General features: G+C 37.1%; 3 protein-coding genes and 1 pseudogene across 6 annotated transcripts in view; 2 read left to right on the top strand and 2 right to left on the bottom strand.

Moving 5' to 3' along the window:
• The window catches only part of LOC149814235 (putative leucine-rich repeat receptor-like serine/threonine-protein kinase At3g14840), a 26326-nt gene extending 18288 nt beyond the window's left edge, over window positions 1–8038 (top strand). The window contains exons 14-24 of one of the 2 annotated variants that reach the window (XM_089990297.1): window positions 418–480; window positions 579–617; window positions 1183–1232; window positions 1344–1714; window positions 1792–1987; window positions 2384–2536; window positions 2894–3012; window positions 4656–4866; window positions 5121–5358; window positions 5908–6058; window positions 7150–8038. In XM_089990297.1, the coding sequence (XP_089846423.1) occupies window positions 418–480; window positions 579–617; window positions 1183–1232; window positions 1344–1714; window positions 1792–1987; window positions 2384–2536; window positions 2894–3012; window positions 4656–4866; window positions 5121–5358; window positions 5908–6058; window positions 7150–7539 (1981 nt within the window). In that variant the 3' untranslated portion in view covers window positions 7540–8038. Of the gene's footprint in view, window positions 1–417; window positions 481–578; window positions 618–1182; window positions 1233–1343; window positions 1715–1791; window positions 1988–2383; window positions 2537–2893; window positions 3013–4655; window positions 4867–5120; window positions 5359–5907; window positions 6059–6146; window positions 6629–7149 lie in introns of those variants that run through there. The other variant, XM_089990298.1, reaches the window with a different exon arrangement.
• Window positions 8039–22007: 13969 nt separating this feature from the next.
• On the bottom strand, window positions 22008–28044 carry LOC149814234 (WD repeat-containing protein 55-like). Of its 2 annotated transcripts, XM_089990299.1 has the most exons (7): window positions 27487–28044; window positions 24949–25025; window positions 23242–23287; window positions 23108–23154; window positions 22937–23008; window positions 22796–22851; window positions 22008–22646 (listed from the first exon to the last, which is right to left on the bottom strand). In XM_089990299.1, the coding sequence occupies exons 1-5, from the start codon at window positions 27487–27489 to the stop codon at window positions 22945–22947; spliced, it is 237 nt and encodes a 78-aa protein (XP_089846425.1). In that variant the 5' UTR covers window positions 27490–28044; the 3' UTR covers window positions 22008–22646; window positions 22796–22851; window positions 22937–22944. The 2 variants fall into 2 exon arrangements, 1 of the variants encoding a protein (XP_089846425.1); XR_016428107.1 differs by lacking the exon at window positions 27487–28044 and having other exon boundaries at window positions 23103–23154; window positions 24949–25645.
• Window positions 28045–37277: 9233 nt separating this feature from the next.
• On the top strand, window positions 37278–51707 carry LOC149814233 (putative LRR receptor-like serine/threonine-protein kinase At1g07650; annotated as a pseudogene).
• Window positions 51708–52526: 819 nt separating this feature from the next.
• Window positions 52527–67754, bottom strand: LOC149814232 (putative LRR receptor-like serine/threonine-protein kinase At1g07650). Of its 2 annotated transcripts, none has more exons than XM_089988783.1 (24): window positions 67573–67754; window positions 62635–62809; window positions 62479–62550; window positions 60994–61062; window positions 60774–60845; window positions 60617–60688; window positions 60420–60491; window positions 60275–60346; window positions 60105–60176; window positions 59945–60016; window positions 59789–59860; window positions 58934–59005; window positions 58783–58848; window positions 57789–57851; window positions 57301–57339; window positions 56855–56904; window positions 56398–56768; window positions 56132–56327; window positions 55896–56048; window positions 55009–55130; window positions 54546–54756; window positions 54242–54476; window positions 53568–53718; window positions 52527–53102 (listed from the first exon to the last, which is right to left on the bottom strand). In XM_089988783.1, the coding sequence occupies exons 1-24, from the start codon at window positions 67688–67690 to the stop codon at window positions 52716–52718; spliced, it is 3054 nt and encodes a 1017-aa protein (XP_089844909.1). In that variant the 5' UTR covers window positions 67691–67754; the 3' UTR covers window positions 52527–52715. The 2 variants fall into 2 exon arrangements, with proteins under 2 accessions (XP_089844909.1, XP_089844910.1); XM_089988784.1 differs by lacking the exon at window positions 67573–67754 and adding an exon at window positions 63859–64123.
• Window positions 67755–72089: the final 4335 nt, after the last annotated feature.

The raw sequence follows: 72089 nt of genomic DNA, 5'->3' as shown, positions 1-72089 counted from the left end.
TGCTCTTGGATTAGATTAAATTAACTTTTCTATGATCTTGTTATTACATATCATATGCAATAACTGACGATGTTGAATTAGAACTCCCACAAAATTCTTCTATCATACCCTCTTAGTATTTTTCTGATACAAAACTCGCAAGAAAGAACTTGTAACTGCATGAATGGTGAATTTCATCATATTTTGTAAGAGAAAAGTGAAAAAATAAGAGTACAAATCAAGTAACATGCAGTTTCTCCACTTGAACATATTTAGTTTTTCGATACTCTCTGCCTCATTATTTGTAAACACGTGCAGACTATTGAAGTAACGGTTGTTATAGACTTGCTTAAATACTGTGACATGCATACTGCATACTTTTGTATCATAATCTGCTTTATGGCAAGGGACTACTACAGAACTGTTATTTCTCTATAGGGATTTATCAGAGAACACTTTTGGAAGTGAGAATTCAATGACAACTTGTTTACCAGGGACTTTGTAAGAATACTCACCTGCTAATGTTTGATTCCTCATCTTTAAGTATCATTCAGCTTGCATTAGGCTCTGTAACAATATTCTGCCTCTCACTGCTCCAGGGACCTTGTGTCGAGCTTCTCTGCTGCAACTGACAAATCGTAAGCTCTCAATTTCCCTTTTGGTTGTGAAGTTTCAATGTGATGACCATCTTAGTTCAATCAACACTCCACTGTTATTGTTAAAAGCTTGAAAGTAGCGATTGTTAAATGTTAATATATATATATATATATATATATATATATATATATATATATATTATGTAATAAGTGAAACCCATTAGGGGTATTTTTGACATTACATATTATGTAATTAGTAATGTTCCTAGAAGGCACTTTAGGGTTTCTTTTTAATGTATATTATTCTTTTTCTTAAGGGCATTATAGTCCTTATAATGCCCTTGGAATAGAGCTGTTGGGAACTGCTCCCAACAACTATATTTCTGGCTGTTGGGAGCACTTCCCAATGGCTCTTCTTTGCTTCTTTTGTGTATAAATAAGCGGTGTAACTCATGTTCACAAGCATTCTCTTAATAATATTCCTATATTTTTTACTTGTGTTCTTGTATGCCTTTGAGAGGCACCCGCTTGTACTCTTTTTGTATTTTCATTACAGTGGTTTCATTAAGCATTGTAAGAATCCTAACAGTGTCGGTTTTTCCTATAGACTTCCTGCATGCTTAAGAAAGGATTTCCCCTGCTCTGGATTAGCAAAATGTAAGTATTACCAATTTGGATCATCTAAAATGTTAGCTTTGTCCCATGAATCATATTGATGATGGAATTCCTTGTGTAATGTAGCTACACTTATTGACATGCTATTGGCAGATTCTTCCTTGTTTATAAATTGTGGAGGGAATGAATATACTGTTGATGGTAACAAGTATGAAGCAGACACGGAACAAACTGGGGACTCATTATACATGTACAGTAGAAATGGCAACTGGGCTTTTACTAGTACAGGATGGTTCATGGATTATGGTAGCGCCAGTTACATGCCAACCAGCACAACCAAACTGTTGATGAGTGATCCAACACTATATATGACAGCACGTGCTACATCAATCACCATGACATATTATGGCCTATGCCTACAGAATGGGAACTACAGTGTCAGTCTTCACTTCGCCGAAATAATGTTTACGGATGACCAAACTTTTAGTAGTCTTGGAGAACGTGTCTTTGATGTATACATCCAGGTGATTAATTGTTTTGCCACTTCAATCAAACCTCTTTGTTGTACAAATTAAATTATCTTGATATTTTCTCCATGTAGCATGTACCGGTATTGAAGAATTTCAACATTGAAAGTGAAACTGGTGGCCCAGGTAGGGAAGTCATTAAGAGTTTTGATGTGAATGTGACAACAAATACTCTGGAGATAAATTTCTATTGGGCAGGGAAAGGGACTCTTGTAGTTCCATCAAAAGGGGTTTACGGGCCTCTTATCTCAGCTATTTCAGTGAAACCTAGTAAGTTGTGCTACTTTTAAACTCTTCAATTTATCACTGGCAGATATTTGTTCTTTTCTATGGGCAGGAAGATTTCTTGATAGTTACTTGGAGAAGGCTTCAAAAAATGCCTCTTTCAACCTCATGCAAAACATTAGTCCGCGTTTTAACTTTGAATTTATTTTCAATCTTACTTCTGCCAAAAATGAGATGTAACTCTTAGTGGAGCTTAGTTCCACTGCTTTACTTTAGAAAGGGGCGCCTTTTGTAGGTGCCTGTTTAAATTTAAATGCCACCAACTATGGGGGAATAGTACTATTGCAACATCTAAATGGATAAATACTGTCTCAACTTTTTAATCCCAAAACAGTCTTGGGATATTATACTCTAATGCATGTATCTTTTGCTTTCTTGCAGATTTCATTCCAATTAACTATGATAAACATGGACGCAAGATCTCCACTGCAATCATAAGTGTAATTGTCATTTCTAGCTGTATTATCATCTTCATAGTTTTGCTGATCGTTTGGTGGAAGGTCCGACATGGAGGCAAAGATCCACTGTATGAAGGTGCAAAACAATTGAGTTAAATGTTCTTGAAATAGTTGTGATAAGATTCATGAGGATTAGTAATTAAATAAATTTCAACATTTTCATTATATACATTATGAGCAGACTGTGAAATTTTAACAACTTTAGTCTCAAAATGTCCTTCAGTCAGTTTATCCAACAGTAATTTGGAAGACACTAGATCTATGCAACTGCAATTGCTGAATCACTATTACATGGAAACTGCGAAGTCTTATCTGAATAATTACATCCAAGTCCTACTGACAATTTGTTGACCTAAAAACATTGCCCAATCTCCTCCTCAAGCATTTAAATTTTAAGGTTAAATCTCACGGTGCTTTTTCTTTTTCCTCACAGAAATTAAAGTCCTTAAGCAAGAAAAGGCTTATTTCAGCTCCAAACAGATAAAAGCAGCCACTATGAACTTTGACCCTGTGAACAAGATTGGAGAAGGTGGATTTGGACCAGTTTACAAGGTATAACATTCTAACATCATGAGATTATAATGTGTTTTGTATTCACTGGATGCTTTATCATGAAGTATTCATTTTCCAAGTTTTCTATTGCTTTGCAAATTTGAATTTTTTCCTGTAAGATGTTTTCTCACCAAAACAAACATTTACTAGTATTTTAGAAATGAACTGCAAAGCATGTTTTGTGCAGTCCACATTGTATGATGAATGGCATTTAGCTGAGGGGAGGTCGAGCTGTGGCTAATGGGCCATGACAATCCTTCTTTTAGTTTTTTGAGAGAAAATAAGCCACAACACAGTCAATCCTATACTTGATGCTTGTTCCTTTTCCCAGATCGATAACAGCAAAATTCATTTGTGCATTTCATTTAATATATTATGTTTCCAATTTTTGTGACATTATGTTCGGAATCATTTGTGTGTGTGTGTGTGTGTGTGTGTGTGTGTGTGTGTGTGTGTGTGTGTGAATATATTTGCTACAATTGGTTGTAGGTACAGTGGGCCTAGTATCACTATGCAAGTTGTTTTGATTAGGGATTGACCCTTCATCCATAGGCGGAGCTGGGGGGGGGGGGGGGCAGAACTGGGCTGTAGCCCAGTCCTGCCTCCCGGCCCAGTTAAAAAAAAAAATTTAAAGCCCAGGCCTAGCCCAGCCCTGATTCCATATGAAATAGATTTTTATCCATTTTTGTAGCCCAGTCCTAGCCCAGACCAGCCCTGACTGCAGCAAATAGTTTGATTTGTCCATATGAAATAGATTTTTATCAATAATTGTAGCGATTTTTTATTTTATCTCAAAAAAAAAAATGGGGGGCGCTGCCCCCGAACCCCAGACTATCACACCAAATATTTTTTTTTTGCTACACCCCTGTTTCCCCCCCCCCCCCACCCCATGAATCCTAGCTACGCCCCTGCCTTCATCGATACATTTCCTGCCATTGATTTTTCAACCACTGGAAACGCTGCTCTGGGTTTGGAATCCAATGATCCAAAATGCCAATCCCTGCTGAACGGACCGCTTAGATCAAATCTATGGGGTCAGATTTACTTAAAAAAAAGTAAAAAATGAGATTTCTAAGTGGTGTACGTATAAACAATTGTAGCAAATCTATTCCTTATATATATATATATATATATATATATATATATATATATATATATATATATATATATATATATATATATATATATATATATATATATACAGGGGCGTAGCTAGGGGGGGGCAGGACTGGGCTGTAGCCCAGTCCTGCCTCCCCAAACAGTTAAATTTTTTTTTTTTTTTTTAAAGCCCAGTCCTAGCCCTGCCCTGATTCCATATGAAATAGATTTTTATCCATTTTTTAGCCCAGCCCTTACTGCAGCAAATAGTTTGATTTGTCCATATGAAATAGATTTTTATTAATAATTGTAGCCATTTTTTATTTTATCTCAAAAAAAAAAAAATTCGGGGGCGCTGCCCCCGAACCCCCCGACTATCACAATTTTTTTTTTCTTTCTACACCCTGTTTGCCCCCCCCCTCACATGAATCCTAGCTACGCCCCTGTATATATATATACGTGTGTGTGTGTGTGGATGATCCTTTTCAGCACCAGTATTCCTTGTTTGTTTCTCTTTTAACGTTTTATGATCCTCATGGAAGCAGGGCACGCTACCAGATGGCAGGATAATTGCAGTTAAACAGCTTTCATCAAGATCAACACAAGGGAATCGAGAATTCTTGAATGAGCTAAGCATGATATCTGCTTTAAAACACCCAAATCTCGTGAAGTTACTCGGCTGTTGTACTGAGGGCAATCAATTGATGCTAATATACGAATACATGGAGAATAACTCCCTTGCACGAGCTCTCTTTGGTAAGATTTTGTAATGGATGTGACAGGAGCTTATATAATTACGAAATCTGGATACATCCTTGTACCATTCCATGGGAGCTATCTTCATCTTAAAGACGGATAGTCTACTCTTGGTTATGTGGCCGCTTAAGCCACATAGACCAAATTTATGAACATATGCTGAAATGATCTTTGAGATCAATGGTACAAAGGTGTCCTGTGAAATGATTTGGTACAGGGCTCAGACTCATGCTTGGAAATTCTGTGATTTATAGGTCCAACTGAGCACAATTTAAAACTGTCTTGGCGCCAAAGGTGCAAGATTTGCATTGGGATAGCGAGAGGCTTAGTTTATCTTCATGAAGAATCCACACTGAAGATGGTTCACAGAGATATCAAGGCTACAAATGTTCTTCTTGATAAACACCTTAATGCTAAAATATCAGACTTTGGTTTAGCAAAGCTTGATGAAGGGGATGATACACACATCAGCACTCGAATAGTTGGGACTACGTGAGTCACCATTTAAGTGTTTTTCCCTTCTCTTCTCACTCACAATACAATGTCAACAAGGTTTCAATCATGCCTTCTTTTTGGTTTCTTCTTTCAAGGAACTATACGATGAAAATAGTTGCTTAATGTGTTCTTATCTTAATGACATCTTTTCTTGTTTCTTCAAAAAGTGTACATCAATGTTGATCTGTACTTTTCAAATTGAAAAAAAAATTGAGGTACTTGAACCTCAATATGTTGCAGAAATTTTCCTTTCATTTGTCTTTAATGAAATATTACTTGAAACATTCAATAAAACATTTAATGGACAGTAGCATACTTGTAGTTTCGTGGAAAATATAGCACGTCCAACAAGTACATACTATATAATATGTGATTTTATTTTTAATAAAATTGCTTGAAACACCACCAAGATGAAATTGCTTTTTAGGTAAGGTTGTTGGTTTTGTTCTGTAATATTCTAATTGAAGCATTTGATATATATTTGATACCTCTCTCTCTCTCTTCTTTGCAATTTATGAGTGTTTAAAATGATTGTGATCCCAACAGAGGATATATGGCTCCTGAGTATGCCACGAGGGGATACTTAACACAAAAGGCAGATGTTTACAGCTTTGGAGTTGTAGTGCTGGAAATTGTGAGCGGTCAAAGCAATGCAAATGCCTTGCCCGGGGAGGATTTTGCTTTTCTTCTGGATAGGGTATATCTGTTCCCACTTGTTCTTTCATAATTTGACATGACTCCTTAAGTAAACTAATTAAACAAACTATTGATGAAATTGCCCTTAGGCTCTGCACAGTAGGAGAGCAATCTTTGCTTCTTGCTGCTGTTCTTTTTGAAGTTCATTTCAGCTCAGTCACTCCCACAAGACAATTCTGTGATTCATGTTAGATGTGGATATCACATCATGAACGATATCATGCATATTCTTTTACATAATTCAATTGCCTTTGATGTGCTAGCAGCTTCATCTTGTGTCCCTACCAGTCTCTCGAGCATATGGAAGCATCACGTTTTTTCTCTTTCATATATTTTGTTCAGTTTGTAAATTGTGATTGCCCTGTTTGATGAAGTTTGTTTTATCTTTGATGCTGAAATCCAAATATATGGCCACATTGGCATAGGTAAAGGGCAATACTTAATTGAGCTCTGTTGATTCATGAAGAAGGGCACATCCACCTTTTGTTTGTTCCTCACTTTCTTTTTCTCTTTTATTTGAACCAAGATGCATGGAAATGTTGACCAGGTAACACGTTTTTCTAACCAAAAATAGCCTTGTTCATAATCATAGCTCATTCCACCTACTAGAGTATCTTAACCCTAAAATCAGAAGAAAGCAGATCAAGTAAAACCTTTTATGTAAAACTGCTGCATAGGGTTGATACTTATCTTGTGCAGTGGGATGCACTCATCGTGTCTTATTTTGGTGTCTTACAATAATTTCACAAACCAGCATTTTACCCGATCCTTTTACCCGATCCACTCTCGAATAGAAGGCCTAGAAAGACATCTCTTTCCACCTAAATGTCATAAAAAAAGTTATTTACCTAGTGTACAATGGTTACTTCTTCCTAGTTGAACAGGTCTCATTATAAGATTGTCCTCTTAATCCAAACTGGAGGAAGGTATTGATATTCTAATAAAGTGTTATTGGTTCCATTGTAGAGTTTTGTTTTCAATTGTCTGTAGACAAAGAGGAGTAATTCAGTTATCTTGTCAATATTTTGTTTTAACAACATGTGGATGAAAAGGATGTGAAATACTGACTGCTGCTGTATGATCCTTCATCAGGCTTATGTTCTACAAGAGAAGGGGCAACTCTTGGAACTGGTGGATCCAATCCTAGGGTCAGACTTCTCAAAAGATGAGGCCTTGAGGATCCTCACTGTGGCTCTTTTGTGTACCAGCACTTCTCCAAGTCTTAGGCCTACAATGTCTATGATTGTAGCTATCCTTGAAGGGAGAACCAAGGTTGAAGAAAGTACTACTTTGAGTGGCACCATGAGTGAGCCTTCTCTGAGAAGCAGCCAGAAGTCGTATTATCTCTCTCAGGACACCATAACACAGTCTGAGATATCCAGTGTGCCTAGTGGTGATGAGCGCTCACCATGGACAAACTCATCACAGTCAGTTTCCGGTAGAGGGAAAGACAGTTACTTATCAGCAATGTCTACAAGTTAGAAGAGTATTATGTGCCATATTAATTGAACTTTTTTCAATGCAATCTAGTATAAGAAGAGAGCCCTTGATCTCTGCACAGATCAATCGCAGGGGGAGAGAGAGAGAGAAAGAGAGAGAGAGAGAGAGATTCCAGAGAAAGTGTGTCAGGCCTGTGGCTGCGCCTCTCATTGTATTAATAATTTGAGAACAAAAACACTAGGGTACAAAAGTACCCCTTAATAACATGCTAATTTACATTATACATTGATTGGATCTAGACCCGATCCAATATATAAAACAGGTCGGGTCCAGCAAATACAAAATGACGACTTCTTTTCAACCTCCCTCAAGTTGTGCATGTTCCTGAATCACGCACAACTTGCCCTTCAGAAACCAAAATCTGTCCTTTGTCAATCCTTTAGTAAGAATGTCAGCAACTTGCTCTTCAGTCGGCACATACATGGGCTCAATCTCTTTATCTTCAACCTTTTTCCTAATAAAGTGTTGATCTATTTCAATATGCTTTGCTTGACTATGGTGAATGGGATTGAAGGACATGTTGATGGCACTTTGATTATCACACAGTAGCAGTGACTGAGCAACCGATTCTCCCATTTCAGTCAGGAGATGTCTTATCCATGTAGCCTCAGCCGTAGTAGCAGCCATCGATCTGTATTCAGCCTCACTTCTTGACCTAGCAACCGCCTTTTGCTTTCTATTGCTCCAGGTATCCATGTTTGGTCCAATGAAACTGTAATAACCAGATATTGATCGCCGTTCATCTGGATCACCTGCCCAATCAGCATCAGCATAAATGACGATCTCATGGCTCCCGCCTGGATCTAATTCTCTTTTCTTGTATACCAGCCCATCACCAACTGTACCCTTCAGGTAATGAAGTATGCGTTTGACTGCCTCCATATGTGACATACGAGGTTCATGCATAAACTAAGATACCTGATTAACCGAATATACTATATCAGGCTTAGTAAAAGTTAGGTATTGCAACAGACCAACTAAGCTGTGATACTTAGTGGGATCTCCATATATATCTCCTTCCTTTGAACTCAGTTTCTGATGGATGACACTTGGAGTTGTTAACGGCTTACAATCTGTCATACTTGCTCTGCTGAGAATGTCCAACGTGTATTTGTGTTGAGTAAGGGTGAGTGAATCACCTCTTTTATCAACTTCTATCCCAAGAAAATATTGTAGCTCTCCCAAATCTTTCATCTTGAACCTCTGATTTAACAACTTCTTCACCCGCTCAATGTGACTTCTACAGTTCCCTGTGATAATGATGTCATCTACATATATCAATAGAAGAGTAGTGACACCTTGTTCATTGTGAATAAATAATGAGTGATCTAGAAGGGACCGAGAGAAGCCATGCTTTTGTATCTTTAGAGAAAAGTTGTCGAACCAGGAACGAGAAGCTTGTTTCAAACCATAGAGTGCCCTCTTTAACTTACATATATATTTTTTGGCGTCTCGTTCTGCATATCCAGTGGGTTGCTCCATGTAGACCACCTCTTTTAAATCCCCGTGCATAAATGCATTTTTTACATCTATCTGGCTAAATGTCCATCCATGCTCAATGGCTAGACTCAACACAATGCGAATGGTTCCCATTTTAATTACAGGACTAAAAGTTTCATCGAAGTCTTGTCCTTCCTCTTGTGTGAATCCCTTGGCTACAAGTCTAGCCTTGTACCTTTCAATGCTCCCATCTGGCTTATACTTTATCTTGTACACCCATTTTGACCCAACAACATTTCTGTTTAGGGGTCTAAGTACAATTTCCCATGTCCGACATTCATGTAAGGCTTCTATTTCTTTATTCATTGCTTCTACCCATCTTCTAGAACTCGCAGCTTGATAGAACATGAGGGGCTCATCATCTTTACTTATGGATGTCAAGAACAACTGAAAATCCAATGAATTTTTTTTATAACTTACCCATCTATCAAGCGGATGTCGGATCCGTGAGGATCGTCTGATATCCATCATTTGTGAAGTGGGATCAGATGGTTCCGTACTTGTACAAGAAATGGATGAGGGCCCTTTCTCTCGTCGGGTGTACACAACACCCTTGTACCTTCTTGGCTCCAAGTCATGTGTAACAGTCTCTTCCGTTTGAGTTTCATTGGTTGATGTCTCATATGTCTCCTTCTGATTGCAATTTGCTGGATAATCTATTTTACCATTGAAAAAGAGTTCTGAACTTAACCATGGGTAGTATACCTCAACGCTGGGACTTGAGTTATCAGCATAAAGAGTTGATCTAGCATTCTGATCATTAAAATTCATTTCATCGAAGACTACATTCCTTGATATTTTGACACGCTTACTCAAGGGATCATAACACCTGTACCCTTTGTAGTCTTCTGCATATCCTATAAACCTGCATTTTAAGGCTTTATCTTGGAACTTGTTCCTTAGTGAGTTGTCAATGTGAACATAGCAAATAGATCCAAACACACGTAATTCATGATAATCAGGTTGTGTGCCGAATAAAGAAAAATATGGTGACTTATTCTCTAAGATACTCATGAGCAGCCGATTTATCACATGAACTGTAGAATGAAAAGCCTCAGTCCATAATGATACAGGGAGATTGCTCCCGTGCATCATGCTCATTGCAGTCTTAACAATATGTCGATGCTTCTTCTCAGCAATCCCATTTTGTTGAGATGTATGCGGGCAAGACACTCTTCTCTTTATCCCATTATGTTGAAGGAAACTAACAAAATCACTCGAGGAGAATTCACCTCCTTCATCACACTGGAAATTGAGAATGTTGGTAGAGAAATGATTTTGAACAAAGGAATGAAATCTCTGAAACAATCCAAAGACTTCTGATTTATGCTTTATAAAAAATATCCAGGTATAGCGCGAGTAACTATCAATGAAAATAAGATAGTATTTGTTGCCAGAAAGAGAAGTAATTGGGGCAGGACCCCAGACATCCGAACAAATGACCTCAAATGGCCTTAAGCTCTTTTATTAATGGAAGCGAATGGTAAAATATGACTCTTACAAAAATGACAACTAGAACACTTTGTATCAACGACCTATGAACTCAGACTGGACTTAGGAATGAGATTATTCAAGACAAGTTTTTCAATAAAATGACGACCACAATGGCCAAGACGACTATGCCAAAGTCTTGGCTTATTACATTCAGAAATAGTGAATATAAAATCAGAATAAAAAAATTGTCGTTGGTGAGGCTTCAAGGGTGAATGATCAGAATGAATGGAAGAAGGATCTTCTTGAAAGATGTACATGTTGCCCCATCATTTTCCTCCAGCGAATGTCTTCCTCGTGCGAAGATCCTTGACATAAACAGAAGAGGGAGTAAATTCAACTGAAGCATTAACATCATCAACGAGTTTTGAGACAAAAACAATGTTCTTTTGAATATTAGGTGCATGAATGACACTTGGAAGTTTAAGAGAGAACTTTGACATGGGTATAATGACATTTCCAGTATGTGAGATTGAGTGATGAGATCCATCTCCCGTGACTATGCTATTTTTACCAACATAAGGTGTAAGAGACAAGAGTTTACCTGCATCACCCGTGACATGAGTAGCTGCTCCAGAGTCAACATACCAAATGCCTTTGTCATTTTGTTTCATATTCAATCTTACCAAGGCTGCCAACATCAAGTCTTTTACTTTTCCATCCTTCTGAGCCTCTGCTTGTGGAGCTTTTTCTTTGTTTTGAGGGTTAAATCAACAATTCGCTTTAATGTGCCCTTTCTTGTTGCATAGAAAACAGGTGGGGATGGGTCTCTGTCCTTGTATATTAGGTGTTGGAAGTATACCACGACCACCATAAGTATTTCTCCCTTGACCTCCTTTTCCTCGAAAAGAACTTCCTCGTCCTTGACCATGACTCATTCCTGTAGCTAGAACATCTTGAGTTCTTGAATGTCCATGAGAATCTTTAGAAGATCCTTTCAGAGTCATTTCATATTGCAATAATTTCTCACGAAGGTCTTCAAACTTTGAAAGTTTTGGTAAACATAGCAAAGTTGTCGTCATAACATGATATTCTGGGCTCAATCCGCTCAAGGTTTGTTGCACCTTATCTTTTTCATTGACAAGACACCCAACAATAGCCAGCTAGTCTGTGATGCCTTTCATTTTGTTTAGGTATTCCATAATAGACATGGAATCTTTCCTCAGCATTTGAAACTCTCGCTTAAGAAACATAATTCTTGCCTCAGAAATTTGTGAATATGTTTGAACTAGCTTATCCCACAGCTCCTTGGCCGAACAATCATCAAGAATGGCAACAAGGACCTCCTGTGAGAGGGTTGAAGTGATGTATACCACTAGTGATTGATCCCTCTTCATCCAGACAACATATTCTGGATTCTTGCTAAGCACAATAGACCGTTCTCCTTTATCGTCCACTTTTTCCTGTGAAATGAATTCTGGAGGCGAAGGAACTGATCCATCCAGATGACGAGAGAGGTCTTGACTCTTTATAAATGGGATGATCTGCCTTTTTCAGGTTAAGAAATTTGAGTTATTCAGTTTTTCAGAGACTAGTTGACCGAGAAAGCTTGAGGACAAGCATGACTGCGCATGAGTAAAATCCATTTGAGAGAAAACCTGAACTGGCACTTAGGTGTGAGAGACAAAATAGAGGGCTCAACTAATTAGCTCTACGTGTTTGGTCAAAAATACGTGACTGGACTCGGCTAACAGGACAACAAAAAGAACCAGTTCATGTGTTGAATCAACTTCACGTGGTAGTGCACAGCAGACAGAAAGACAAAAAAAGCACAGTCTAATGTATTAAATCAGCAAAGGAAGGATTCAGAACCTTCGAAACAACAGAGAACAATCTATTGATTCAGCTGGTAGAAGTGTATTGAATCAGCAGAAAATGGATTCAAAATCCACGATGAAACAGCAAAGAAGAAGTGTAATCAGCAGAGAGAAGTGTATTGAATCAACAAAAAATAGATTTAAAACCCACGATGAAACAACAAAGAATAACCCACGATGAAACAACAAAGATTTTGTCACCGTGACCCACGATGAAACAAAAAATACGAAACAGCAGAGTGTCTCAGCAAAGAATCTGTCACCGTGACCCACGATGAAACAGAAAAAAACAAAACAGCAGAGAGTAACCCACGAAACAACAAAGACCACTAAACAGCAAAGAAGAGTCTCAGCAAAGAATTTGTCACCGTGAACGAGCTTCTCACACCCAGACTTGGTTAATCTTTCACTATGATCGACTTTCACGTTGATGGGAATAAAAAGAGGCAGTTCTTCATTCCCAGATTGTACGCTGCTCTGATACCATGTAAGAAGAGAGCCCTTGATATCAATCACAGGGAGAGAGAGAGAAAGAGAGAGAGATTCCAGAGAAAGTGCGTCAGGCTTGTGGTTGCGCCTCTCATTGTATTAATAATTTGAGAACAAAAACACTAGGGTACAAAAGTACCCCTTAATAACATGCTAATTTACATTATACATTGATTGGATCTGGACCCAATCCAATATATAAAGCGGGTCGGGTCCAGCAAATACAAAATGATGACTTCTTTTCATCTAGAGCAAAGTTTTTCATTTCCAAGAGGTCCACCACATTACCACATTCAGAATTTTCTCTTCCTCTTTTTCTAATTGGCTACCTACACCCTGTGGCTGATGATATTTCCGAAAACATTGTGAAAGACATTTTATTAGCCATTTTAAATGTTTCTCAGTAATTTTAAAATATTGAGATGTCAAGGTTTAAATGAGAATATCATGATATCATTGAGTTATTTGATTAAGTCTCTAAATAAAGTTCATTTTTATTTTTCATGGACTTTTGTTTTCTAATTATTTTCTGTATTTTATTTAGATTTTTTGTCTAAAGCAAGTTGGCAACTAACCTAGGCAGGATTGGAATCCAACACCACTCTGTGATAGTGAGAGCATAACCATCCAACTATCTCATTCGACCCCAATCTTTTTTAATGCATTTAAATTTATGATCTTTCTGATAAAAACACTAGAAATAAAAGCTTTAAAATCTCATGAAAAGTTCACGGCTGAAGAATTGATGATTTAAGTGTTTATCACCATTCCTGCACCTTCTCTCTCTCTCTCCAGTTGTGTCTTCAAATCATATAATTTCAAGATCTTTACAGAATTTTGTCTCTACAATTCCAAGAGTTTTAGAACACAAATTCATAAATTTTAATTTACACTTCCACGGAGACCTGAAAGGGAGATTCCATATTCAACACAAAACGAGAAAAACACATTACCAGGCATTAATTGAAGTTATGTTCCTTGTGGTTGCTATGAGTCTGAATTTGATTACAAGACCCTGAATTGGGCATCGGGCCCGGCCCAGGCCTGCTTAGAGCTTGGCCCATCGGGTTTTAAGTGCAGCCCGGACCCGAGATGGCCTGGCTCATTTATTAATGGGCCGTGTTTTGGCCTGATTCTTAATGGGCTTGGGTTTGGAGAGCAGCCCATGGCCCGGCCCATTGGCCCAATAGACCAATGCTCAGCTGGTTGGTACAGCCCAGCCCAAACTCATTTGTAGGTTATTTCGAATGAAGTTCATAAATCAATTCCTATAATACCAAAAAAATTAAATAAACAATTAATATACTCAACTAATTATCTTTTTTTCCCTACATAATCAATGCAACTAATTAGGTAAATAGTAATAGTTACCAAGTTACTATGCAACCAGCTACTAAAAAATTAAATTAGGTAGCTTAGTCCCCCTCTAACTATGATTAAGATCACCAAGGAAATTTGCGACATATGCGAATTTTCTCATGCTCATACAAATATGTTGTGAACTTCCAAACATAGTTAAAATTAGGGGTGGCAATCAGGTCGGGTTGGCGGGTTGGCGTGTCAGCATACCTCAACCCGAACCCGACCCGTTTATTAAACGGGTCGGCTGTGGCAAACACGAACCCGACCCGTTTAATAAACGGGTAACCCGACACGACCCGCCAACCCATTTAATAAATGGGTTGGGTCGGGTAAACAGGTTTTCAGGTTCGCGGGTCGGGTTGGCGGGTTGATGGATCGGGTTGGCGGGTTGGGAGCCGGGTTGGCGGGTCGGGTTGGCGGGTCTACCCACCCGCCTAACCCGTTTATTAAACGGGTTGGCGGGTTGGCGGGTTGGCATACCCCCAACCCGAACCCGACCTGTTTAATAAGCGGGTTACACGGGTCGACCCGTTTATTAAACGGGTTGGCTTAAGCCCAACCCGAACCCGCCTAAGAGGCGGGTTGGCGGGTCGGGTTGGCGGGTCGTGTCAGAAATTGCCACCCCTAGTTAAAATCAAACTAAGAAAATTCACATGATATTTACGTGATGTGATCTACATATTAAGTTTAATAGAAACTAACATTTGGATCATGTTTTTTCTGACATGTACATCAGATTTTATGAGGGTTGAAAAATCAATGGCCTATAATGTACCAAATTTTCAAACCTTTTGAAACCTCAATAATACATATTTCTATGATATCAGATTTGGTGAAAACAACCTCCACTCATGAGTTCCAACTAGGGGGTTCCTTACCCAAGGGTTAGAAAATGCTCTCTCTCTCTCTCTCTCTCTCTCTCTCTCTCTCTCTCTATATATATATATATATATATATATATATATATATATATATATATATATATATATATATATATATATATATATATATATGTGTGTGTGTGTGTGTGTGTGTGTGTGTGTGTGTCCACTAGAATATTTCAACTGAAAATATATGAATTGGAGTGCAAACCAAAGTTTTCCATGGGTTTTTTCCTCTAAGTTAAACATAAGGATGTGATCTACATGCTTGGCTTTATAGAGATAGGCTCTTGCATCATCTCATTATGCTGCACAAGTAGGATCTTTTATAGCTTAAAAATCAACAGCTCAGAAATTTCATAAATATTCAAGCATCCAAAGTGGTATTTTTTTCATAAAAAAAATATGATCCAACAATCAAATTCTAGCAAATGAACCATACCAAACACATTTGCAAGATCATAGATGCAAAACAAGGTAGTGGAAATGCCTAGCTCACACTCCCGTTCACACACACACACACACACACACACACACACACACACACACACATATATATATATATATATATATATAATGTGTCCCTCTTAACTGTCCATATAATGTTGACGGCGCTAATTTGTTAAGCTTCAATCCTTATTTGGCAAATCCAGACCCCGCAGCTGTGTTTAGAAGAACAATTTGGGAGGAATCGTATGTTGGATCATGTTTTTCAATAAAACAAAAAACTGATTCTATGAGTTTTTAAATAAAATTCAGAGTCATCGATTTTTGAAGCCTTACGAAAACCTTCTCACATGTCGTAATCGGATGATCCAGAAGCCTATTTCTACTAAACAAACCACGTATAGTATTTTCATCCAAACAAATAAGCTCCTACGTTGCAAGTGCAAGAAAGTGAATAACTAAAACCAACCTGTAACTGCAAACAAGGTAACTACTCTTCAGTTTTCTGTACCAAATTGTAAGAACAATAAACTGAACAATGATTTGAAGACTTCCCCACAAGGATTTGCTTAAAATATTAACAATTGAATATCTCAGAGAATATAGACCTAGGAAGATCACAATGAAAAATAAACAAGAAATTATCTGCCATAACAAACATTTACTGCAAAACACTTTAACATGACAATTTAGCTTGAGCATAAATGTGTTGCAGTCAAATCACTAAAGCAAGAAATGACTAGCGTCAGCTTGAAAATATGCATCAGATTCTTATTACTATTTAGACCTGGACCAGTGACATTGCATCATAATATCATCTGCTCAGTAAAAAAAATTCAATAATTTAAAACATGGAAAACTTAAAATGAAACTAACAGAATGGATGAGAATGAGATACTGCAATATGTGCCATTATGAGCCCAACCTGAGATCAATGGAAACTGAAGCACTCATTACAGAAAAATTGTCATGTTGCAGCTGTTTATCCATTATGAAGATGAAAGCCATATTTTTTTAAGTATATTGAGCCTGAACAATTGGCGCAGAATAATAGGCAGCCCTATTACCTATCATTACATACATTTCATGACAATCAATGTGCCCTTTACCATAGGAGAAAATTTAGTGGCCACCATGTTGTGTACCTACCCACCCCAACAGGTCTTTTTTACACCTAGGGGTGCACATAATCCGAGCTTGAACCAAGCCTGTTGCTCAAGCCCGGTTCATTTGAAGAAACAAGGCTCTGTTTAGGAGCTGCAGATGAGTGAGATCAGGAGTTGATAAATGCTACCAACCTCATTTACCCGAGAGCGGATCGTATCATGTATTGTACGCAATGTCACCCAGCGTCCTCAACCACTAACCCCGCCCCTCTGTGGGTCCCACTTGTACTGAGCTACAACGGAGGGGGAAGGGGTTAGTCGTTGAGGACGCTGAGAGACAATAGAGAGATGCGAGCGTTGGAGAATGGAGATGGGACTTTTTCAACATCCTGTTGACAACCCCACTTTCATCACCCATTTTCTTCTCCACTTCCATCACCCCCTTTCATCTCCTCTCCAACACCGACCCTCAGACATAGCCCAGATGTAAGCTCTACTCAACCCAAGGGCCAGGCTAGCTCAGTTCGGCTCGGGCATTTAGACTCAGTGAGGACACAGACGTGGTATCCTACGACACTCCCCTCCCTTCGTCTAAAAAAACAAAATGTAGGATGGGGCAGGCGAAGCAGGTTATATGTTACCCCCCCAGCAGGGCATCTCATGCTCGGGGGTCCCAAAAAACACCACGTATTTAAACATGTGTGTCTCGTATCCCTATGTTTGTCAGCATTAATTAGCATTAGAGTTTGATGCGATTGCAAAGACTTAAGTATCCTCTCCTCAATTGGTGCAAAAAAAAATGACGATTCTAGAAAAGGAGTGGTTGTAAAGACTTAAGTGCCCTGAAGATGATTATTTAAGACCCAGTCTCTACACTGCAGGATTATTCGAGAAAGAAATCTCTCCTAGAAGAGACCATGAACATCAACCCTCTCACTCTCTCTCTCTCCCTTCTCTTTCTGCTTCTGTGCACATCCAGCAGAAGATCATACATTGCTCCATCATGCACCGATTGACCTGCACATTGACTGTTGTGGAGCCTGATTCAGAGTTTTTACCCTTACAGGAGGAGGGTTTGGGGGCTCCTCCCAGCATGGGTAGCATCATTCAACTTGAAGAGTTGTGGAGCCTAATTCGGAGTTTTTACCCTTACAGGAGAGGGGTCTGGGGGCTCCTCTCAGCGTGGGTAGCATCATTCAACTTGATGAGTTGTGGAGCCTTATTTAGAGTTTTTGCCCTTACAAGAGGGGGGTTTGGGGGCTCCTCCCAGCGTGGGTAGCATTGTTCAACTTGATGAGTTGTGGAGCTTGATTCATAGTTTTTGCCCTTACAGGAGGGGGTTTGGGGGCTTCTCCCAGCGTAGGTAGCATCATTCAACTTGATGAGTTTTGGAGCCTTATTTAGAGTTTTTGCCCTTACAAGAGGGGGGTCCGGGGGCTCCCCCCCAACATGGGTCCTTGTATAATTTTTTTTATTTTCTTTCCCTCTTTTAACTATCGAAAAAGAGCAATAAAGCGATTTGTAGTGTCTTCCGCAAATCACTATAGCGATTTGTAGTGTTATTCAGTAAGCAAATCACTGTAAATTGCTACCCGAATTAGGACCAACTTGTCAGGACCATATCTCCCTAACTGGAGGTCATATTCCAAATCCGTAAAAAGTGGTGTCTTCGTTATTGAGTCTAGTTTATTCCTGTAAAATTTCAACGTTTTTTATAATCATTTCATTCCTCATTTTAACTAAAAATCAAACCCCTATTATTCTGTGTTGTGCAACCCCAAAACACTACAAATCACTATAGTGATTTGCGGAAGACACTACAAATCGTTGTTGGAAGACCAGATAACACTATAAATCGTTGTTGGGCTCGTTGAAGACCTGAAAACACTACAAATTATTGTAAGAAGACCCGATAATACTACAAATCGCTATGAGACTTGTTGGAGACCCGAAAACACTACAATCATTGTAGGAAGGCTCGACAATACTACAAATCATTGTTGGAAGGCTGGATAATACTATAAATCGTTGTTGGGCTCGTTGGAGACCCAAAAACACTACAAATCGTTGTAGGAAGACTCGACAATACTACAAATCATTGTTGGAAGACCGGACAACACTATAAATCGTTGTGGGGCTCGTTGGAGACCCAACAATACTAAAAATCGTTGTAGGGGAGTCATTGAAAAAATCGTGGGAAAGAAACAGAAAAGAAAATAGAAAAATCGTGGGAAAGAAAACGTTTTATTGCTCTTTTTCGATAGTTAAAAGAGGGAAAGAAAATAAAAAAATTATACAAGGCCCCAAACCGAGACCCGCGCCGGAGGGGACCTCCCTTCTGTAATGGCAAAAACTCTAAATCAGGCTCCACAACTCATCAAGTTGAATGATGCTACACACGTTGGGAGGAGCCCTCAAACCCCCTCTTGTAAGGGCAAAAACTATGAATCAAGCTCCACAACTCATCAAGTTGAATGATGCTACAGTCAGTGTGCAGGTCAGTCGGTGTTTGATGGAGCAATGTAGGATCGTCTGCTGGATGTGCACAGAAGTAGAAAGAGAAGGGAGAGAGAGTGAGAGGGTTGATGTTCATGACCTTCTCCAGGGAAAACTCTTTGCCTCCCTTGATTTTTTCTCTAGAGAGAGAGGGTTTTACAGTGTTTTACGGAGAAGGAAGAAGAAGATGACAATGAAAAGTTCAAGCAGACATTTTTGATGGCTCAGGTTCGTTTCGCCGGATGACCATCGGATCGTCGGCTCACCATCGGATCGTCGCCTCACCATCGTTTCGCCGGATCACCATCGGCGAAACGATTAAAGTTCGTTTCGCTGTGTAGACTTTGAAGAGTCAACATCATTCTCGACTTTATGGATGGAGGACATGTTTGTCCTTTTTTTGAACTGTTTGTTTTTTCTTTTTTGAATGAAGGCCATTTTTGTCATTTTCTCAAACCATCGTTTTATGAAAAGAATAGCAAGAAAGGGTACTTAAGTCTTTGCAACCACACCAGACTCCAATGCTAAGTGATGTCAACATACACGGAAATACGAGCCCCATGTGCTTGTATACGTGGTGCTCATTCAGACCCCCGAACACAGACGTGGGATTCAGTGAATCATCGGGGGAGAACATACACCACCCTCTCTGGGGCAGGATTCAAACACGCTACCTGCCCTTCAAGACCCCAGGGTAGGGCTCTTTTTTCAGTTTATTATATATATATATATATATATATATATATGAAAACCCGTATTACAAGGCGTGTTCTTTGTTTTTTAAAAAAGAACATACCACTAAATGTCATTTTCCGCCCAGAGCTTTAGCGGTGGTCCGAAAAAAAAAACTATGGATCATCACCGTCTGATGGAGACGGTTCGTCCAATGTATCCTCATACTATATATATATATATATATATATATATATATATATATATATATATATATATATATATATATATATATATATCTTCCACAAACCTAGACAAACTTATCAAGATTAATGAATCATCACTGTTTGATCATCGCATGCGATCAATGGCGACGGTTCGTCCAATGTATCATCATACTTTATGTGTTTGAATATGTATGTATATATATATATATATATATATATATATATATATATATATATATATATATATATATATATATATATATGCAAAAAAGCAGCTTCCACAAACCTAGACAAACTTATCAAGATTAATGAATCATCACCGTCTGATCATGGCACGTGATCAATGGCGTCGTCCAATGTATCCTCATACTTTATGTGTTTGAATATATATATATATATATATATATATATATATATATATATAATCAGCTTCCACAAACCTATCTTAATCAAGATCAACAGGTGTCAATCAAGTTGGGCTCATCTACAAAAATAAGTTTGAGCCTCTACTCGATCTTGGTTCATTTATTTAAACAAGCCGAGCCCGAGCTAGCTTGGCTAATTGTGCACCCCTACCGAATCCTTGGGCTGGGATTTGAACTCATGCTCCACTATTAAAATAGTGCAACTATACCAAGTCAAGCCATTTTAGTGAACCCCCAAATCATCAGTTTTTCTAAAAGGCCAATTGTGTGGAAGACCTTAAGTGGGACCGGTCAGCCTAAGAAAGAGCAAAAAAATAAAACATCAAGAAGAACAAAGTTAAATTTAATAACATATAATTGTAACTATGAATAAAGTGGGCATTTCTATGTAACATGTCACGAAATTATATATATATATATAATATATATATATATGTATATATATATATAGAGAGAGAGAGAGGATTATTTTTATTTTGGCCCTACTTTGGGAGGACCTTCCAAAAATTATAACTTTTGGATTTTTTTTGTTTGATCTAAATCATTAGATGTCATGATGATTGTTGTTGAATAAAAAACATGTAAATGATTAAAAAAGTCATTGGTCGATATCATACTAAAATTTTATGATAAAATGTTCACATTTTTACATCAAATCAATTTGAAACAAAATTTGTTCTTAAATAAATAAGTATTTATAAAACACATCTAATTGTTAACATTGAGCATAGAACACTTAAAACTTTGATATTGAGGGTCTTAACGGTGACGTAAAAAAAAAAGATAGGATGAACCCCTTCTCATATATATATATATATATATAACTGAAAATACATATTCTGTGTTTGTATAAAAAAGACATGCATAGGTGTAAACAACAATAAAAAAATAGAGAAAAAGGAAAACTAAGGAAGAGTGGAAGGGTGAGAGGAGAAAGAAGAAAAAATGAAAAAGAAAAAAAAAAGAAAGAGGAAGAAAAAGAGAAGTCATATGAAAGGAGAAAAAAAATAAGGTAAAAAAGAAAAATAAAAGAAGAAAAATGAGAGAAAAATAAAAGAAAGCTTTTAGTATGGAAGAAGAAAAAAAATACAAAAAAAGTTTAAAAAATCAGAATCATGTCCTTGCAGCTGAGGCACCGCCTAGGTAGAAAAACAAAACTATATCGCTTAAACCCATAAGCCTACGTGGTAGCCCTATGCCTAGGCACCGCTTTTGACAACCAAGAATGGTATATTTTCTCCATAAAATCACCATGACCCTTTTCTAAAACCGATTGCATACATGTCACCATCATGATCCGGGAGCAGAAAAATGATAATTATCATTACATGGTCTTCTTACCAAACCAACCATACATTATTATGAAGTCCTATTGAATAATAATAATGCAGAGAGCCATAATACATTATAACCAAAACTGAAGGAAAAAAAAGTCAATCCTACAAGCAAGCTTCCCATTGAGAAGAATCGATCAAAAAAGCAGGGAACTTTTTAGCATGATTTCCAACTACAAATCTGCAAAAAAATCTGTTCCCGAAGAGTTTGAGGAACCACTCTTGCTGGTTTTCTTCTTATTGGATCATGTCAAAACCAAGCAAATGCAACGTAAAGGAACAATATTAACCTTTGGATCATCACATTGTGCATAGAATAAATGATGTCATCATGGTAATAAGAAATAACAGAATAAGCATATTTAAATGAGCTATTTATAATGTAAACTGAATATTAGTTTCCCGTTGAAAATCAAGTCAGAACAGCTGAACAATGAGTTCTCAGAAACTAACTAGTTTGTTACGAGAGAACTCTGTTGTTATCATTTTGTGCTTCTGTATTCAACAGGACAAAATAAATGTCTAAGACATCATTTCCAAGAAAAGTTCAGATATTCATGGGGATTATCCTAGATATCTCTCACAATGAAAATAAAACTTCTGTAGTACTGCACGACTGTGAAAAGGAATAACATGTCTACATAGCAAAACTGCAAACATTCAATTAGATACATGCTAGGCATGAGCCCATTCATGAAAAGAAAACAGTGACAAATTCTGGACTACACTAGACCTTTTGGAGCTTTAAGAGTCTCAACATCCATATCATCAGCATCAACAGAAGTTGTCGACGGCTTTGGATCATTTTTCCAGCTTTCCAGTAGGTATGGCAGGTCCCAAAGCTTCATCAATTAAAAATATGAAACAGGATTTCAGAAAACATAATTCAGCTGCTTGTCCAGGTACATGCAAAGTGCCGGTGGGTATGCATGCGAGTGTGTGTGTGTGTGTGTGTGTGTGTGCTCTTTTGTGCAAGTCCTTGCCACCCTACCTTCAGCATTTGATCATGAGAAATACTACCAAAAAACTTCCTATCATGTGAAAAAGCTGCCAAGTCAAACAAAAAGGTATATCAACAAACAACTTAAACCTCATTTGAGCACAAAAAGAGCGAAGTGTTTATAGAGCATACCAAGCCCTTCAATTGCATAATCTAAGCTCAACAATTGGCTGAATAATTCGATTTGGCAAGACACCAATCAACCTGAATGTGCAACAAAAACAACACAAAGAACCATCAATAGAGTTGAAGTACGGCGAGCATACATTATCTCAAAAGCATACAAAATAGAACTCACTTAACCTGATGACCCCATCTTCACATTCATATATTAAGGTATCCTCATCAAACTGATGGACGAGACAATAGTCAAAAGTAAATAATGAAGCATTCACCATAAGATGCTGAGAAGCAACATATAGAATCAGAAATCTTACTTTCAGCAGTGACTGGACTGAGTTCGGGTGCCCAAGGAACCGATCACTGTTTAGACAATGTCAACCACAAAAGGTTAGAACAGCCAGTAGGCTTCAGGGTGAAACTGAAAGATGCTTTTTTGTTTCAAAAGTTACATAGAATCATATAGAAATTACTGTGACAAGTTACTCCTATTTACTCTCAATCACCTGCCCATTGATTGCACTTGTATACCCACACACACTACTCTTACTGAAGAACTCTACAAAATAGTTATATTGTGTATCCTATTGTTGTATCTATCTGAAGTAGCATTTTGTAGAAATTGAATTCAACTTAAAATAGGGGAAAAAGATGAGGAACCAGCAAGATAATGTAAGCAGTACTGAACAATACAACCAGAAACTTTATTCGCATCATGCATATACCTGTCATGGCAGGCAAGATTTTATTTCAAATGCTCCTATTATCACAAGATCTATAATACCAGACTAAGTCATATTTTATTTCAAATGCTCCTATTTTATTTCACATGATAATGCATTGGTGGATTTTAAATAAAGATTTTTTGTAAACTGCAATTTGTGACAAACCTTGTTAATAGTACTTTCTTGATATGCTTACACAAGGTGGGTTTGGCCATCAATCCAACACAAACACACAGAAACCAAGAAGAATAGCCCATGTGTGCTAATTGTCATGTCTGTTGCTCTTGGTATTCATGTTCTCTTCCTCCTGTATATCTACCTCTTCTTGCTTCCTTAACATTCTACTTCCCCCTTCATTTCTATGATATCAAGGTATTATTACTTTTCAATAATAGAAGAAAATAAAGTTGTTGAGAAACCAAGGATTGAGAGACTCTTGCAAGATGGAAACATATCAGATCAAGGCATTTATTCACAAGGTTTTCCTCTAACCAATTCCATATCCATGAGAAGACTTAGTCCATGAACTATCATGTCTTTGATTACACGAGTGGAAGATCTAAAAAACTGTCCATGCTCCATGGTTAGCTGGTTGTAAATGGATTTTTCAAATCAAATGGATGGTGCTACTGAGCAAGGCCCCTGTCACAAAGGTTGCAATTGCAGGCAAGCATCTAGCATCAATTGCAATTAAATGCCACCTCAATCTTATCCACATGGATTACCGTCTTAGTCATCCTCTATTGCCATTAGGGCTGGTAAACAAGTCAAACTTGAGGTGTTCAAGCTTGAGCCTGCCAAGTACTAATGCAACCATAATTTGTAATTCACGCACACTGTTTGAAGTTCTATTCTCTGCTTTTGACAGTAGAGAATGGAATGAGTTCCAAATAATACTTTTAGAGGACAAATTCTATCAATGTAAACTTCAAAGCAAAATTTTGCATGATGTTAAAGGGGACTTGGAAGGTATACACAAGATGGAACCAAGGGCTAACATTTAAAAATGCAGCAAAATTTCCAGCAACTTTAAAAACTCCTAGTTGATGCTAGGCCAAGACAAATGTTAAACTATAAATAATGGAACCATCTTTAGTTTGTTTATGAGTCATCCTGCAGATGTTCAAGAACAAAAACCAGATGGCCAGTAATTCATCTGCCTAACAACATCACACCAGGAAAAGGTGGGGGAAAGCCATTCATAAGAGTACATTATATCAAAGTAAATTTTTGTGTATTTGTTGGGCACAGTTTGGTCTAGAACATATACAAGAGGCCATAAGAATTGACAAATCTAACCTGCAGTCTTCAAAATGGCCCCAAGAATAGAGCGCAATGTCTCCATTATGTGCTCCACATAATACTTTTTGACCATCCTAATCAAAACACTATTAACGGTCAGCAGTCCACAAACATATGAATCAACATCATTAACAAGAAAAAGAATATGGTGCTGCTCCACAAGGAAAAATGATATCATTACAAAATGAAAAGCTTAATAAACTAAATGGGAATTTACATTTAGCTGCCTAACCTATAAGCATTTTACGGTTAACTGCTCAGAATATCAAAAACTTCAATACGACACCACGCCTTTTGAGAAATTGATCACACAAGTCATCTTGTTTTCAAACACAAACATCAAGTTGAAGCTATAAAGTACCCTCCAACCAGGTTCCTAATCTTATTAGTTTCAAATGTTTTTCCTCTCCATCGTTTCATGGAGGATTTTTTAATGAATTTGAATAACAAAGAATGGTTTCTGTGTGCATGACACAAGAGGATGAAAACATAATACTTTGAAGAGAGAGAGAAATAGAGATCCCAACCATTGCCATCTGCAAAATATGATGGTGAACACATGCTTTGCAGAGAGATGAGAAAGGTGAAGTGTAAAGCAGCAAATAAGGAGGTGCTGCAGTAGGAGTGAAGGCAAAGAGGGTGAGATATGTGGGCATTTCCTTTCAACTACCATGTACCTTGAACAGTTTGTGGAATTGGTCAAATAAAATTTATAGCATAGCCATAAATATCAAAACATTTACAAGAAATACAGGCCAGCCAATATTAAAGGATATACCAAGGTTGCCAAACTAGGAAGCAGAAGCGAGTAATAACATATATATATATATATATATATATATATATATATATATATATATATATATATAAGAATTGAATGGGAATCAAAATGAAACGCAGATAAAACTAAAATAAAAGCGACTAATATTGAATTTCATGATTTTTTAGCGTAAGAATTAAATTTTTAACAAAAATCTAAAAATGATGACTACCAATTTAGAAAAAGCACATGGAAGTAGGTGAGAAAAGTAAGAAAAAACACATAAAAAAATACGAAAAGTTGAGTAAGAGAACATACAAGAAGAATAGATGAAGCATGCGGAAAGCATAGGAGAAGCGTGGGGGAATCGAGGTTCTCATCAAATTTCGGAAGTGAGGAGTATCACGCTTCCAAAGCGAGTTTCTAGGAAGCGAGCTTCCCACCTATCTAAGAAGTTTTCGGTAACTCTGGGATATACATCGCAATATTTTCAAAATATCGACCATAACAAAATTAAGGCAATATTATCGCGGCAATATCATAATTAGAAAATTCTTTATATACTTAAAAAATATATTTTTCCTGACTTTTATTATAAAAAAAACTTCTTCTAACTGGTGTTTTATGTTTTCATGAAAAGTATTTCTAAAACATATTATGTCTTGTCATTTCTCATCTTTTCTTACACTTTTAAATTTTTTAAAGTGTTGGATATTTTCTTAAGATTTTTCTAAGAAAAACTACAGTTTGAAAAAAACTCCTGATATATAATCCATCTCTTACAACTAGTTTAATGTTAAATAAACCCATGTATATGAGCTTATTTAACATTAAACTAGTTGTATTTAACATTAGCTGCATTCAACTGATTAAAATGTCCAAAATATTGATGAAATGACATTTCTTTTAAAATGTATGTTCAATTTTTAGGCAAAGTTAGTCCTTCCATTGGAGGGAAACAAAATGTCAAACACCTTTTTCGAAGAAGTAAAAAAGTGCACTTCATAAATTTTAATTCAAAAGGTAAAAGTTGCATTTTTTACACTAAAAGCAAAAAATATACTTCTAAAATACCATTACTTTTAACAGTATTTTAGTCATTTCAACAGTTGAATGCATCTAATGTTAAGCACAACTAGTTTAATGTTAAATTTTACATATATGTATGAATGTATGTTTCCAAGAAACCCCACTAAATTTAGTGTTTATTGAATGGTGAAAAACTTTAGTGGATGTAGTACTCCAAGAGGATTCTTGAAGGTTGATGTATTCAGTAAAACATGTGCATCATTCAGTCTGTATGTGCTAAAAGAGTAGCACCTTAATCCATGTCCATGTAAACGAATAAGCAATCAACATATCCAAACAACACATGAAAATGCAGATGTCTGGATGCATTGTTCATGTAATATTAACAAAGCAAACATGCTGATTTGTGCCTTTATACAGAAACCCAAATTGGATTGACAGGTTGGAATTAATGTTTAGTATTTTCATCAAGGTGATGGATAACAGGTCACAGTCATAGCAGTCAGACCGTGATTGAACCTGCCAGAAATGCATGAAAACAACATGAATTGGCTCACAACTTTATTAGAAAAAGGAACACAAGTGGGAAAAGCAAGCAACGTTAAGAACTGGTGACAAAAATTAAGAAAAAAATAGTAACTAACCTTATTTTTTCGAAGATTACACACAGAGAGTGTTCTATCTCCACTATATTAAAAAGAAAACGAAAGAGAACAAGCAAAAGAAAAATCTTTAGTCTCCTATACCATCAAGCCATCAGCAAAAAGTAGGTGTGGTGATTGGGATAGCCAAGTCAGGCTAGCTTCGGACCCTCAATTGGCCTCTCAGGCATAGGGAGAAATCAGAACATGCCCATGTGGTTTTACCGGGCTGTGGCTAGGTGTGGATCCCATGAATCTCAGATTCAAACATGAGCCCGTGCATGTTTTATCAGGTTTTCTGGTACAATTGCAAACCAGGCCAAGGCCCACCACAAAAATTTGCATCATAACCCAATTGAATTAGCTATTGGTAGGAAAGGGCTTGTATCTAGCCAGGTTCCTGGCAGCACCATTGGCCATAATCTAGCCCAAATTCAGTCCCTGTGACAACAAAACATGCCAATAGAAGAGGAAAATGCTATTGTTATTCCATGTAAGCATGGGCTTGGACTCCAGCTCAAGGCTTATACTGCAAGGTACAAAAAAAAAGGTTTTTATCCCTTTAATTAACAAGCTGGAGTATATGCAAACACCAGCCTACCAAAGGAACCTGTTAGAATCTTCACAGGAACCTGTGTTGAGAAAGAGAAAAGGAATAGAAGAAGAAAGGGGTTGCGACTGTCACGATTTCAATGAAATCGTGACCTAAAAAGAGTATATTAATATGTTTTGAGTGTACAATATGGGTCCGGGTCTGGTATAATATCCAGACCCGGAATGAAATAGAACAATATAAAGTTGTACATAAAGGCTATACAGGTGGATTCGGGTCTGGTATGATATCTAGACCCAAAACATCACTTTATCACCCCCTCTCAAGTTGATCATGGTTCTAAACCATGAACAACTTGCCTTTAAGCATCCAAAAATGATCTTTTGTCAAGCCCTTGGTAAAATGTTTGCAACTTGTCTTTCAGTATTAACAAATTCAGGTTCAATCTCTTTTTCTTCAACATTTTGTTTGGTCGATCTCAATATCTTAGCGCGACTGTGGTGTAATAGATTGAATGACATATTGAGAGCATTTTGATTGTCACACAACAAGGTAGACAGAGAGATCGTTTCTCCCACTTTAGTCAGTAAGTGCCTGACCCATGTGACTTCGGCAGTAGCGGCAACCATGGATCTATACTCAGCTTCAGTGCTTGATCTGGCAACAACTTTTTGTTTTCTACTACTCCAAGAGACTAAGTTTCTCCCAATAAAAACACAATATCCAGATGTAGACCTTCACTCATCAAGATCTCCTGCCCAGCCTGCATCATAATATACAATAAATTCACGCACATTCTTGCTAGACGACTGTGAAGAATATATCAACCTATCTCCAATGGTCCCTTTCAGATATCTGAGTATCCTCTTAACCACCTCTATATGCCTAGTATGTGGTGCATGTATGAATTGAGACACTTGATTGACTGAATAAACAATATCAGGTCTAGTAAATGTGAGATACTGTAACATTCTTATTAGACTGTGATACCTGGTGAGGTCTTCATACAGGTCTCCATCATGAGCACTTAATGTTTGGTGGAGCACACTTGGAGTGGCTAAAGGTTTGCAGTCTTTCATACCTGCCTTGCCGAGAACATCTATCGTATACTTGTGTTGAGTGAGAGTCAAGCCATGAGCCTGGCTATCGACTTCTACGCCAAGAAAATAGCGCAAGGCTCAGAGATCTTTCATTTTGAACCTCTGACCTAATAGATCTTTTACTTCTTTGACGTGATCTTCAGAGTTTCCTGTGATAACTATATCATCAACATAAATTAACAATACAGTGATCACATTCTGACTTCTAAAAATGAATAATGAGTGATCCAATAGGAAGCGTGAGAATCCATGTTTCTGAATCTCAAGGGAGAAGCTGTCAAACCAAGAGCGAGATGCTTGTTTTAGGCCATAGATAGTTTTTTTTAGCCTGCACACATGTGTTTTACAGTTTTGCTCTTGATATACAGGGGGTTGTTCCATATAGACTTCCTCCTTCAAATCCCATGCAAAAATGCATTTTTTACATCAAGCTGACTCAGCTTTCATCCATGCTCAACGACCAAGGAAAGAATAATTTGAATCGTTCCTATTCTCACCACTGGAGTGAATGTCTCATTATAGTCTTGTTCTACTTCTTGAGTGAATCCTTTTGCAACCAGTCTCGCCTTGTATCGTTCAATGGTTCTATCTGGTTTGTACTTTATTTTGTAGACCCATTTGCATCCAACAACATTTTTATCAGGTGGTCTGGGAACGATTTCTCAGGTTCCACATTCATGTAAGGCTTGCATTTCATCATTCATGGCTTTTACCCATTTAGTGGAAGTAATTGCCTGATAGTACATGATAGGTTCATCTTCTTTATTCAGAGCAGTTAAGAAGAGTTGAAAGTCCAAAGAGAAATTGTTATAGCTGACACACTTATCAATATGGTGTCGCATGCGATTGGATCTTCTGACTTCAAGAGTATGAGAAGAAGTAGGTGCAGCTGCTGAGGTGTGATTTGAAAGATTTGGCATTGTCGTTCTCTGTCTAGCATAGCAAATGCCCTTGTATATGCCCGGTACAGATGGTTTTTCTTCCCGATCCTGTGATCCCTATATGCCAATAATCTCAAACATTTCTTTTTCCTGCTGCCCACAATCTAGAGGGCAGACTTCATTGGAACTAGCAAAAAGTTCTGAATTCAGCCAAGGATAATAAACTTTGGTCATGGTAGAGGACATATCCATTGTGTCAGCTTTGTGATTAAAATTGTGTTCATCAAAGATGACATTTCTTGAGATTCTGATACGTCTGTTGACGAGATCGTAACACCTATATCCTTTGTAGTCATTGTCATATCCCATAAATCTACACTTCTGAGCCTTGTCTTGAAACTTGTTTCTTAGAAATCGCTCAATATGCACATAACAAACACATCCAAAAGCACGCAAATCATGATAACTAGGATGAGTTCCAAAAAGACAATAATAAGGAGACTTATTTTCTAGAACAATCATAGGCAATCTATTTATCACATGTACGGTGAAATGAAAGGCTTATGTCCACAGACTAATGAGAAGATTACTATCATGGAGCATACTCATGGCACTTTCAACGATGTGCCTATGTTTTCGCTCAACAATCCCATTTTGTTGAGGCGTGTGTGGGCAGGACACCCTTCTTCCTATCCCATTATTTTAAAGAAAAGAAATAAAGTCACTAGATGAGAACTCCTCACCTCCATCACATTGGAAGAATTGGATAGACTCAGAGAATTGATTTTTTACTAAGGAAAGAAAATTTTGAAACAAAAGGAAAACTTACGACTTATTTTTTATGAAATATATTCAGGTGTATCGAGAGTAGCTATCAACAAAGATTAGGTAGTATTTGCTCCCAGATTCAAAGACAACTAGGGCAAGTCCCCATACATCAGAACATATCATCTCAAAAGGCTTTGAAGCTCTCTTATTAATAGAATGAAAAGGCAATACATGACTTTTGCATAAAGAACAACTGAAACATTTCTGGCTTTTCTCATCCACATTGAGACTTTCTTTTGAAATGAGATTATTAGAAACAAGTTTCTCAATAAAATGACTCCCACAATGTCCTAATCGACTATGTCATAAGAAAGACTTATTACATTCAGAAATACTAAAAACATTTGTTGAAAGGAAGCAACACAACTCTAATGAAGACTTTGAATCTAGATGAATAGGGCGGACGGGATGACATGGAGCTTCTTTAAAGATATACATATTGTCTCATCTTTTTCCTTCAGCGAATGTTTCCCTCGTACGAAGGTCCTTGACCTACACAGAGAAGGGAGTGAATTCGACTAAAGCATGATTATCATCAACAAGCTTGGAAACAGAGACAATATTTTTCTTGATATTTGGAGCATGAAGTACATCAATAAGTTCAAGAGTAGAATGTGACATGGGAATGGCAGATTTTCCAACATAGGAAACAGGATGATAGGATCCATCTCCAGTGACAATGTTACATTTGCCAAAATAAGGGATAAGTTTAGAAAGTTTACCTGCATCACCAGTCACGTGAGTTGCTGCCCCTGAGTTGATAAACTATGTGCCTTGATCGTTCTGTTTTAATTTCAATTCTGACAGGGCAGATATTAACAGATCTCTAATCTCTCCATTGTCTCTGATATTAATGGGCTTTGCTTTCTGTTCTGTCTGTGGAGCCTTTCCTTTATTTTCAGAGTTGTGCCAACAATTCGCCTTGATATGCCCCTTTTTGTTGTAGAGGGAGCAAGTGGGGGATTGGCCTTTGTCCCTGAGTATGAGTCAAGATATTTGGAGTGGGAAGCAATCCACATCCTCTGTGTCCATTTCACCCTTGTCCCCCTAGCCCTCGTCCTCGACCATAAGTCACTCCTGTGGCAAAAACTTCTTGAGAATTTGTATGAGCATGTGTTTCTTGAGAAAATCCCTTCAGAGTCATTTCATACTGAATCAGTTTAGCTCTCAACTCATCAAAAGTAGGAAGGGCAGGCAGACATAATAGTGAAGTGACAATCATATTATAGTCGGGTCCCAATCCACTCAGAGTTTGTTGCACATCGCTATCACTCACGACACATCCTATAACTGCAAGTTGGTCTGTGATAGTCTTCATCTTATTGAGATATTCCATGATGGTCATGGAATCTTTTCTCAGTAGCTGAAATTCCCTCTTGAGAAAAACCATCATCGCCTATGAAACTTTTGAATACGTCTGAACCAATTTCTCCCAAAGTTGTAGGGTTGTACAATTGTCGGGGATCGCAACAAGAACCTCTTGAGACAAGATAAAAGTGATGTATGCAACTACTGACTGATCTTTCCTTTTCCAGTTGAGATATTCTGCATTTTTAACATACACAATTGAACTTGCCCCCTTTATCATCTTTCTCCTTTCATGTAACAAATTCTAGGGAAACTGGAGTGGTTCCATCCAGGTGACCTAAGAGACCTTGGCTCCTTATGAAAGGTATGATTTGTCTTTTCTAAATCAAGAAGTTTGAGGTGTTTAACTTTTGAAAAATGAGTTGATTAAGAAAACTTGAAGAGAGACTTGATTGAGAAGAATAAGAATTCATGGAGAAAAGAAAGGTAACAAGAGTGTTCACAAAGTGCTCAATCTTCTGCCAGTAAGATTTGTTGATCGCCCATTTTTCTTTTTCTTTTTGCGGCTGAATAAACCTTAAAACTGGCGATCAGAGATTGTCAGGTTTAAAGGGAATCATAACTAAGTTTTCCCTTGCACTTTTATAAGATTGGAGATTAACGTAATGAAAATTGAAAATTTTCACACATGGAACAAAATATTAATCTAAATGTACTAAATGTGTTTTTCAGATAAAAACAATGTAGGTACCAATTGTGACAGTGAGAGGAGACTTATTTTAAAGACGAGACACTTGAAAATGAGGTGAGAATTGGATTAAAAACAAACTATTGTTACTCAACAAATACGAACAGCAAAGAGGGCTTAATTTCTCAGATCTGAATACGTAGAGCAGATGCGTAGAGGAGAATGCGCAAGAAGTGAAACCAATCTGGTGCACCAGGTCTGAAAATACAGGCGAAAAGAGGAAAGGATGAATCGTGGGTGAAAAAGGTGGGTCGATTCACGTGAACGAGTGAATCAACTTCAGTGATTCACGTCTTTACGTGAATCAACTTTAGTAGAATTTCCCCTTTGTGACACTCAGGGTCTGCGTGAACAAGAGTTCACGTGAATATCAGACCCTCGTGGGACGTGAATTCACCAGTAAGAGAATAGAAAAGAGGTGGAGGAACGAGAAAAAAAACTGAAGAAGAGTAGAAGGCAGGAGACAGTGGAGACCTCAAACCTCTGGTCGGTCGGTTACACCCTTCGGAAGCCTCTTCAACCCTAGATGGATCTTTGCTCTGATACCATGTTAGAATCTTCACAGGAACCTGCGTTGAGAAAGAGAAAAGGAATAGAAGAAGAAAGGGTTGTGGTTGTCACAATTTCAATCTATGAAATCGTGACCTAAAGAGTGTATATTAATATGTTTTGAGTGTACAATATGGGTCCGGGTCTGGTATAATATTCAGACCCGGAATGAAATAGAATAATATCAAGTTGTACATAAAGGCTGTACAGGTGGATTCGGGTCTGGTATGATATCCAGACCCAAAACACCACTTTATCAGAACCTACATGTTGCAAGCATTTAGTGTCAAAGCACATGGTTGATTCATTATGCCTTGCTCTAGATTTTTTTTATTTGAAAGAAGAAAAATCATTAAAAATAAAAAATCAGATAACATGTCAATAGTTATTTTCAAAAGAAAGCTATAATATAGGATGGTAATTATCATGACCTATGAAAGAGTTCACAAATCTTAAAACAGAAGCCAACCATGACGAGTCCTGTAAGACATGGGAATGACTATTTTACAATCTCTTTTATAGAAAAACTTACCTTGTCTTGGAGAAGATGGAATGATCAATACCTTATTAAGATAAAGGAATTTGTGAAACATGAATCGCTTCAAAAACATATCTTTAAGCATCCACTAGGTACTAGAATAAGACCAAGATACATGATAACTTCGTAATAAAAGATGCAGCTCTTATTACTAATCATCTTCAGCTTGATATTAGGGCGAACAAAATGCCACAGTGTCCACCTCAGGCTCCTCCAATTAAAAAAATCTACCTATCAGATAGCTTTCCAATAATCCAAAAATCAGCTATAAGGTGACATCATAATAATGATGCAAGTCACACAATTCGATCTTCCCTCTTGAGGACCTTCAGTCTTTGCATCCATTTTAATTTCTTCAATAGAGTCCCACTTTGCTTAGTCCACATAACTATTGCAAAGGACATCCTTCAGCATCAATATGAAAGCTCAATAAGCATAAACCATAATCTCCTAATACAGCCACATTTATGTACTTATACATAATCATTACTGCAACCTCTAAAAATTAAGATAAAAAACATTTTTCTTTAATTTTACATTATTTAATCGCATTCAATCAAAGTAAGGCTTTTATCAGTTCCTAAAACATTTAGGGTTCTATCTACTAACTATCAAAGCAACTTCAGGAACATGATTAGCAAACTTACAATAATTAATTGGAAAATAACTTTAGATAAAAATGTTACAAGCCCCAAGGGGGGTTCGCATAGTGGGGTGGGGCCTTGGCTGCTATACGGGCAGTCAAGGATCGATTCCCATGGGTGTCACCCCTCTGCGCAAGCCAATGCGTAGCATAGGCCCCAGGGGTAGGGAGTCCTAGCCTCAGAGTTTTACGTTGCCGGCATGATGACCGTAAGTATAGCATGAGCCAGTGCGATCAAGTCTTCGTGCCAGGTGCAATTTCTTCGGGTTATAAATTCAAAAAAAGATAAAAAAAATGTTACAATTTTTACAACTGAACCCAATTATATAGGGGGGTGCAAGAAAACATTAATGTCTAACCAAATCATTCCATTTCCAACTTATTAAGAAAGAAAGGAAAATTTTGCCTTGTTCCTAGAAGTTGCATAGTACTAGGGACAAAAGTCATGTCGATAACATATTCCTCATGAGCATTAAAAGAATTGCAACATGAATTTTGCCGAGTATCCCACACCTGGATAAAAGAAAACATTAAAAAACATAATAAACAAACATAAATGCAATGAGCTTAGATGCACCTAGAAAACAACACAAATTGTATTCATGGTGGTATCTTGCAGACAAAAAAGAGAACAAAAACAAGCATGCAAGTTCAGATATGTAAATACATCCATTCTTCACGATAACTTATTGCATGCCCTTTTTTACGCCTTAACATGCATAGTCATGAAAACTTGAACTAATAATTTTATAAAATTCCACTGAAAAAAGTAGCTTAAATACTTGAAATTAGTTTCGGATACTCAAGATTGAAATGTATTGATGAATGAAACAGTGATCACTTTATTACAATATTATCCATTTTCAACTCCATATTACTCAAACACAATCAATCAGCCCAAAATTTTCAACTAAAAAGGAAATCTGGAGCAAAGAACAGTTTCTCCCAGAGTTACCGAAAGCTTCATAGATAGATGGGAAGCACACTTCTTCGAAACTCGATTTAGAAACATGAAACTCTTCGCTTTTTAAACTTGATAGGAATCTCGATTCTCCCACACTCCTCCTATGCTTCCTACACATTTCTTCCCTGCTTCCCTATATGATTCTTATATGCTTCTCTCACACTTCTTTTTATGTTTTTCATGTACTTCCTTTCACACCTCCCACTCACTTCTCATATACTTTCTTTAAATTGGCAAACATCATTTTTAGATTTTGAGAAGAATTTAATTCTTACACTATGAAATCACAAATTTAAAAATAATCAATTTTATTTTAGTTTTTATTCCTTTCTCCTTTGATTTGTATTTTGTTTCTCATTTGATCCTATATCACTTTCTCTTTTATTCCTATTTTTCTTTTAAATTGATTCCTCATTTCCTGCTTCTTATAAATTTTAAAATATCTCACGTCTCGCTTCTGCTTCTCGTTTCATTTTCCGCTTTCGCTTCCGCTTCCGCTTCCGCTTCCACTTCTTAGTATGGTAACCTTGGTTTCTACATTCCATCAGGCATCAACTTGTCAAAGGCCATACTCTTAAATACATACATCATATTATATCTCATTATGGAAGAAAAGGTCCCTTTTTGGAGCTACCTGCTTCCCGCGATCCATAAACAAGCAGTAGCCATTTGACCTTTTTCTTTGTTGTTTTCCTTGGATTCTAATTAAAAGCTCTTCCATCCGGCTTTCCTTGAGATTCACATAGTATGTAATCCATTGTTTTTGCCAACATTAACAAGTGATCCAACATTATGAGGCACACTTGTTGTTGGTTACTAGAACATGTGAATGACCAACATTATGCGGCACACTTATAATCCCTCGCTGACAACCATATCATAAGCAAATCTCTAATTAATTTTCAGGTGAGTAGTAGCCAAGTTAGTCAAGCAATGGATGAGAGGGGCAATGACATTTGTAGATAAGGGCATGGTTAGTTTTTAAGTAAGGTACATTGGGACTTTTAAGAATTTAATAATGGATTCAAAATGACAAAAATGCCAACTTAAAAATCACAAGAAAACCACTCTGTGTGCATGACGTTACAATGCACATAACACTTCCCTGTAATAACTGTTAGAAACTTGCTAATTCTATTTTCTTTTTGGATATTCTCTGCCACATTATTTGTAGATATTTTCATATTGTTTAAGTGATGATTGTTAGGGACTTGCTTAGTGGCATGCATACTTGTATATAATCTGCTTAAACAGCCACGAAACATTTATCTCTTTACAGAGATTTATCAAAGAACGATTTTGGAGGTGCATATTCAAATGCAATGTGTTCACCAGGGGAATGTGTAAGAATACTCACATGCCAATCTTTGATTCCTTGTCTTCGAGTATCATTTAGCTTGCATTAGGCTCTGTAACAATATTCTGCTTCTCACTGCTCCAAGAACCTCGTGTCCAGCTTCTCTTCCACAACTGACAATTTGTAAGCTCTTTATTTCCTTGAGATTGAATTGTTGAGGTGATATCTTGGTTCAACCAAAACATGCCATTATTACTAAATTGATGACAGTAGTGATATTGTTAAGCATGGCAAGAATCCTAACAAAGTTGGCTTTTTCTAGAGTTCCTGCATGCTTAAGAAAGGATTTTCCCTGAAAAGGATTAGCAAAATGTAAGTATTAGCCATTTGAATAATAGAAAAACATTGAGCCCTTTAACTTGTCAGCTATATCAATGTTGGAATTCCATTTGTGTATGTGACTTGAGTCACTTGACTACTTATTAACATGCTATTGGCAGATTCCTCCTTGTTTATAAGTTGTGGGGGGAAGGAATATACTATTGATGGGGGCAAGTATGAAGCAGATGAACAAAGTGGGAACTCCGTATTCTTCTACAGCGGAAATGGCAACTGGGCCTTTACTAGTACTGGATGGTTTATGGACTACGGTAAACCCAATTGCATACCAACCAACAAAACCAGACTGTTGATGAGTGATCCAACACTATACATGACAGCATGCGCTACACCAATCACCATGACATATTATGGCCTATGCCTACAGAATGGAAACTACAACGTCCGCCTTCACTTTGCTGAGATAATATTTATATATGACCAAACTTTCACCAGTCTTGGAGAGCATGTCTTTGGTGTATACATCCAAGTGAGTAATTTGCTTGCCACTTCAGTAAACCCTATTTGTGGTGAGAATTAAATTGTCTTGATCTTTTCACCATGCAACATGAAATAGTGTTGAAGAATTTCAACATTGAAAGCGAAGCTGGTGGCCCAGGTAAGGAAGTCATCAAGAGTTTCAACGTGAACGTGACAACAAACACACTGTATATAAATTTCTATTGGGCAGGGAAAGGGACATTTATAATTCCAGAAAAAGGTGTTTATGGAACTCTTATCTCAGCTATTTCAATGAAGCCTAGTAAGTTGATTTGCCTTAAACTCTTCAATATTATCGTTGGCAGCTACTTGTTCTTTTGTTTGGGGGCAAAGGTTTCTTGATAGTTACATGGACTAGGCTTCAAAAATACTATCTTTCAATCTCATGCAAAACATTAGGCTGCGTTTATATTTATTGGGATCTTACTTCTGCCAAAAATGAGCTTTGTAGCTCATAGTGTGGCTTGAATGCTTGATTCCACTACCTTGTGGACTTCAAAAGGGCAGCTTGTTGAAATTATAAGCTAGACTCTTCACATTCCTTCCTCATTTTGAGAACGCGTTTTACATTAAGGATATCTGTAGTTTTTCTATGCAAACTCTTTGGGTTCTTCTATTTATTTCTTTTCCTTGAAAATGTAATAGCCTTTTAGTTTTTCTATGGTAGGAATTTACTATGTAATTAAATTCTGGTTGGGCTTGAATGATATATATATATAGCAGCCATGTATCATCATTTTGATAAGTTGTTGGACTATTTTGAAGCCATTTGTAGTCTTCTCCTTCTCTAGCACCATTTCTGCATGTTTTTCATTCTAAAGAACAATCTTCTTCTCTAGTTTGCTATTTTATTTTTAACATAGTGGTATCAAAGCTAGGATGACTTCCAACAATATGGTGCAACCACAAGTTCCTTGCTTTGCTGAGAAAAATTATAACAAGTGGAGTATTCAAATGAAGGCGCTCTTTGGCTCTCAAGACCTATGGGACATTGTTGAAAGTGGCTTAGATGAGATGGACAATGTGGAGGAAATCACTCAACGATAACAAACTGAGTTGAAGGAAAATCGAAAGAAGAACAATAAGGCTTTGTTATATATTTATCAAGCTGTTGATGAAGCTATTTTCGAAAGGATATCTTCGGCGAAATCGGCAAAGCATGGGATACTCTCTATATAACATATAAAGGAGAAGACAAGGTAAAAATGGTGAGACTTCAAACTCTTACAAGTGAATTTGATTCTTTAAAAATGAAAGAATCTGAAACTATTGAAGCATTTTTCAATCGAGTCTTCTCTATTGTTAATCAAATGCGAGTAAATGGTGAAAAACTTGAAGATCAAAGAGTTGTTGAAAAAATATTGAGAAGCTTAACTCGCAGGTTTGAACATATTGTTGTTGCTATAGAAGAATCCAAAGACTTATCCACCTTGTCCATTGATAGTTTAATGGGATCACTTCAATCTCATGAACTTCGTATAAAGCAATTTAATTATCCTTCAATCGAGCAAGCTTTTCAGACACAACTCTCCATTCATGGTGGTGCTCGAGGACAAAGAGGAAGAGGAAGAGGAAGAGGAAGAATAAGAGGATATGAAGGTGATAGAAATCAAGAGACGAAAGAAGATGATTGTAATTCATCTTATTCTATGCGAGGAAGAGGTCGAGGCTGTAGTCGCTCCCTCTCACAAGTTCAATGCTTTCATTGTCAGAAGTATGGTCACACCATAAAGTTCTGTAGAAAGAGATTGGTAGAAGAAAACCAAAAGGAGGTAACTTTCATGCATGAGAAAAATAAAATTCTTGATGATGATATTTTTTTTCTTGCTTGTGATACCAAAGAAAAAATACATGATGAAGTATGGTATATTGATAGTGGTTGTAATAACCACATGACTGATAACAAAAATTTATTTGTGAAATTAAATGAAATGATCCAAATTGAAGTTAGAACATGTGATGATAATAGGCTTGTTGTCAAGGGACGTGGTGATATTCTTGTTAAAACTAACCATGGCAGCAAGCACGTCACTAATGTTTTCTATGTTCCAAGCCTCAAACACAATCTTTTGAGTGTTGGGCAACTTATTCTAAAAGGATATGATCTTCATTTCAAAGGAGAAATATGTGAAATCAAGGATAAGAAGAATTCTCTCATAGCCGAGGTAAAAATGACTCAAAACAAAATGTTTCCATTTATATTTCAAAGTGTTGTACTTCCTTGCTTCAATAATATTATTAAAGATCCATTATGGTTATGGCATCTTCGATATGGGCATTTGAATTTCAGTTCTTTATCTTTCATGTGCAAAAAACATATGGTCAGAGACATGCCTAACATTCATCAGCAAGACAAAATTTGTGAAGGTTGTGTTCTTGGGAAACATCACAGAGACTCTTTTCCTGGTGGCAAATCTTGGCGAGCATCAAAACCACTTGAGTTGGTTCATTTTGATCTATGCGGCTCTATGCACACCACATCTATTGGAGGTAATCATTACTTTTTAACATTCATTGATGACTTCAGTCGAAAGACATGGGTTTATTTTCTAAAAGAAAAACTTGAGGTATTCAAATATTTTAAGCAATTTATGACATGTGTTGAAAGGCAAAGTGATCTCTCTATTAAAACCTTGTGTATTGATCATGGGGCTGAATATATGTTCAGTGAGTTTGAGGAATTCTTGAAAGAGAAGGGCATCCGTCATCAGTTGACTACTCGGTACACAACTCAACAAAACAACATTGTGGAAAGGAAGAATCGCATGATCATGGAGATGGCAAGAAGTATGTTGAAATCTAAAGGTATGCCTAACATATTCTGGGCTGAATCAGTGGCATGTGCTATCTATCTTCTTAATCATGCCCCCACTAAAAGTGTTCAAGACCTAACTCCTCAAGAAGCATGGAGTGGGCAAAAACCATGTGTTGCTCATTTGAAAGTATTTGGCAGCATATGTTATTCTCATATTTCCTATGAACGAAGGAGCAAGATTGAAGATAAATCTGAAAAATGTATCCTTGTTGGGTACAGTGAATGCTCAAAGGCTTATAAGCTTTACAAACCAATCACCAAGAAAATTATCATAAGCAGAGATGTAAAATTCAATGAAGAAGAATCTTGAAATTGGGATGGCGAGAATGAAAATAAAAATTCACATTTCATCAATAAGGAGGAGAGTCATGAACCTAATGGTGACGGTGGTGAAGAAGATACTTCACTCTCCTCTCCATCTGCGCATTTATCACCGGCTTTCTCATCTTTAAGGAGTTCTGAATCTCCTCCTATGAAGACAAGAAGTCTTCAAAAAATTTATGAAACAACAAGAAGAAATCTTGAGGAAGATTTGGTGAATTTTGCTTTATTTGCGGACGCCGATCCAATTACTTATGAAGAATCATCTCAAGAAAAGAAGTGGAGAATTGCTATGAATCAAGAAATGAACTCCATTGAAAGAAATCATACTTGAGAGTTGACTAAGCTCCCAAGTGGACACAAATCTATTGGTGACAAGTGGGTATATAAAATAAAATTCAACTCAAATGGAGAAGTTGAAAAATGCAAAGCTCGGCTGGTGGTAAAAGGTTACAAGCAAAGGTATGGCGTTGATTTTAATGAAGTTTTTGCTCCTGTGACTCGCCTTGAAATAATTCGTAATGGTGTTAGCTTTGGCTGCTCAAAGAAAATGGAAGGTCTATCAAATGGATGTAAAATCAACTTTCTTGAATGGTCTCCTTGAAGAAAAAGTGTATATTGATCAACCTCTGGGTTATGTAAAGAAGGATGAAGAAAACAAAGTGTGTCGATTGAATAAGGCTTTATATGGGCTTAAACAAGCGCCAAGGGCTTGATATAGTCACATTGATGGATATTTCTTGAAGAATGGTTTCAAACAATGTCCTTTCGAGCATACTCTCTTCATCAAAGAAGGCATTCAAGGGGAGTTCTTAGTCATCTGCTTATATGTTGATGATTTAATAATTACCGACACTAGTGCAAGCATGTGTAGAAATTTTAAGAAGGATATGATGCACGAATTCGAAATGACTGATATGGGGCTTCTCCATTTTTTTGGGGCATTGAGGTAAAGCAAGCCGAAGATGAAATATTCATATCTCAAAAAAGGTATGCTGAAAATATATTGAAGAAGTTCAGAATGGAGGGTGCTACACCTCTTAATACTGCCATAGAAATTGGATTGAAACTTAGCAAAAATGAAGATCGATGCAACTCTCTATAGAAGCCTTGTTGATAGTCTTATGTACTTAACTGCTACAAGACCTGATCTTATGATTGTTGTCAGCATGATTAGCAGATTCATGGAATCTCCTTCTAATACTCATTGAGACATAGGCAAAAGAATTTTGAGATATGTGTGTGGCACTATCGATTATGGAATTCATTATAAATGTGTCAAAAGATTCAAATTTGGTGTGTTTTTGTGATAGTAATTGAGGTGAAAACAGAGATGATAGTAAAAGCACTTCAGGTTTCGTTTTTCACATTGGCTCAGGTGCAATCTCGTGGGCATCGAAGAAGCAAGTTGTTGTGGCTTTCTCCACAACCAAAGCTGAGTATATTTCATTGGTTCTTTCTAGTTGTCAAGCTCTCTGGCTAAGGTGGATTCTTCATGAGTTGAAGCATCCTCAATGTGAAAGCACTCCTTTATTTTGTGACAATAGTTCAGCCATAGAACTCACCAAAAATCCAGTTTTTCATGGCAAAAGTAAGCATATTCGAATCAAGTATCATTTTATTAGAGACTTTGTCAAAGATGAAGATATCAATGTCACGTTTTACAAGACTCAAGACCAAGTGGCTGATATCTTTACAAAAGCATTAAAGAATGAAACTTTCAATAAATTGAGAGAGAAATTAGGTGTCGTTATAGTCTAGCTTAAGAGGGGTTGTTGGAATTATAAGCTAGACTCTTCGTATTCCTCCCTCATTTTATATTAAGGATATCTGCAGTTTTTCTATGCAAACTCTTTGGGTTCCTCTCTCATTTATTTCTTTTCCTTGAAAATGTAATAGCCTTTTAGTTTTTCTATGGTAAGAATTTACTATGTAATTAAATTCTAGTTGGGCTTGAATGCTATATATATAGCAGCTATGTATCATCATTTTGATAAGTTGTTGGACTGTTTTGAAGTCATTTGTAGTCTTCTCCTTTTCTAGCACCATTTCTGCGTGTTTTTCATTCTAGAGAACAATCTTCTTCTCTAGTTTGTTGTTTTATTTCCAACACAGCTTTCATGGGGTGCCTATGTAAATTTACATTCCACCGACTATGGGTAACAGTACTATCGGAATATCCAATGGGTAGAAACTGTTTCGATTTTCAATTCCACTGCAACCTTTATGCATCATCCTCTAATGCGTGTATATTTTGTTTTCTTGCGGACTTCACTCCTGTTAACTATGATAAATCTGGCCACAAGAACTCCATCGCAATAATCACTGCGATTGTCCTTGCCAGCTGCCTTATCATCTTGATAGTTCTAGCAATCCTTTATTGGAATGTCCGGCATGGAGGCAAAGATCCATTGCATGAAGGTACAAATAAATCGAATTCAACGTGCTTCAAATAGTTATCATAAGATTTATGAGGACTAGTAATTAAATAAATTTTGATCATTTTCATCATGCACATTATGATTCCCACCATGAAGCTTTGTACTTTGGCCGACATCTACTATGGACAACTATGAAAATTTCAACTGAAATTTAAACTTAAATATCCTCAAGTAAATCAACAGTAATTTGGAAAGCAACTAGGTCTGTTTAACTGAAACTTCTGAATCACTGTTACATTGAAACCTTGAAGTCTTATCTTTAAGAATTTCCAAGTCCTACTGACAATCGGTTGACATAAGAAATCTGCCCAAGTCCCTAATCAAGCATTTAAATTTCTCTGGTACTTTTTTTTTCTTTACAGAACTTAAAGGCTTAAAGAAACAAAAGGTGTACTTCAGTATTAAACAAATAAAGGCAACCACTAATAACTTTGACCCTGTGAACAAGATTGGAGAAGGTGGATTTGGACCAGTTTACAAGGTATGACATTCTAACATCAAGAAATTGCAGTATGGTTTTTCTTCTCATTTGATGCTTTGTCATGAAGTGTTCATATTCCAAGTGTTGTATTTTTTTTTTCAATTTTGAGTTTTTTCATGCAAGATATGTTCTTACAGAAATTAGCATGCATTAGTGGTTGTATTTAAAAGTGACTGAAAAGCATCTTTTGTGCAGTCCACATCATAAGATGAATCAATGTTGTACATATCATATTTTATTGTACGATACATATCGTTACTATGAGGAATATTGATACAATACACACTCATATCATGATACGAGTGCATATCGTATCTATATCGTATGTATTGTACGATACAAATATTGTATCGTATCATATACAGGGTTAGCACACTTAAAAATGGGCCAAATCATAATTTTCAGTTTTGGGTTTTAAAGACCTCTTGAAGGCCGACTCCCTTAATTGTATAGAAGTCATTAGAAAGGTATCCATGCACCCTAGGATTCGTGAGAATGATTTGGGGCTGATCCATGCACAAGAAAGAGGGTTTTTGCAGTTTGTTCAAATAAGAGTGTATTTCTAGCATTTTTTTCACTCCAGGAAGTGGGTTAAGTAAAAAAAACCTTATTCTAAGTATTATTTGCTTCTTATTGAGATTTTTTAGGAGAAGATGACATGAAATGATCCGACATGGCAACAAGGCATTTGAGTAAAATCATTTAGCCAAAACACATCTCAATGTTGTGGCCTGCACGTCTGGTACGAGAGAAAAAAACAAGAAAAAAAATAAGTCATGTAAAAATTAGATAGTGCAACCCCTGGGACGACGAAGATGTGCTCCCTACTTTTGATCCTATAACCCCTAAAGTAGCATCAAAAGATAATGATGATGAATGATGGTATATTTTTAAAAACTTGGTTACTGTTTCATGTGTTATTTTTAAAAAACTTGGTTATGATGTCTTATGCAGCTCACAGAGACATGAAGGGAAGGCTTTATATGTAATTTTATGGTTGTATTTTGTACAATTTATCATTGTTTCATATGTTATGATTTTTTTAGAATTTGTGTTAATTTTTCTTGATTTTCATGATTTTTTAGAATTTTAAAAAATAATATTAAAAATTTATGATTTTTACGTTACGATGCATGTCTTATTTTGGACACAACCGATAACGATATGATACTTCAACCTTGAGATGAATGGCAATTAGCATTGGAGAAGTCAAGCAATGGCAGATGGGCCACTACACAATCAAGCATGTGCTTGATGCTTCTTTTTTCTGAGACGGCCAACAGCATAATTCACTTGTGCATTTCATTTAAATGTCTTAGGTTTTGAAATAATAACAAGTATAGGAGTCAGGCATGAGAATATTTTGCATGGTTCCTTGCATTGTCAACATGCACAAGGCAAACTTGTGGTAACAGGTAACGACTGAAACTACTTTCCTGATTCTGTGTCATCCATCTTGAAACATTGCGATACAAGGCAAACACATTAATATATATATATATATATATATATATATATATATATATATATATATATATATATATATATATATGATCCTCCGTTGTAGCATGGTTTGAGAGAAGAAAAAAAATGTTTTATGCATATTATAAGGTCACAATATGATAAATGGCCTCCAAGATGTAATTCTGTTTTGTTCATGTCATCATTGTGATGTTTGTGATCAGCACCAGCATTTCTTGTTTGTTTCTGTTCTTATGTTTTATGTTTCTCATGAAAGCAGGGCACACTACCAGATGGTAGGATAATTGCGGTTAAACAGCTTTCATCGAAATCAAGACAAGGGAATCGAGAATTCTTAAATGAGATAAGCATGATATCTGTCGTGCAACACCCAAATCTCGTGAAGTTATTTGGATGTTGTACTGAAGGCAACCAATTGATGCTAATATACGAGTACATGGAAAATAACTCCCTTGCACGAGCTCTCTTTGGTTAGATTTTTCGGTGTGTATGATGGGTACTTGTGTAATTATGAAATTTGGATACATCCTTGTATGATTCTACTCATCCTAAAGATGGATAATCTACTCATGGTTGTGTGGCTTCTCAAGTCACATGCACCAAGGTTATGAACATATACTGAAATGATCTTTGAGATCAATGGTATAAGGGTATCCTGTGGAATGATTTGATACAGGGCTCAAGCTCATGCATGGAAATTCGATGACTTGTAGGTACAACTGAACACCAGTTAAAACTCACTTGGGCGACAAGGTGCAATATTTGCATTGGAATAGCAAAAGGCCTAGATTATCTTAATGAAGAATCCAGGCTGAAGATTGTTCACAGAGATATCAAGGCTACAAATATTCTTCTTGATAAAGACCTCAATGCTAAAATATCAGACTTTGGTTTATTAGCAAAGCTTTATGAAGGAGACAATACACACATCCGCACACAAATAGCTGGGACTGTGTGAGTCACCATTTAAATGTTTTTCCTTTTCCTCTTTCCTCAATAGACAGCAAGGTTTCAAGCATGTCTTCCTTTTTGTTTTTTTCTTTCAAGGAATTATTATGATGAAAATAGTAGATATTTTTGCTTGTTTCTTTAAAAAACTCGCATGACATATCTGGACAGATTTGACATTAAATGATGTGTGCTTTTGAAATTGAAAAAGAAAATGGAGGTCATTGAACTAGTAAACATCAACTGTGTTGTGAGAGCCTTTTTTATCTGCTTAAGCAACCTCAATATTCTAGTAGTTCTCTTTTTTATTATCTTTAATGAAATATTACCTGAAAAAAAATCAATAAAACACCTATATCATTCAAGGCTATGTTACTTGGACACTGACACGGGTGTTGGTATATATATATATATATATATATATATATATATATATATATATATATATATATATATATATATATATAGGAAAATGGAAACCTACAAAATGGGCATGGTGCTAAATGAAACATGCTATTAGATTTTTAGTGTTTTTTCAAAATTCTAACTGTACATATGTGATCTATATACTTGTTATAGGAATCACTTCTTGGATCGTTTGATTATGATGTGTGGATAGGTTTTTATAAGGTTTCAAAAATCAACCGCGTATAATTTTTATAAATTTTTGAGGCTTCAAATACCATTTTTTTTATCCAAAATTCATGATCCAAGTGTTGATTTCTAGTAAATCAATCATGTTGAACACATCTATGGAGTTGGAATTTCGAAAAAAGCAACAAAAAAACATTAGCATGTTTCATTTAGCATCGTGCCCATTTTGTAGGTTTTCATTATATATGAAAAAAGAGATTTAAAGAATTATGCAAATAAAATCATAAAATTTAAAATGCACATTCATTTCTCATTTGCAATTTGATCCTTGATGATTTACACAAATGTCAATGATGTAGTACGAACATGTAAGATTTTAAGTACAAAAACTCAAAACAACACATCAAGACAAATGGGAGCGTCAGATGCTCGATGCTGGCATCATGGAAACTTCCCAGGTAAGTATCTTACAACTCTAAAATACTTGACACTTGTTTAACAGGTGTTCACAATGCTGGACACCCGTGTCTATGATACCCAATACTAGACCGGGTATGTCACTTGCTGGACACGGGGTGTTGAGACGCCTTTTAAGGTGTTAAACACTCGACGCGCGTGTTCAAAGTTTTGGACACTCCTAATTTTAAAAACGGAGTGTCGGTATCGTGTCCATGAGTGTCAGTGTTATAAAGTGTCGGACACTGACACTTCAGCCTAGGTGAAGTGTCCATGTAACATAGATTCAAGGTAATATCTCGGCGAGAGTATTTCTCAGAGAGATTTTCAAAAGTTGAAAACTGATTGCAGGAGATTTAAAAATACAAGAAATATGAAAAATAATAATAAATATAAGAAAATAATAGTTATTCTTGAAAATTATAAGGAATATAACTTTGAAAAGATTTAAAAAAAAACAAAAAATAAAAAAATTAGGCTTAAAATATATAAAATAAGTTTTTTTTTTCAAAAATATCGCTATTATATCACAATATTTTTATTCATGACAATGTCTTGAAAATATTGTGATATTTTACCTTTAATATCGGCCAACTTGGATTTGCTGATAATATCGCTCTATTTTTGAGATATCGGTGATATTGGTGACAGTGGTAGTAACATGTTTGTTTTGCGTGGAAGATGTAGCATGTCGCACAAATATATACTTAGTGCTTTTTTTTAACAAAATTTCTTTCAACACCACCAAGATGAAATCGCTATTTAAGTAAGATAATTGGTTTTTCCCACTCATATTCTAATGGAAGCCTTTGATATATATGATTCTGATCTCTCTCTCTCTCTCTCTCTCTCTCTCATGTCCAAGACATAGGAGTATTGCTCTCGTAGCCAAGCAATGTTGGATGGCTCATCAACCAGGCTCTCCATGTGCTCGCCTGCTCCATGCTAAATATGGTGCTCCTGATTTATCTCTTTTTCGCCATGGAACCCGGGGTCTGGCGATCTCGCACTTGCGAAGCATGTGGTTGAGAGCCTTATCGTCCTTCAGAGATCAAACTGGGGATGCTGGAAATTATGATCAGTGGTTGCAATGGGCGATTACTCCAAATGGAGCGTTCCACACCCACAAAGTGTATAGATCTTTGCTCCCCCAAGGGGCAGATTGGTTCCCTGAGTGTGCGTTATGGGGTAAGGGCTCTTCTCCAAGATCTCGGTTCTTGGCTTGGTTAATTTTGCATGATAGGGTTCAGACTCACAGTTATTTAAAGAAGTTGGGCTTTCAGTTTCCAAGTTGGTGTGTGTTGTGTCAAGCTGCTGAAGAAACTACTTTTCATTTATTTTGGTCCTGCCCAATCTTTATGGCCCTATTTAATAGGACGTGGAGATCTCCGAACGTAATTGTCAAAGAAGAGTCTTTTGCGCTTGATCTTCTCCTGGGCCCTATTGAAATTAGACGATGCAAGCGGTGGAGACTGATCTGGAAGACATGGTTGCTTACTACTTGGTGGTTTGTTTGGATGGCACGCAATGATGCTACTTTCCGTCAAATTCCGGTCATCTTTAATCATCTTGTCCATAAAATCCTGGTTGATGTATATGCAATATTACGTATGCATCTTAGAGACCTCTCCTCTCATCTGAACGACGTTCACTCAGCGGTGGTTTCTTCTAATCCTGCGGATCCTGGTTGCGTAGGCTTTGTTGTTTTGTTGCTAGCTGTCTGTAGTTTCTTTTCTTTAGCTTTGTTTTTTCTATATTTTAGCTTTGTTTCTTATGTGTCTGGTTCATGGGTTCAACATTTTGTTGATCTTCATGAGTATTAATGTTGATATTCTTTCGGCTCTCTCTCATGTCCTTGCTGCTTGTCTAAGCAATTTATGAGTGTTTAAAATGATTGTGATCCCAACAGTGGCTACATGGCTCCTGGGTATGCCACCAGGGGTTACTTTAACAGAAAAGGCAGATGTTTACAGCTTTGGAGTTGTAGCATTGGAAATTGTGAGCGGTCAAAGTAATACAAGTGCCTTGCCCAGGGAGGATTTTCCTTTCCTTCTCGATAGGGTATATCTCTTCTGACTTATTCTTTCATAACTTGATGTCTAAGTAAACTAGTCAAAGAAATTAATGGTGGTCACCCTTAAGATGGTATGATAGCATTCTTTGCTTCTTGCTTGCTACTTTTATTTTTGAAGTCCATTTTAGTTCAGTCAGTCCCACATGATCATTCTCTGATGCGTGCTAGATGTGGTTATCAAATTACAGACAACATTATGCATTTTATTTGACATAATTCAATTAGCTTTGGATGTGTTGGCGGTTTCATCTTGTGGTTCTAAACCAGTGTTACTACTCTTTTGAGCATGTGCAAGCATCGCTGTTTTACTCTCCATTTATTCATTTTGTAGAATGTGGCTACTTTGTGTGATATTCTATCTATAGTCTTGTTTTACATTTCTTAGGTGTCCTTGGTGTCTAGTGTAAGATCACGAACTGATTTCTTTAATGCTGACATCCAAATATGTGGCCACTTTTGGCATAGTTAAGGATAAACCATAACCGATGCTTTTTTATATTCATGAAGGGGACTTCTTATCTTTTATTTATTATTTTCACTTTTTTCTTTCCTTTTCTGCTTGAACGAAGATGCATGGCAAACATTGGCCATGTAACATGTTTTCTTTACAAATTAGCAGTCTTCATAGCTCATTCTGTCAAATAAACTACCTCAAGCTATGTCACACGGATACTCTATTTTGGCCCCAATATCGTGTCTCCTTATATATTCATACTGAAAACTTCATAAAAATGGTCGATCCCCATATCCATGTGACATATATCTTAAGTCTCTGAATAAAAAGAGAACATATCAAGCAGAATATTTTATGTAAAACTGCTAAACAGAATTGACACCTGTCTTGTGTATTAGGATCCACTTGTCGTGTTAACACCTTAAATGGCATTTTACCTGATATGCTCTCGCATAGAAGGCCTAGAAAGGCATCCCTTTTCACCTTAGATGAATCACTTAAGGTGAGATCATTAACTCTTCCTAGCTGAAAATGCCTAGTATCAAAGTCAGTGAGCTCATTATAAGATTATCCTCTTGATCCGAAGTCCGAACTCCGAACTCCACTAAAGTATTATGTTCTGTTATCCTTATAAGTTGTATTTGATAGCCTGTAGCCTTTATCAATATATTGTTTCACAGCATGGGGGTGAAAAGCTTGTGCCCTACTAACTGCTGCCATATGATCCTTAACCAGGCTTATATTCTACAAGAAGAGGGGCGACTCTTGGAACTGGTGGATCCGAACCTAGAATCAGACTTCTCAGAGAAAGAGGCCCTGAGGACCCTCACAGTGGCTCTTTTGTGCACCAGTCTTCTCAAACTCTCAGGCCTACAATGTCTATGATTGTGGATATCCTCGAAGGGAAAATCATGGTTGACCAAACTTCAACTTTGAGTGGCACCAAAGATATGCCTTATGTAAGCCATCAGAGGTCAAATGATCTCTCTCAGGACACCATAACTCAGTCTGAGTTATCAATTGGACCCAGTAGTGATGAGCGTCCAACATGGACAGACTCATCACAGTCAGAGAGAGAGAGAGAGAGAGAGAGAGAGAGAGAGAGAGAGAGAGACGAAAGAAGATCAACAAAATGTTGAACCCATGAACCGAACAAAATAAAAAACAAAACTAAAATATAGAAAAAACAAAAGCTAAAGAAAAAGAAACTACAAACAGCTAGCAACAAACAACAAAGCCAGCTCAACCAGGATCTGCTGGATTAGAAGAAACCACCGTTGAGTGAACGTTGTTCAGATGAAAGGAGAGGTCTCTAAGATGCATACGTAAAATCACATATACGTCAACCAGGATTTTATGGACAAGATGATTAAGGATGACCGGAATTTGACGGAAAGTAGCATCATTGTGTGCCATCCAAACAAACCACCAAGTAGTAAGCAACCATGTCTTCCAGATCAGTCTCCACCGCTTGCATCGTCTAATTTCAATAGGGCCCAGGAGCAGGTCAAGCGCAAAAGAGCAGAGAGAGAGAGAGAGAGAGAGAGAGAGAGAGAGAGAGAGACGGTTCTTATCAGCAAGCTCTATTAAGTTATAAAAGCAGGTATCATGTATCATAGTCCTTCATAAGGTTAGCAACAAGAGCACAAATAAGGCATGCTATGGTGAAATTTTCATTGTTTGTATTTGTTAATAATGGGATATCTCGAGCTATTTGTGAGCTTGAAAAATAGTCATGACAGATGCCTGTTGCCACTGGTAAATGCATACAATCTTTCTCCAGAAGATTTCCTTTACCTTTCTGTTAACTCCAAACATGGCCCTACTTTGTAGTATTGCATGGTGTAATGGGACACTTAACTTTTGGGATCTATTCAAGATTGCAACCTATGGTTTACCTGATTTATTAGTGACCGGTGATAAACCTTTCGCTACTCGGTTTATGTTTGTATCTGGCAAATTTGTCTTGTGATGTAGCAGACAATATTTATGTCTTTTATCTGTCAATTTATTTCTCGAAAGTTTTTCTTGGCAGGCCAACTCTCTCTCTCTCTCTCTCTCTCTCTCTCTCTCTCTCAGTTGGTGATGAATATTATGAAATATAATCGTTTTTTTTCTTAAGACAAGCTGGGGGAAAGTGTTGTTTGATAGCATTTGCTACAGGGCTGTATTTCAAATCTCACGAAAAAGTGATCACGGTAGCAGTATATTCAAAAGCACATTTTGGAAATAGCGTTATATTAAGGTGCAAGTGTAAATATGACCATTTTATCATGATACATACATACTTTTTATCAATAAAATTAAGTATTTTTTCTGCATTAATTTGTGTTCCTTTTTATAATTTCTGAATTCTTAAATTTTTTTATTCTCTGATACTTCCTCCGAAAACAATCACAAATTTTATTTTTGAGGCTATGCCAAGGAAAACTCTGTCATCATCTTTGAGGCCTTTTTTACTCACTAGGAATACACCTAGCTTTGACCTTGCCTTTTTCACCCATTACATTTTCAAACCCCACATTAAATTTCCCTGTACATTGTGGTCCTCATCACAAAACCCAAAAGTAGCTTTCAAGGCCCAAAGGCAACAGCCCCAAAGGGGTTTGACGTAGTGGGATGGGGCATAGGCCGCTAGGCAGGCGGTCTAAGTTCATATCTCATAGGCTCTGTTCCTGCGGGCAGTTTCTCCATGTAAATATAAAAAAAAGGCCTACGGCAACACCATGGCATCATTTCTCTTGCAAATTACGACTACAAGGTAGAACATGTACTGCCATAGAAGAAGACATTGTTCAAAATTGGCCATTTACAATTGGATGAATATCAAATAAATAGCAAATAATACAACCCAACATACAAGGCTTACCAAAACACAAGTAAATCAAAACAACACGCAACAGGTCAAACCATTCTGGTTGGACCATGCTCCACCATTTACCACTGTATCATTAAGACAATAACCTTACTAGTTACCTAACTATTTTACATCTATTTCAAAGGTGTCTTGGTTTTGTGATGATTTGCTTGACAAGAAGGTACCGTCCTCCACGACGCTCTCGATTACCTCCGTCTGGGGCCCAATGGTCGAGAGGGTCTCACTCTCGGTCACGAAGGAGCCATCAATGGGCCTGAACCTCCAATCACTGCTCATGAAAGGCCCACTGGTAGGGGCAGGCTCGTGCACCACAGCTCGCCCTTCGAGCATGCTAACCACCATGGACATGAGGGGTCGAAGCGTGGGGGATGGGCTGGTGCAGAGCAGAGCCACCTTCAGCATCCTCAAGGCCTCTTCCTTCGAGTATTTTGTCCCTAGGCTCGGGTCCACCAGATCCAAGAGGTTCCCCTTCTCTTGGAGGACATATGCCTGCAGTTTTCAAGAAAATTTTAGTATATTCTCACCTACTTGATGATCAACATGATTAGAAAGAGGGGTTCTCTGTGTGGTAAGTTGGACTCTGATTGAGAGCCAGAGGATGGGACTGGGGATGGTATTTTTTTTTTGAAAGAAGGGAATGAGGGTGTAATTAATACCACCTACCCGTGTTTGAGAACCCCGTTTTGGGAGTGGAGATGGACCATTTTCAACTACATCCTCAAAAAGATGTTGCTGACAACTCCAGCCTCATCTCTCATTTTCATCTCCACTCCCGTCACCCCGCATATCCTCTCCAACACAGGCTCCCAAACAGAGCTGGCCATGAACGTAAAGTTCTAGACTAACTGTTATTTAATAGGTAAACTCAACGGGTTTGTGTTCGCCAAGGAATATTTGGCAAATCCTTTTGGAAAGATTGTGTGCGAGAGAGCGCAGTGAAAAAGAAACTCATACCCAATCCAGAAGATAAACAAATTCATCCTTGGGCCTGTAGTTTGTATTACTCTTTCCACTAACAATCTCCATAGCCACCACCCCAAAGCTGTATATGTCCGCTTTGTCTGTCAGGTAGCCCCGCATTGCATATTCCGGAGCCATATATCCTCTGTCAAAATCACATCAAAAGTATGCAAGTTAACGATCCATATTCCAATGTTTCAAGCAATGATAATTTGAAATGAAATATTAGAATCCCAAAACAGTAATTTAACATGGTCATTTCATGTCTCTCCTTGGGCAGCTAAAGGCCGCATCTGTGTATAGCAAAAGACACATGATTTATTCATGTAATAGAAGGTCTCCTTATGAGAATAAAGAAAGTTGCATCTTTTATAAGTGTTAAGGCTCAAATTATTGCTAATCCTCCCCATATCTTCGTTTCCATTTATCAATCAACTACTTGCGTCTCCTAGAATTATGGAGCTACTTTGCATTGCTTGGGAGCTGAAGTAGCATGATTGTATCCATGGGCACAAATCAATTGGAAAATCCATAAATTCTTAAAAGCATCAGTTTTTAAACTTCTACATTTTTTGCAGTAACAAATATGGATAAACCAATGTTGAAAATCAATAGATGATTACGAAAAAGAAAAAGGGAAAAACTAGAAATAGAGAGGGGTAGCTTACATTGTTCCTGCAATTCGAGTGCTGATGTGGGTTTTCCCCTCTTCCTCAAGTTTAGCCAGACCAAAATCGGATATCTTTGCATTGAGATCCTTATCAAGTAGAACATTGGTAGCCTTGATATCTCTGTGTACAACCTTCAGCCTCGATTCTTCATGGAGATAAGCCAGACCTCTGGCTATGCCAATGCAAATTTTGCATCTTGTTGGCCAGTCCAGTATCAAGCGACAATCGGGATCTGTAAGCGGTTAGCTGTTAAAAACCTTAACAATCTGTCTTACATAGTGTGCCAATGCAGTAAGCTTACCAAAAAGAGCACTTGCAAGGGAATTGTTTTCCATGTATTCATACACTAGCATTAATTGGTTTCCTTCAATACAACATCCTAATAGCTTTACAAGGTTTGGATGCTGCACAGCAGAAATCATGCCGATCTCGTTCACAAATTCGCGATTTCCTTGCTTTGATTTGGAAGAAAGAACCTTAACTGCAATCACTACACCATCTGGTAGCACACCCTGCTTTGGCACAAAATTATGAGAAATAAATACAGTTTCAATTCAAAGAGAAAATCAATATCAATTCTAGTCTACAAAATATTTCTGGTATGAGAATACACCCAGAAAATTTTCAAATTTTCAAAACGAAAAAGCCTATCTTGTATATAAGAATTTCATCGGACACAAATATGATTAACAGCAGACCTGGGTCTGAAATGGCAGAGATTTTGATCTTTTTCCTTTTGAAAAGCCAGAAACGACGGGATTTACCTTGTAAACAGGCCCAAATCCTCCTTCACCAATCTTATTTTCAGCATCAAAGTTTTTTGTGGCAGCTTTTAACTGTTTCAAAGTGAAATACCCTGTTTGTTGCTCTAAACGGCCTCTGAGTTCTGCATGAAAAGCAAGAAACACATTTTGGAGTCCGCTCGATGGAAGCTTTACTCAAAGAATCAAAACACTGTAATTAGTGTCAACTTCTAGGTAGTCAATAACTATGTGAACATTATTTTCATTCACAAGGAGCAGTTTAAAATGGATGTTATGCACATTGATACATTTCTCAGGATGCGTCATATAGTGTGATCAAGCATGACTTGACACCTAACATTGATCAGCCTTATTTAGCCTTAAATTTTCAAACAGATACTACACCAAACACTTATCATTGAGCTTTACATCAGTTAGAAAATAAATTTAGTTGTTGGAACCAGTGGATGCAACTAGCAGTGTTCGGAATCAGTATGATCTTGCTTTTTTTATAGCTCTTCAAAGCAGATACACACCGCCTGGTACAATGTATTATTATATGTGAGTTCAATTCAAATCACAAAAATATTTTAAAAGGTAGTTAATGGTGATTTCAACATTTCTCTCAGCTTTTAGAATTGAAATTGATCAGGAAGACATTCCTTTAGCACTGAATCAAACCCCTAGGGGAATCAATGCACGAGTGTGAGGATTCTGTGTGTGTGTGTGTGTGTGTGTGTGTGCGCGCGCGTGTGTGTGCGTGTATGTTGCTAGATGGGCCAGCATTAATGCCTGTGAACTATTCCTGTTATAACATTAGTAGATATGCCAATACTGGTGAGGAACATAGAAACAACAAAAGATGCACAAAAGAAAAAAAAAATCAAAACTAGCTAATTCACACAGACCTTTATCTTCACGTACTTTGCCTCCCAGCCAACCTTTCAAACGGAGGATCACAATAACCAAGGACAGAATAATGCAACCAGCAAGAACAATCATGACAATAGCTATGACAGGTATCTTGGGCCCACTTTCATCATCAATTTCAGGCTCGAAGTCTGCATAGAGATTGAAAAATATTAAGCACCTTGAAAGGAGGCAGCCTATACAATGGGATGACTTGATATATCAAGTAGCATACTGGGTGTCACTGAAATAGCCGAAATAAGAGGCCCATACACCCCTCGTTCTGGAATGGAAATTGTCCCTTTCCCTGCCCAGTAAAACTGAATCTCCAGAGTATTGCTTGTAACATTAGCACTGAAACTTCTGATGAGTTCTCTACCTGGACCACCAGCTTCTTCTTCAATGTTGAAATCCTTCAAGACTTTTTCACCCTGCATAGGAAGAGTTAAGAAAACCATGCCAACCACAAATAAACCATTCAAAAATTTGTCCATAGATCACCTGTATAGACACATCAAATATGCGTTTTCCAAGGCTGCTAAAAGTTTTGGTCTGTGTAAATACTATTTCAGCAAAGTGAAGGCTGACATTGTAGTTCCCATTTTGAAGGCAGATACCATAATATGTCAGAGCAAGAGGAGAAATACGTGCATCCATGTACAGATCTGGGTGAGGCATATCCAATTTAGATGTGTTGGTGATTATGTAGTCATCTGCATCATAGTGGTCACCCATGAAGTTCCCGGAACTGCTAAAGGCCCAATTTCCTTTGTTGTAAAACATTGCAGCTCCCCTTCGCTCTAAGTCGGCTTCATATTTTGTCCCATTGATAGTGTGTTCGCTTCCTCCACAGTTTATAAACAACTGATAGTCTGCCAATAGTTTAAGAAGGGAGGTTGAGATCAAGAATGATTCAAAATTCTACAATTCACCTACTCCAATCAAGCATGATACTTACTTTTTGCTTTACCATAGCAGGGAAAGTCCTTCCTCAAACACGAATCAATTCTGCAAAAATGGAATTGCACCATAAATCACAGAAGCATACATCAAAAAAGCATTCTTGCTATACTAATACAGCATGACTATGGCTCCATTCTTCTAGATCAGCTGTAAACTCATTACCTAGTTAAAGACAAGTTGCTCAATCTAAGAGAGACAACACTCGGCAGAGGTTAATATTGACAAGTTGGTTTCCTAGTTAGCCTAACACAACAGATATTCATTTTCGCTGCTTGCCCAAAGTAAAGCCTTATCAAACTGAAACAAGACTAAACAGTGATGCAGTTTCTCATCCACAGGGCCTATTGTCTACTACACTTGACCACAAAAAGACAAGCAAGAAAGGAAAGGTGTGCAAAAAACAATGCAACACTACATAAGCTATGAGGATGATGATCTTACGATTTATCTTCCATAGAGGAGTAGCTGCCCACCAAGTTCCTGAGGTAATGGACATTAAAAGGTTAGTGACCAAACCAACACGAAACCAAAAGCAAGTAAATTGAGGTGATATTACAATGAACTTATGGTGCACAAATGTCCTTAGGGATACCGTCAAAGAAGTTCAAGGTTGACACTTTTCTAGACTTGAAGTGATGGAGGAACCAGAAGCAGGTAAAAGGCAAAATTCTTGAAGACAAGAAGAAATCACAGAAAACTTGAAAAGGCAAAGGAAGGAAAGTTGTATACTATTACATGACCGATAATAGAAAAGAAAGATAAAAGATCAATTTCTTGCAAAAATATTATGAAGTTTCACAATATTTCCTTGAGAACATAGAGGGGTGACACAATTCTCATGATGTTTTTTGAAAGATTTTAGCTTTTTAGAATATATCATGATGCAATTTTGCAATTCAATTGCTTGAATGTCTTTTTACTATACTTACAAGTTTCCCGGTAGACAAATGGAGGAATGAGTAGCCCCAGTGAATGTGTTATTTGAGAAATCTCTGCAGCACCAAACATAAAAGACAATTAATCTAATTTAGTAAAAAGACTAACTAATTATACAAGAAGTACAAAGCAACATGTTTTCAAACAAAGATTCAGAAGCGCAATGCTAGTGATAAATAGTTCACAATGTTATGGACACTATACGCTTTAAAAAGATCAAAACTAACATTCACAAAAATAAACCCCATCTAAAGAAACCTGGAAAAGAGTGATTTATAAAGAAAAACATAACTTTTATTGAACCAGACATGATAGTCATGTTACAAAGTACTATGCTGAGTCACCTTTAAATGGAGTTGACCATCAAGAAGCATCCCAAATGGTTCAATTTTGTACAATTAAAAGTTGTCTTGAAAGCTACGAGTGAATAGCAATACACAGTTGAGGAAAGTAAAACTAATTTTTTTTTGTCCATTTCAAATAAATGACTATTTGAGAATGAAGTGTCCTTCAATTAAAGGTGAGAAACCTTTCATTGATCACTCTATCCATCATCTAACATACTCATCCTTCTTCTGGAGTCAGGAAACCAAATTATATAGTAGAAACATCATTGATCACACCAAAACCCAACATACTCATCCTTCTTTTGGAGTCTGGACTCTGGACACCAAATCACGTAGTAGGAGAATTGTCAATTGCACCAGAAACCCGACATTTTTATTTTCTTTAACAGGCTCAAACAAGAAGAAAACAACAAATGCTTTCAATGCTTCAAATTGCATGTAATGTTGAAGATATGGGATAATTTCCAATAAGAGAACTGAGGATCCAACAATGAGCAACTTTCTTGCTCTGAAGAAAAAAGATATGATTTGTCACTCATAACAACAACAAAGTAACCAATAAACTAACAATTACTTAAATGACAAAACCTTATTAACATGCATATGTAGTTAAGAAAACTACATTGAGAATGACACATACAAGTTTTTTTGGCTTATCAGGGTCCAACTGGGTACTGCGCCAGTCAACTTGTTGCTTGTGAGATACCTACATTTAAGAAATTTACACTTTCACTAGATAAAAATAGCTGACAGACAAGATACAAATGAATGAAAAAATGCCCACAACTTACAAGAAATCAAGTTTCTTTAGATTCTCAAAGGACTCTGGGATTTCTCCACTCAAATTGTTGAATGAAAGGTCTCTACAAGACAAATATGGTATCAAACAGTTAGAAAACCTCAATTGAGAAGAATTTATCTTGTTTATATTGTTCACTGGATATATCTAGGATCATCACCTAATGTGTTCCAAATGTATTCTTGATAAACTTTAAATCAAAGAACAAAACAATTGTAAGTAATAAATATAATGTATTTCACTAGTACTAAAATGCTAACATATCCTCTAATCACCACGATAAGGCTGTTCCCTCTTCTTTTAGACTTCACTATTCATGAATAACAGAATGCCAGAGTCTTTTTCTGCTAGGTCCATCTCAGAATGTTGATCACTTCTTTAATGTGATCCCCTCGAGCATATTCTTTTCCTTAGTGTGGTTCATATAATTCCAGCCTTTCAAATCGCTCAAAAAGAATATTACAAAGCATATATGTGTTTAGTTTGAGCAAGCTGAATAAACCAAAACATGCTACCAGCGAGCATGTCCTCCTTTTTGACAAAATCCTGAGTAGGACAAGAAATTTTTACTACAGTTACCAACTCACTATAAGCTAACAAGATTACTACAAGAAAATTCAAAAGCAAATATATGTTTGATTTTATTAACTTTCAGTTTGTTATCTCTAGAAAGTAACCAACAAAATGAACCGAGTGCACTGATGTACATTAGATTCTTGAAACGACAATTTTGTAAAGCATCTTATTCACTGTACCTATATAAAAGTTAGCTGTGAAAATATCAATACATGAAGAACATTCAATGTGTTTTACCTACAATTACTTCTATAAAGTAAATGTGACTCACATTGTTTTCAGGTTTTTCATGCTACCAATGTACCCTGGGATTTCACCTGAAAACAAGCAGTTCCTGAGTATCCTGCATCAATATATCCACAAACATTGGCAAGCGTTAGTACCCAACTGCTTAGCTGCCAAGAATAACCAACTGCTTCAAACTTACAATGTTTTCAACTTTTCCATGTTCTGCAAAGGTGGGAATCCAGAACCTTGTCCCTTAATGTCAGTAATCCTCCTGTAAGCAATAGGTCAAGGCATCCCTTAAATTGGATCAAGATAAATCATACTAAAACAACCATAATAGAAGCCGCAGAAATGCTCACATGTCTGTCAAATTGGTCAGAGAAGAAATACTTTTCGGTATAGGTCCTTCCATAGATGTTCCAAAGATCATTCTGCAGGGATCAATAAGGAATCCAGATCATTATTTGGTTTGTGAAGAAATCCAGACAATGCCTAAATACAGTATGAACCAGAGAGGAAAAGTTCCTACAAGGATGAAAGTCTTCTCCAGTTCTCGATGAAGTCAGGAATCTTTCCCGAGAAATTGTTCCCATGTATTCGACTGTAAATAGAAATCAGATATGAGCTCATGAATTCATAAAATTACAAGCACACTGTTGACAGACTTCACTTACAAATCCGTCAAGTTTGTCAACTTAGACAATGTACTGGGCAACTCTCCCGTAAACTTGTTTGAACCTATGAGCCTGCAAATATTCAGATATGCCAATAAAGAAAAAATCTATGTTAAGCAAAACGATCCTTAAAGCAAGCAGGAATCACATTCGTCAAGAGTTTAACCAGTGAGGACGCAAAAAAACAGCATACTTACAATCTCTCCAAGCTTTTCAAGTTGCCAATTTCTGGAGGAAGAAGCCCTTCAAATTGATTGGCCTCCAGTACCCTGGACCAGGAAATTATAGATGACAAAGCTTGCAGCTATATGAGCATTTTCAAGAGATAAACATAAACAAAAGTACAAAACATACAGCGATGCGAGGGTTTTAATGTTTCCATATTCCTTTGGGATGGATCCAGATACACGGTTCCCCAAGATAGATCTGAATGAAGAGGCAAGATATTTAGATCACAAACAGTGAATGACAAAATACAGAAACCACAGGAAGTAACGAAGTAGATAAAAGTGTGCAGATCTATCTACATAAATGTTATAATAGAAGTCAGGTTATGAGGCTGTAACAAACTCACATATCTGTTAAAGGTAAGGAAGCCCATACAGCAGGTAGTGATCCACTGAGATAGTTGCGTGTCAAATCGCTGTTACAGTAAAAAACCTATTAGTCCTAATCATAGTGACTGATGCATCCAATTGCATACTAAAAGGAAGAAATCTACCTTCAATTTCGATAATCATTTTTATTGATTAATAACAGGAAATTTAAAAGAAAAAATAGGGATCTTAATGGAAAAGCCAAAACAGACTAAACAAAAAATAAAGATAGCCTGGCAATAAGAGAACAAAAGTATACCAGTACAACTTTACGAAAATAAATTGAACTAAAAATATATCTTGTTAATAACAGCAATTATAATTATATCAAGTTAATAGCATCTGTGAAAACTGATCAATCACATGTTATTTCGAAGTTAACAATGCATAAGGTCACCAAGGCTACAGTTAGTACAATGTCAACAGATATTTCATCTGAAAGCTTCAGGAACAATTAACAAAGTCATGAACAGCTTCCTCGGATCACCATCGTTCAGGCTCAAACAACTTATTTGAACCCCCCACTGATTCTCCAAACAACCAATTAAAGAAAGAATAGGTCCAATTATTTGAAAGTTATCAAACCAAAACTGCAGTTTTAAAATCTGAAGCTCCAAACTGTCCAACCAGTGCCAATGCAATTCTCTTATGATCTCGTGAAAGATTGTTTTATATGGCTTTCATCACATTTTCTTGATACAATAAGAAATATCATTATCTTTCTAATTATTTAGGTTTTCATGTTTGTTTATGATTCTCTATTCACATGGATCATGAACTCATATAAATGTGTGTGTGTGTGTGTGTGTGTGAGAGAGAGAGAGAGAGAGTAGGGTACGTTTGAACATGTGCTCAAATTTTCTTCATTTTCCTTTCTCAGCTTCTATATTTTATTCAACTCATTTTTATTAAAAATGACAGCCTAGCAGAAGTTGCAGAACCATGTTTCGCTTTCCTTTCTTTCTTGTGGGCAAAAGAACAGTGAGTTAAATAAAAAATTTTATTTAAAAAACTCCAAGTCATTAACTGCATATTTCGCCTCACCAGAGTAGGGAAATTCCAGAAAAATAAACTTATGAACGACTCTCATTTCAATGTACAGATAGCCTAAAGACGTCTTTTCACTTTTCTTTTTGGAAACCCAAGCAGAAAAGATCCATTGCAATACAAATAAGTAACAACAAGGATTATGGATCACAAATAAGTCATCAATATTGAGTTTAACTATAGACTAATCATATTCCAAACAACCTGCATTCCATAAGTAAAGTTCATTCACGTCCACAGCTGGGCATATCTAGTAACAGAACCCTTCAATTTGGATTGCTGTTTCTTAGAAAATAGATTTCAAAATAGCAGCAGCTTAACATGAAATCAGAAAAGACAACTACCAACCGAAAATGGTTCTCACTAACAGCCATTTATAGATAATCACAACAAAATCAGATCAATAATCTACTTACATTATTCGGAGGAAGGTCAGATTAGCAAACTCCTCAGGCAGGACACCAGAAAGGTTTTGGGCCTTCAGCGTACTGCAGTTGAGAGGGTGTAAAGACGAGGGTTAACAATCAACAAATGTTGCATTCTGAAAACTAAGTTGTTTCCAAAATCCGTACATGTTTACGACGTGGCAGACAGTTCCATTTTTGTATGAACAGTCGCAAGTGACACTATTAACCTGATCCTGCCCTTCATCAGTTTCATTCCATCCTCCCTTTCCGGAGCAAGGATTTATACTGAAATTCCAGTTTGTTCCTCCAAGCTTCATTGAAATTTGTTTAAGAGCATCAACTATTTAAAACATGGAAAAGAAGCAGTCAGTATCAATACACCAGTCGGCTCATGAGACAAGTGTTTTATCCAAGATACATTATCAAAGCAATTTATTGCACCCACCAAAATTTCCAAACACAAACTAGAGAAAAAAACATCGATGATAAAGTAAAAACTTCCATGGACTTGAGATAGAAGAGGCAGTTTGCGACCATGGAAGCTATTGGTAGTTTAAAAGACAGGAAGGAAAAAGAAAAAGTTTGAAACTTATTTTTCTCATTAGAGAGGGGCAGTTAGTGGTGTGAGAACGAGGATACATGATAGATACGGGGCGCTATGTAGTGATCGGTTGCTCACGGAAGAGGACCTCCAAGTTTCGTGCGGGTTCTTGTCCTTTCCAAGTTTTTACAAACAGTCTTGCTGAAATTAGCAACCACTATACAGAAAGTTCGACTTATTTCCAATGTTTGGCGAATTTGGAGTCAGCTTCGAACCAGTTATCCCCCAAGAAATGTATGAAGTAAATACGATATTTGGCTGATCCTGTAATTTGACCACATTACCGTACATTTTTTAAAATTCGCAATAGAGAAGGGTACGATCACCTGGACATACCCAAAGGAAGTTTTTCAAAGAATAGAGAACTTTTAAATGAATCTTGGAAAAGAAATGAAAATTTTGTAAACTTTTGGCAAACAGTTTGGTCAAATACCCACAAAGAGTTTATGGCTTCTGCCAAGAAATTGCCGGGCCTATTTTTAAAGATTTCGGAACGACTATTACGGAAAACAGTAGAGTTTCCACACAGCGAATCGTACCACTTCTTTCTTCATAAAAACAGAAAAGGCATCACTACCGAAGAAAACAACAAAAATTCTTAGAAAACCGAAAAAAAATGCAGAATCCATTCTTCCGAATAATCTTTTGAAAAACGGGTAGAATCCATTGTTTTCTCGATTCAAGCCTCAAGGAAGAAAAAAGTCAGTGGATTAAACACGCAATTTCCAAAGGTAAAAAAATAAAAACAGTAAATCGATTGATAGCATGAAAGCAGTTTGTTTAATCACCGGATTAGCTTAGCGCACAAGAACGGCCGAACCGCCATTTCCAATTTGCAATGAATTTTTCTTTTCTCCTTTCAGACTTCCACAAGAAGGACAAGCATGTTATTTTTCCTTTTTTTGGAGAGGACAAGCATACCAACGGGGGCTCCGCTTGTCTGGCAGGAGCAGTTACTGCACGTCACCTTGTGTTGGGACGTTGCAAGTTAGAATCCAATGGTATAGGCGTCTGCCTAACCCCAGCTTTCTCTGTTCAAAAAAAAAAAAAAAAGAGAGGAGGACAAGCATGTTCTCGCAAAATGCAGGTCCGAGTCCGAACTGTGTTGCGTCAATTGAAGCCGGTGGGTCCTTTTATTTTATTTTATTTTATTTTATTTATTTATTTATTTATTTTTTTTTTTTTTTGGGGGGGGGGGGGGGGGGGGGGACGCGCATAGAGAACGCCGGTGGGTCACCACCCCGAGTCTCCGACCCACCCTGAGGGTATGTTTGATGGCTCGTCCGCCGCATCCAAAAGAAGGCGTTATTTTCGTTCCACCTTCTCCTGTTACAAAAATAACAGTGACGAAAGGAACAAAGTAAAAAAATAAATAAACATACTCCTCGACGGGGGCTCCCGGACCCCTCTCTCCTGTGCAGCGGGCAGGGGGTGAAGGGGCGGTCTCGAGGCCGGCGGAGGGGCGGAGGCCGCCCTCCTCTCATCAAGGTTATTCCGGCAACTCTCCCGGCCGAGTCGTCTCCTCCGGAGATCCCTCCTCCCTCGCTTCCTGCCGCCCGATCGTCCTCAATCCGTCGCAGGACGGTGCTTATTTCATGTGTGAATCCTCCGGGAGCAGGTACGCCGCGGTGTTCAAACCCATCGATGAGGAACCATCTCGACGGTGTTTCTCCAGGGCGGTGCTTGCACAGCAGGTTTAACTATCCTGACGGGTATGATGGGGCTGCCAAGAACGTCAAGGTTTGGTCTCTGCAGATGTTTGTGAAGAACTATGGGAGCTGTGAAGACATGGACCCTGAAACATTTTGATCAGCAAGGAATGGGATGAGGGGAGAACCATTCGTATTCCTATAGACCATGGATACTGCCTGATCGAAAATGTGTGTTTTACCCCCTTCTTTTACTCTCATTGTTGATATTATATGGTTGTGAGTTTGCTGCATTCGTTTCTTTTCTATTTGGTGTTCTAAATAGTGTTATTGAATTCAAAAGTCCAGATTTTAATCTGTGAAACTGCAGAATTCTTTTCTTTTTTTTGCCATCATTTCTTTTGAATGCTTTTTAGCCCTTTTTTCGGCTTTGGATGATTTTATTCTGCGAAATGGTGTCTGGAAACCCCAATCTATGCGTCTTGTTTGTAATTTTGGATGGTTAGTTAAGGTTTTCGGTCGATTAGGATTGCGAATTCACCAGCGTGTAGAAATTCTCCGTGTGTTTTTGTTTGTGCTTGAATGATCTCATTATGCGGGCATTGGCTGTAGAGAGCTGTGGTCTGGCCTAAATTTTCATTTTTAGGTTTTTGGATTTTGGTTTTATGAATATGGATATGAATTCTTGCATTTTGGTTTTTGGTTTAAAAATATGAATATTATTTATTTTTTTGCATTTTTTTGTTTTTGGTTTGAATATTAAAATGAATATGAACATGAATTAGGATTTTTGGTTTGTATATAAAAAATATGATAAACTTTCATAATAAGATACCGATTAAAGCATTTATATATAAAAAATATCATTTTTTTTAAATTACCTAAATTTTAAATATTTTTTAATTTTTAAATCCATATCTATATCCGACGTTAAAATCCACAATAAACATGTTAAACTCGTATGGTTGGGCGGATTGGGTCATATGATTCAGGAACATTTGGTACAATTGTTAATGAACTAAAAGAATCAGTGTTATGTTTCTAATTTTTTCCTTCAGTCCAATACTGGGCAAGCCATCAAACATACCCTGAATACCGTCATATATTACATACCCACAATCCCCTCAAGGTCTCAACCGTAACGATAAGTATCTTGATAATAAAATAAGCTCATACACGCCCGTAACCTAATCCTGATTGACGTTGTTGCCTACTGCGACCTTGTGACCTGGCAGGAGCACATCCAAAAAATCAAGCCAACCTTTACTAGTATACTGTGTACAGTCAAAGCCGACTTTTGGCTTTGACTAATGCGTATTTTGAAAAGAGTATCCGTACAGTGACTACGAGGTAATCTCTAAATCAAGCCCAACTTTGTTAAGAGGAAATCCTTCCTTTTCGCCTTCCACAGTCAAGATTGGTAGATTGTCTGTGAAAGACATAGCAACGAATAAAAAAGCTACCCCCCACGTAGACAGCGGTAATTTGGTCCGGGAGGATCAGAACTCTCGAATTATGCCAGATACGCTAGATAAAATAGGATGAGGCCTTTCCCTAGATGACCGAACACTTCATTTCCGGAAATGTAAGTCGCTTTTGATTGCTCTTTTAAGCAACTTATCTCAACTTTGCAAGTCTGATGATGCATTTTAGCGCCCTTGGGGCAGGGGTTTTAAGCTGTCGGCACGATGACCATATAAATTTAAAAAAAAAAAAAAGAAGTGTAGAGATTTAGAAGGCTGAAATTTTAGGTCGACGGATTTCTATGGGAAGAATGTTAAGTTATTAGTGCTTTTGATCACAACGGAGTACCCTTCTTTTCTATATTTGCTTTATAACCCGACATGGTCAGAAGAAAATGATGACTATTCTTAGCAACTGCTCGTTTTGATCGCAAAAATCGGCCATCCATCTATTCCAAGAATTCTCTTCTGATCTCAATAAATTATTTCGTCCAAAACAAAAATCAGTTAGCTTTACGCAGTTTCGCAACAGTAAAGTAAGCAAATGTGGTTCTTACTCAACGAAGAAACAAGCAGTAATTTGCCATTATATAAAAGTAACTACATAATCTCCAAATTATTAGTATTTACTCATTCAACGAAAGCGACCTGTCTAAATGATCTTCAAAAGATGGAAAATCACTAATTTCTTGAATTCCAGCTAAAACGTGAAGAAGATGGCGAACTAAAGTATGATCTCGCTATATAATCCGAAAAGGTTAAGAAATAAAAATACTAAAAGCAAGAGACATAGAATCGTGTAGTTTAATCTCTCTATATTCTATAACTCTCAAAACAAAAAGAAAGACGAACAAGATAACGAGCTAAGTCGGGATATCCCTGCAAAACTTTCCAGCATACAGAAAACTCTAGAAATTGTCACTTTAAAGTTTAACCTCCAATCTAACAGAAATCTTCAGAAGATGAAAAGCTCACTCATTCTCAAACTGAAGGCGACTAAAAACCATAGAGTGATGATCCAATACAAGATCTCACTTTAATTTACAAAAAAACTAGCAAAAAAAACGCATTTTTTCTAGCTTATCCATCCATTTGACTACACTCTTCAAAAAATGAACTTTCGCACATTTTCCTCATTTCAAGCTAAAGAATAACAGCAAAACGAGAAACTAAAACAAGAATACAAGATTTCGTTTTAAAACTCACAAAAAGGAGCGAAAGCCAGTAATTTCCCAGCTTAACCGTCGATTTGACTACCTAATCTTCAAGAAACGAAATGCTCACTCATTTCCACAATTCGTGCTAAACAAAAACGGCCGAAACAGCGAAATAAAGCAAGATCGAGCTCTAAAATCAACAAGAAAAAAATAAAAACGCTACGAATCCTAACCTTCTCCCTTCGGGAGCTCAGCAGCATCCGATCGTAAGACGCCTCCAGAATTCACAGCAAGGCAGAGGAGAAGAAGAAGAGTACGGAACGATCCCGCAATCCGAATCTCCGCTCCCATCTGTAGCTCTCTGCGTTCGGAAAGAGAGAGAAAGAAGAATCTCAATCAGAAGGAAAGGAAACGCTGCTCCCCTTCTAGACTTGGCTCTTTTATATGCCGGATAAATGTTGGGATATTTTTACAAATATATTAATATTTTTTTTGTTACAATTCTATTTTTTGATTCCGCAGAGGACTTTGGCTTAGGCGCCACAATAAATCCTGGTAGCTCATAGCTGGCCGTTCGATTGGGATTCCTTATTTGTCCCCATTAGTTTGTAGAATGACAAACGTATCCCTATTATCTTGGATCCGAATTCGTACTTAGGTTCTGGGAGCATGAATTTTGGAATGACAACAAAAGTGAGCCCGGCCTTGTTTCTCATTGAGTGGGGTCAGTCTAAGAAAGGATATAAGGTACCCGGCACTGACTTTGTTGACTAAACCATAGTTGCCTGAAGCCTCACGCTCGCTACATGAAGACCACTTTCTCAGAAACTCGTTTCGGAAGTGGAAAACTTTTCTCAAAAAATGAGAAAAAAATCTTTGGGAAACATAATTTCTAAAATATTAGAAAAATTTTCTTTTTTTTATAGGCAAGCGTTAAGCTGACCCCTAACAGTTATACAATGATACCATTGGGATTAGAACTTGCAACTTCCCAACACAAGGTGACGTGCACTAACTGCTCCTACCAAGCAAGTGTAGCCCCCTCGTTTTCCAAATTGATTCTCTTTTGCTTCCACAATGTGTTATTTTCATTTCTTATCACTTTTCACTCACTTCTTATGTTTTACATATTACAAATATTATAATTTCTTTATAACAAGCTTGCATGTTGGTTTTATCATTTTATATTTCTGTTTATGACATTTTTTTTTTATTTGCTTGCCTGCGCTTAGTATTGCTTTTTATGTGTTTCCTTTTTCATTTTTCATGTGCTTCCGTAATCACTTCACAATTGTATTTTGCTTCCCACTTCGGCCTAAATCTGAATTGAATGAACCTGTTTTCTTGTTGCTATAATTAGATAATTTGTTTTCTTATGTCATTTTTAATTATTAAACACGTATTTTAGAATTTGATTGAACTTCCAAGTCGCTATTTACTTTGTTTCTGTGTTTTTTCCAAATAATTTTTTGTGGATCTTTTTGTTTTTTTTTTATGTTTTATTATTTTTAAATTTTAAAAAGTTAATTATTTAAATAGTCCCATTCAAAATTATTTAATTCTACCGAATTCATGCAGCTTTTTGTTAATCTTTAAAAAGAATTTGGCTCAGAAACTGATTCTGAAAACGTGGCTATTTCTCAAGGACAAAAGTCTTGCCTTTCGGATTTTCTGCAACGGAAAACTTCACCCTTATATTAAACCATTTAGGGAAAATGCCAGATTTTTTTTTTTAAAGGCAAGCCGGGTTAGGCATACCCCTACCAGTTATACAACTATACCATTGGGTTTTGAACCTGCAACATCCCAACACAAAGTGACGTGCACTAGCTACTCCTACCAGACAAAACTTCACAAGATGCTTAAGAAAATATATACAAAATTAACAAATTTTTTTTTTCAAATACAAAAATTAAAAAGAAGTTGATATTGTGATAAAATTATGATAGTTTATAAAATAGGTGATATCCTAAACATGTCATGCCTTTATGGAAATTTATCAAAATCCGTTATATTTTTTATTGGCAAATTCGTAATATTTCGAATTTCCATGTTTGTTACTATGCTTTTAACCCTTTAACTAGCCTTCTCCTTTTTTTTTTATGATGAAGTTCCCCGCCCAAGTGGGTAATCTCTTGATGAGGTCACTGACACCCAAGACCTCACTGAGTCCACCAGTTAAACGACTCAGTTGCCAGGCCACAAGATCGGGTCATTCAGGTACGATCCGGTGACTCGATCAAAACCAGTGAGAAAAAAAATGATGATGGATCTAAATTTCTCGGATTCTAAGTTGCGGGGTCCATCGGGGCTGGTCTGGGTCCAAACATGGAAATCGCTAACTTTGGGGACCTTTGACGGCCCTAAAAGTCTGGGGATTTCAATCCCTTGTTTGGGTACATGGGTTTTGGGTGCGCCCCACTGAAAATCCATGTTCAATGCTGAAGATGAGATCACTTAAATGTTAGACATGCATGGCCTAGTCAAATTTAATGCAGGCTTATTCAAATTTAATGCAGGCTTAGTCAAATTTAATGCTGAAGATGAGATCACTGAAAATCCGTTTTTTTTCAAATAAATAAAAAAAACGGTCAAAATAGTTTTTTATATTTTTTAATATTTTTTGACACGTCTTTCTGTGGTTAAAAGTTGGCCAATTCAAAACGATTCAGCCCTGAAACAGAATCGCCTGATTCCTTGAATCGATTTGGTCCGAGACGCGTTCTTACAACATTGGTTGGAGGGCAACTCACATTCGATTCTATCATAGACCCCTTTGTTAGTATATCGGATTTAAGGAGCCTGGTTCTATTATTCAACCTTATAGATGATGACAAACTTGGTCCATCTACATTAGTTAGCATGTAAAGCTCACTGTGGATCGGGTATCTGTCTCAACAAAGCTGCATCCAAACCTGTCCAAATATCGAGCATCGAGTTCGGGTTATCTTTGGTCGAGAAAATGAAATATCAAATCCAGCCATAGAATTTAAAGGGTATTTCGATTCCGTTCCGAATCTACACTCGGATCTTGGATACACTTGTAGTTTTTCTCTATAAATGTAAAGAAAATCATTTTTAATATTTATTATTTTATAAATAGTAAATAAAAATAAAAGCAGTCTTGATGCATGTGTGAACTTTTTGTCCTCTGCAGCCCGTAACAATGTCGTATGCTTCTACCATAAAACCCTCCATGAAGATCCAATATTCCCAAGAAAATCCCTCCGCGTGAGGAGATTACCTCGGGCACATCCGTACAAAAAATCGTTTTCAGATATCTCTATATAACTCGTTTTTATTTATAACTTATTTTACCATCAAAGAATCTGTCTCCGTTGGGTCATTGCATTTTCTACGGATCCTGTCAAACGCTGGGTGAGATTAACAATCTCACGGAGCGGTGGGGTTTGAGGTTGCAAACGCTGGGTGAGATTGCTAGTATCGCCTAGAGTTTGATAGGATCAACTTTTCTCATGGGAGCGAACCCTGTCAAACGCTGACTGAGATTAGCAATCTCATGCAATTTTACAACCACAAACCCCACGTCTCTTTACTGTAGCTCAGTACAAGTAAGACCCACGGTGGAGTTTGTGGTTACAAACGCTGGGTGAGATTAACAACAACCACAATGATGTAGACGGTTTAGAATGTGGCAACATCATATCCAAGTAATCATAGTCTGATTAGGATGGGGAAAGGATAATATTGAATTTAATTAAAAACACTCAATCGGATTCATTTCTCTGTCAAAATCACATATTCGAAATCTAAATTCAATTATCAATCGGCTATTTGGGAGCAGGAATTGAGAGGAAAGATACGTAAAGAAACAACCAAAGGCAACAATAAGCAAAAATGATCAAACTAAACACAATAAAAATACATAGATTTACGTGGAAAAAACTCTCTTCAAATACAAGAGAAATTAAAAAACTACAGTCGCCCAAGAGCTCTTCTTCGACGATTACAAGGAAAAAAGAAAACAAAGTATTTATACAAGGCAAAGGTGACAACCTTAAACTTAAACAAATCAGGTTTGATCCATAAAAAAACGGGTCTCAAACATAAGCCTCCAAAAAAAAATTTTTTTGAGAGGCGTTGCCCCCCATGACTCCCCGCCAGGAGCGATCCTCTCGAAACCCGCATAAGGAAGAACCCCCCTTCCTGCAAGGGCAAAAACACTGAATCAGGCTCCACAGCCCATCAAGATAGTGTTTAATGAGAATTTAATAAATACCCCTACCCTCGTATGTGCTTGGGAGCCCTGTTTTGGTAGAAGAGAATGGTCTGGAGAATCAGTTACTTTTAAACTACATGCTTACAAGGATCAACTGCAGCTTCATCTCCTATTTTCTTCTCCACTTTCATCACCCCTCTCATCTCCTGCCCAATTCCAGCTCCCAAACAATCAGTTTTCCTTACCGAATCCAACTAATTAACTAGAGTTGGATCAGGTTGTATGTCAAATAACATCCGACCCATTGACATCCCTAATACGATCAATCATGTTAGATAAAACTGGTTACAGTCATAACTTGTCACATTTGGTATGCATGAGGCGATTGGGTAAATCTTCCCAACCAATGGTTTAGTGATGCGTGAAGCATGAATGAAAAGTGATTGTCTGGGTGAACCATGAAGCGTGCAAGAACAATAAAGGGAAGCAAGTAATAAACAACAAAAGATATTGAATAGAAAATAACATAAAAGGAAAAAAGTAAAAATATAGGTTAAATATTTATAATAT

Source organism: Nuphar pumila, chromosome 15, assembly GCF_984573655.1.
Source record: "Nuphar pumila chromosome 15, dmNupPumi1.hap1.1, whole genome shotgun sequence".
In the NCBI taxonomy this organism is placed as follows: Eukaryota; Viridiplantae; Streptophyta; class Magnoliopsida; order Nymphaeales; family Nymphaeaceae; genus Nuphar; species Nuphar pumila.
This window is presented reverse-complemented; position numbering and strand designations above follow the sequence as displayed.

Coding starts and splice junctions, on each gene's coding strand:
- LOC149814234 (XM_089990299.1), bottom strand. Junction 23,155..23,241: donor CAGTCCAGTCACTGCTGAAA/GTAAGATTTCTG, acceptor CTCGTCCATCAG/TTTGATGAGGATACCTTAAT. Junction 23,009..23,107: donor TGTGAAGATGGGGTCATCAG/GTTAAGTGAGTT, acceptor TTGCACATTCAG/GTTGATTGGTGTCTTGCCAA.
- LOC149814232 (XM_089988783.1), bottom strand. CDS start 67,690: ATGGGAGCGGAGATTCGGATTGCGGGATCGTTCCGTACTCTTCTTCTT. Junction 54,757..55,008: donor GATTTGGGCCTGTTTACAAG/GTAAATCCCGTC, acceptor GTGCCAAAGCAG/GGTGTGCTACCAGATGGTGT. Junction 53,103..53,567: donor TTGTTTATCTTCTGGATTGG/GTATGAGTTTCT, acceptor TGAAAACTGCAG/GCATATGTCCTCCAAGAGAA.